The sequence below is a fragment of the Cottoperca gobio genome, chromosome 4 (genome assembly GCF_900634415.1).
Source record: "Cottoperca gobio chromosome 4, fCotGob3.1, whole genome shotgun sequence".
NCBI lineage: Eukaryota > Metazoa > Chordata > Actinopteri > Perciformes > Bovichtidae > Cottoperca > Cottoperca gobio.
Genome location: NC_041358.1, coordinates 20,921,835 through 20,985,996, shown reverse-complemented (window position 1 = coordinate 20,985,996; position 64,162 = coordinate 20,921,835). Strand labels below are relative to the sequence as shown.

Here is a 64,162-nt window from a genome sequence, read left to right as displayed (position 1 = left end):
ATTGAAGAGTTAAAAGAAATAGACTGCGTTGATGGTTTTCATCCTCTCCTTGTGTTTCCTGACAGAATGTGACAGCTGCACTGTCTCCTTACTGTTTGACTTGGAAAAGATGGACGATGTCCTGGCTCGGCTGAAGCAGCAGCTGCAGAACATCCCTGACGGTTCACTCTCCAGGCTGAACGACCTGCAGACCAACATCTATGAAACAAAGGTACAGTTGATGCAGGTTTTAGGTATCTGTGTGTGTAGCTATGAGCTGTACTGTAAAACATTTACTATAAAGTGTTGCCAAAGTGTTTGCTAAAAGAAAAAGATCTCAACTTCTGTTCTATTTGTATCACATAACAATGTTTCTCCATGTTCAGAGTATTCTCACCTCCCCTGTTTTGCAGATTGTGCCTGGGAGCTACAGCACTGCTGTGAGACACCTTGTCGAACAGCTGGAAGCAGATGTGGATGTTGTCGGAGATGACTTGAGTCAACTGACTGACAAGGTACCTGGAGTGAATTTTCCTCAGTTAATCAAACTGAAACTCCGTCAGGATATTTGCAATTTGACTAAATTGTAATTGTGAATTATTATTTTTTATACCGCAGTTAGTAGTTTTATAAACTGATTACATCACATACGTCATAAAGCAAAGAACCATAAAACTTCCCAAGATGTCCTGCTGAGCTTTATGAATGAACGCTCTTTCTTTTTAATGCAGAGTATAAACAATTAATGTACATTAACTGATCTGAAAACAAATGAGAAGAAAAAAGTATGATAAACTTTCCAGGCACTTGAAACTGTGTCAGATCTGGAGAAGTTCTTGCAGAATGTGAATGGAACAAAGTTAAAGGCTGAGGATCTTCTCTCTGAAGCTGAAGCTTTACTTACGGCAATACAAGGTAGGCCTACTGTCACGGTCCCATCTGTATCCCTAGTGTTTCCCTGTCTGTGTGTGTGTGTGTGTGTGTGTGTGTGGCATGGGCGTGGCCTAAGACTTCAGCAGCTGATCTCATTCAACTCATCAACTCCAATCTGCTCACTTGTCTACAATCAACTCATCCCTGCACAGTTTATCTACCCCGGTCTTCCAGCCACTCATCGCCAGATTGTTGTTTCAACTACCCCGGTAGCTTAGATCTCGGCCGCTCAGTATATTCTGTCTGAGTTTACTTTGTGTTCTGTGGTAACATGATTTCTTGCTCTTCCCAGGATCACTACATACCTTGTCGCTCGACTCCTCTGTTTGTCTGTCTGTCTACCCGCCTGCCTGCTTTGCCATTTCCTCTCACCATCTGTCTAGTGTGGAGTATCGTATAATAAACTATTTAAACATACTCCGTTTCCACAGTCTGGTGTTCTGCGCCTGGGTCTCCCCTGGACATACCCATAACACCTACATCAGTTAACATGAATATGTTATATCTGTTTACATTGTCGTGACATTACACCACTGTTCTGCGGGCTGGCAGATGCCAGATTGGGCCAAAACCAAGACTTTTCAATTACTTTTTGGGACTGAATGATGGTGTCAAAGTGAGCCAGACATGTAGCATTAACAGCAGTGCTTCTGTTATTGTGATCTGTCAGATTTAATAAAGCGGCAAACTGAGGAGAAACCTGGAGAGTCGGTCGATGTCTCTGAAAACAACACAGACATGGTGGAGGAGGCTCAGAGCATTGTGCTGGAAATGAGAGAGAGAAGCTGCACTGATCAGAGAGACAGAGCTGGCAGAGAGCAGGAGGACACACACACATGTGAGATCAAAACATTTATTTGCATTGATTACTTTCTGGCATAGATAGTTTAGTTTATGCATAAAATGGTGCAAAAAGGTTTTGCTTGGCTCGTCACTTTGATGCAAAACACATTCTACTTCACAATGATGAGAAGTAGAAGGCACTTCATAGAGGGCAGGCCAACAGTAGATTTTGAACCATTCACTGACAGGTTTATTTTGTATGATATCTTATAACTCCTCGTAAACTTTTATATCTTTTATATATTTCATGGTTCCACCAAGTATCACAACAATCGGGCCAGTAGTTTTCAAAATGAACAAACAAACCTAACACATAACCTCCTCTGCTGAGGTAATAAAATGGCAAAGATAAAGAGGTTATTGTAGCTATGCAGCTCTGGTTGTTGAGGAACAGATTGATGACACTGTTTGATGACATTGTTTCCTACAACAGTAGATCCCTAGATTCCTAGAGTAGATTGCCTCAACATGTGAAATCGAAAGTCTGTGCGTTCTCCTCAGTGTTGGACATCATCAACAACATGGCGGATCCTTTGGAAATCAAGCAGGCAGTATTAAATCAGACTTCAGACTCTCTGATGGTCTCACACTCTTCTCTGAGGGAGATGGCCGAGCTGCTGTCAGACGCTGAGGACAGAGTGGACAGGACACAGGGCTTCAACCTGAAGAGTCGCACTGCGCTACAACATCTGGAGGTGATGTGGAACACAGCTGGCATTAGTCGAATCATACATGTCTCACTCTGTATACTGATGTTTTCACCTCTCTTTGTTCATCATTTGCCAGCATCTTCAATCTCAGCTGGAGACCGAACAAAGCACTCTCCTTCCTGTGACTGAAACGACTAAAGAGCTGCTGAAGAATATCACAGACGTCTTTTTAATGCTTGACGAAATTAAAAAAGTAAGCTGGCATCTTGCCATGATTTCACGAGACACGTTTTGGTGCGTTCAAACTGATTTTCTTTTGTGTGAAAATTGCAGGACTTTGAAAAGCATGCAGCTCAGTTAGATGGTGCAAAGCTGGAACTCTTTAAGAAGTTAAACAACATCTTCCAAATGATGGCAGAAGTGGATTTCGTAACCGAGGCTGAGGAGCATGCAGAGGAGCTCAACAGAGTGGCAGCTGAATTTCAACAGTGAGTGTGAAGCAGAGGAAATCAAGGAGGTGGATATATATATATATATATATATAATTAAGATATGTTTATGTTGACATTAATACACCATGATATATGTTATTGCAGAGTGCTTCATAGTGCTACCAACCGTACTAACGTGCGTAGTGTGCTGCATATAGGAGCTTATAACAGCATCATAAATGCCACAGAAAAGGCAGAGATGGCAGCAAATCAGTCCAGAACGGCAGCTGATCGGGCACTAAAGGTATCTTCGGTGCAATGTAACGTAGATTTCTAATAATACAATATAAAAAATATTATTATGATTTTGATTCTATTAATTAGGATGTGAAGGAGGCAGGTCTGGTCAACAGGGCCGAAGGACTCAAAGATAATTCAACTAATTTACGGACAGAAGCCAACCAGACTCAGAGTGACCTTAAAAGTGCGAAAACAGCATCATCTATAATAAGTCAGACACATGTTATTATTTTGAATAAACTAAAGTCAAAAACACTTTCTTTTGAACAGAGCTGTCACATACAGTGAACACCCTCAAAGATCGTGTGAATAAGAAGAAGGAAAAAGGAGAATCACTGAGAACGGGCATCTCATCCGTCAGTGACGACCTCAGAAAGATCAGAAGAGGTCGGTGGATCACTTAAAGAGAGATTACACACTGTACACAGTAGATCATACTGGTCTTTTGATTTCAGATGACACAGGCGTCCTTATAGAGTCTGCGAAAACAGCTGCCTCGGCTTCTAACTCCACAGTCAGTAATATAACAGAGAGACTGAGGACGATCAAGCAGGAAGTGAAGAAAATAACTTTGACCAATGTCAGTGGGAATATAGACGATATGTTGGTTGATGCAGTCCAGGCGTGTGAGTATTTAACAGCCACCTCACTAAAGTATTACATTAAATGTAAATGTTGTAATATTATCATTTTGTTATGTTTGTTTTATGTTCAGTGAAGAACTTGAACACAGCCCTCCCTGTGTTGCAAGACAAAATCACACAAGTTGAGGCTTTCAGTGGGAAGGTGCCTCCTAGTGTCAACATGACAGAAAGCATGAGGAGAATCAAGGATGTGATAAAGGAGACAAGAAACTTTGTTAATAGGGTAAAGTATTCCTTTTAACTTGTAGTTTATTGCCTGTCAGCTTTGATTTAAAGCCGCTATAAACAACATTTTCCCCAAAAATAATTATTTATTTCATGAATCCTTATTTACGCCAATAATTTCAACCTCGATTGATCTTCTCACAGCTCTCAGTTGCCACCACGTTCTACGGAAAAGGTCACGTTGAGCTTCGTCCTCCAAGAAACCTCGAAGACATTAAAGCCTTTACAGCCGTCGACCTGCTTCTCAATCGCCATCAAGATAATCCTCCCATTACTGACTTCAGACGACTGCGACGCCAGAACAAACACAGAGATGTCAACTTCTTTGTTTTCTACCTGGGCAACAAGGATGTGAGTGTGTCTGCTTCCTAAAATACAGAAAGATGCGTCATTCAAGTATAGCAATACAGCTGGCGTACCCTTCGAGCACTATTAGCAGGAAGTGATTTTGAGTGACGTAAATTTTGTAAATATCATAATTTTCTTTGTCATGCTCTTCTTTCATTTTCAGCCTTCCGGAGACTACACTGGGATGGCTATAAGAAGCAATGTGTTGATTTGTGTTTACAAGTTGGGTGGAGTTGTCCATGAGTTGGAAGCAGGTCAAATAAAAACAACCACCAACGTAAACTCGTCAGACTTTGACAGGGTTGTCTTCCACAGGTACTTCATGCAGATGACGGAAGTTTAGAAAGTGAACATTCATTATTTTAATAAAAAGGGAAAGTTTCCTCATCCACTAAGTGAAATTAATAGATTATTTCAACATTTCCTGCAGAGTTTACCAAGATGCTGAAGTTAACATCACGCAGAACTTCACTTCACAGAAGCCGGTCAGCCTCGCTCCTAAACGTAACCTTCCAGACACGACGACTGGCGTCCTCGACCTGGATCCAGACAGCGTTGTTTTCTACGTGGGCGGCTATCCAGAGGACTTTACGGTAGACATTTAACTGCTGTAGTTGTATTTTATTTGATATAAAATATGGGTATTTGTTTTCTGTGACTTTTGTTTTCTTTTGTTGTCTATCCAGAAGTTTAAATGTATAACTTACTTGAAACTGTTTTAATTCCGACTGTCTCCTCGATACTTTTGGTAGTTTCAGGGAATGACTTTTAAAGCCAATTGTTTGAATAACCATCAGTTTTTATTTTTTATTTATATTTTGGCAAGACAACATTTCGACTTACCATCTCATAAATTTGATTTAGTACCTCATAATGTTGACTTAGTAGGTTAATGGTAAGTTTCGGACAATATAAATGTAATTTTTTTTGAAATACCAGAGAGCATTAAACTGTTATTAGAGGATATGGGCCAGAAGTTATTATGGACAATCACAAATGAACCAGACATGTGAGCAGTCCTCAAAGGGAAATATATATATATATATATATATATATATATATATATATATATATATATATATATTCAAGTATAATAATGAAAAGTCATCCATTTACGACATGTTAACATTATCAATGCCTATTATTTTGATTCTTGTAGCCTCCAGTGGAGCTGCACTACCCCAAATACAGAGGAGCAATGAAACTCTCCTACATCAATGACAATCCTGTTTGTCTGTTCAACTACAAGCGTGCTGTCAATTTGGGTGCAAAGCAGCCTACTGTGAAGTAAGCATTAAAAAAGTTTCAAAAAGTTACACTGTTCACAAAGGTGCACTGTTACAATGAACAAATGATGAAATCCTTCTGAATTTGTTTAGGATTCCCCACTCAGAGGTGTCTGATTATTATGAGGGAACAGGTTACCGCATGGCGTTCATAAAGGAGCCGAACAAGAGAAAGAGAAGACTGGTCAAGTTTCACACAAACAGCCGAGAGACAAACGCCTTGCTATTCTACATTGGAAATAAAGTTTGTTATTGAGTTAATCACATTTGCAGAAGCACTTTAAGCACATCAAACATAACATTAATATTATCAGTGGAGGGGAACATTGTACTGGCTGCTTGTGGTACTAAACATATGACTTGATTCTATGTTTCATCTTCTGCAGGAGTCTTTTTTCTGTGTGTTTGTGGAGAGAAGCTTCCTGGTGCTTCAAGGACACCAAGCAGGTCGAGAGCTCAGAGTCCAGAGTGCTGAAAAAGTGTCTCTATTTGTAAGAGGATCACAAATACTTCACATAATGAACATCAGGCAGTACTTTATGAATCCATTTATGAACTGCTGTACTAAAATGATACGTCCTGTCTCAGGACCAACATTTTGCAATCACTTTTGCAGACAGGTTTATTGTGTACTATGGACCAAAGCAGATCTCCACAGATTACAATCGAACAAACTACATCAGTTATTACATCGGGGGTCTACCAACACAGCTCAGACAAAGGTAACAAAACATGCAGCATTCACTATTTAGCTAATTAGCCTTGTATACTGTTATCTGTCTATTAACGCCTCTGAATCTCAGACACAACATCACAGCTCCACCGCTGAGAGGATGCGTGGATCACCTGACGGCAGACGCTGAGATCGTTCGGTACAACAGGACGATTGGTGTCAGCGATGGATGTCCAGTCTCACTACTGGTAAAGTGCAGAAAGGAGATGACCAGTATTCATGGCTGCTCATCTAGTACTAGGGTGAATCTAATACTAGTGTGTGTTTCTGGCTTGTGCAGGGTGTTCGTTCAGCTGCGTTGTATTCAGCTTTGTCTGTTGTTTCCCCGTCTGTCTGGGGTGAACAGCCAGCCAGAGTCTCTCTGGGCTTCAGGAGCACAGACAGACATGGTACTCTTCTCAGGAGCAGCTCTCAGGTAAACCCTGTATGTCCCACATCCTGCTTTAAAGGAGCATAAAAAGGTAAAGAAAGATCATGACTATATTCGTATTCTCTAATCTTCTGAAGGGCTCCACCTCTGACCCTGACCTCCAGCTGTCCCTGGCTGATGGCTATGTAGTATTTAATAGTGATAATTATACCCTGAGTTCAGATAAAAGGTACAGCGATGGAAGATGGCACTACTTGTCTGCAGTAAAGAGGCCAACAGGGTAAGATTTGTCCTATTTCTGTCCTTCATATAAATTAAAAAGCTCAACCTTTATAGAACCTGTCTTGATGTTCTCAGGTTGCAGCTCAGCATCGATAATGTAAATGTGATTCAGGGACAATCATCGCGTATCAGGCCAGTGGATCAACATTTGCAAGGAGGGAAATTCAAAGGCTGCATTACTAACCTTTACACAAGGAGGTTTGGAAACATTAGAAATCTGGTTACCTGTTTTTTAAAGCCTCAGACATTCTCATACAGATTATGTTTGTCCCTTTCTCTTATCATAACATGACTTTATGTGAATCTAGGCCTGAGCAGAGCTTTATACCTGCTGATCTAACCTCATTTACACAAACGGGAGATGTCCTTGGCCGGTGCAATCTCCATCCGCCACCACACACTGAGCTCTTACCAGCGCTCGCGTTGAAAAGGCCCCAGACACACAAACCTGTGAGCGCAAGAAGACATTATTTCTACAGCACAATACCCAACCACACTGCTTTTAGAATGAAACGGTGATGTAGGTAATTTCTCTGCGTTGTCCGGCAGGCAGGCAGCCAGTGTAAACACCGGCGTGCACACCGCGGAGAATATCAGCTCTCCGAGGAGCACAGCTGGCTCCGTTACACGCTGCCACGACAGGACCTCAATCACAGGTAATTCTAGTTGTACAAAGAATAAAACACCTTCATGAAGATGTGGAAACAATGAGTGTTGGTATGGTTTTGGTGTCTTTTGGGGTATTTTGTCCAATAACAAAACCTCCCTTAATGATCTTTTTTAATTCATCCATCCATCTATCTATCAATTAATCAATTCATATTAAAAGTAGAAGAGACTTCACTGTTGTACTACTCTTTCGTCTCAGGCCTCACTTCTCCCTCGACGTAAAGACCGAGTCTTCCAAAGGGCTGGTCCTCCTTGTACCAGGAAGTGGAGTGATCCCCCTGCTGGCTCTGTATATGGCCAATGGCAAGATCAAGATGTCCCTCGGGCAAAACAGGATCATCCAGCACAAGCAGAAGAGCAACGACGGGAACTGGCACAGAGTAATTTACTATTTTGTTGCTAGACAGAGCTTACAATGATATCAGTGGAAAATGTAGCGCTCATAATTCAGTTTTTTGTGTCTCAATTGCACACAAGAGCATCTGAAATGATGTCGGTAATTTGCAGATTATATCAGCCGTAGTTAGTTGGATGAGCTAATGCTTGTGCTTACACTCCTCGAGTTAGTGGGAAACTGTCTTGAGTTTTCATTGTTTCCAGATTATTGGCTTTGAAACAAACTGCAAAATTATCCATACATATGCATAAAGGCTTATCTTTATAAAGGAGTCTCTGTACTTATGTCTGCTCCTCGAGTTCATCTGATCAACTTCACACTCGGCGAGTGTATTGCTGAGGACCCACGGAAGTGCATCATCGAGTGTGAAGTTGTCTGGAGGAGCGGTTCTTGAGCAGCACTGCACTAGTAGGCGACATCAACAAATGATGAGTTTGGCAAATGTAATGCTGTCTCGTGCAGGTTGGCTCCCACAGGGAAGATATTCCAGTTTTGAACATGTATTTTTCTAATGTGACCTGTAACCCCTCGAAATAATGTGGTTAGCTAATGACAAACCCCTTGACTTTGTAAATAATGCTTTAATACCTACACTCTTTATTTGTATTTTTATAAAATGCTAAAAACGGAAAATCTCCAATCTCTTGATGAGTATTGCTCTGATGACAGCCCCATGCACATCCCTTTAACATGAAGAAGAAGCCCAACGTTAAGGTTGCTAAAAGATCACAGGCACAGTGAAGTCTGAGGTCTTTAGACGAGCAACTTGTGTTGATTGTGTGACAGGTTGAGTTCAGCGTGGAGAAGAGCACTTTCCATCTGCTGGTCGATGGGGTGCGTGTGACTGACGGACATCTGCCAAACAACGAGGGGTCATCTTTAGACCTGCACAGCCCTGTGTATCTGGGAGGTGATCCCATAAACAAAGCCACAAAAGTCTGTATCACACCTCAGTCAGTGTTTAACTGTTTCTTTAACAGTCATATTGACCCTCCTCTCTTTTCTCTTCCTGTCCTCCGTCAGGGACACAACATTCCCATGAACAGTGTAATTGGTTGTATACGGGATTTCAAAATGAATGAGGTAGTTATCGGGGAACCTGAGGCAAGCTTCAAGACTTTACCCTGCTTCGATGGACTCACAGAGATGGGGACGTACTTTGGCGGCGGTCACATAGTCTTAGGTTTGACACATTTCATGGATCATGATGTATTTCCCTGTGGTCAGTGGATGACCTTAAGTTTAATAAGAAATATTTCTCCTTTAGAGAAGTACTTCACCGTTGGCTCCCAGTTTGCGATGGCCTTCGAGCTGCGTCCTCAATTCCTGACAGGTCTTCTCTTCTACGTTCAAAGTCACAAGACCAGCCTTAATGTGTTCTTAATGGAAAACAAGGTTAATCCTTCTTAAAACGACACTATGACAATTCATGACCGTTGATCAGGCAGCAATTTCAAAGAAGAACTGTGTGACTGTAATCTTTTACCAGGTGGGGGTCAAATTAATTGATGGTAACGGTGCTGTCAGTGTCTCAGTGACTCCTCGCGAAAGCCTCTGTGATGGAAAGTTTCATGTGGTTACAGGTACTGTACGCCTTCTCAATGTAATGTTACATGAGTAGCCACACATTTTAAATTCTCATGCTATTGTCCTCCAGTGTCCAAACAACGTGACATTATCGAACTAGTGGTGGACTCCATGTCTGAGCAGAAAGCCGTCCCCTTCACATCCACCTCAACAAAACTGAATACACTTTACATAGGAGGTAAATCCATCAAACGTTTCACAACTTTCAGGACATCTGCTTTTATTTTTTATTTTTTTAACAATGTATTTTTAGTCGGTTTTGTTCAGAGGCAACAAAATAAACTGATATACTTAAAGAAATATGATATACAATTTGTGACAGTGACAAACTTCTATTTCTGCTTTTTATTTTTCTCCACTCAGGGACAACGAAGCAGAAGCAAGTGTCCGTGGCCTCATCATTTGTGGGCTGCTTACGAAATATAAAGCTAAATGGAAGACCTGTGGCATTTGAGACAGGATCCATAGTGGTTGAGCCTGTGAGCATTAATAGATGCCCTAAAGACTAAGGACATGTCATTCATGGATAACACAACCTACTTCTTTAACCCCACAGAACTTAATTTGGAATTCTGTTCGGTAAGCACGGCCCCCTTAGCTACTGTTGCTACACCCGTCAATGAATCACGAGTTGTTTGATAAATTATGTTATCTTATGGGTTAGTGTTTGACATCCAAGTGGATAGTAAATATGAATATGAAAGAAACAAATATACAATGTATCAACTCCACATATGTTGTTTAAATCTGGAGAAATATTTGATGTACTTTGAAACTACTTAAAGGGGAATACAGAGGAAATACTGGAAACATTAAAGGGTTCAAGCGGTAACTTCCCATCTGAAGAGCTTTGCTATTAACATTTTTGATTAACACTTTGTCCCTGAACAGGCTGGAATTTGTATTTGCCAATTATCTGATGAATTCTTGTTGATCTTTGAAAAATAAATCCACTTCAACATTATGAGTCTTGCATTTGGATATTATATCATCTCATGGGTTTCGTTCTGAAATATCTTTGTAGAAAGCAACATGAAAATACATATTTTTAGTAGTTTTTCGTGACAGTACTTTGGTAATCCAGATAAAACATAGTGTATAACACCATCAACTGCTAGGGCACGTTGAAAGACATTCTAAAATATAAACAAAAAGACACGGCATATCACATATTATGGGCTCTTAGAAATACCACACAAAATAAAAGAATCTATTTAAATGTCAGTAGCTTTAAGGTCACATCACCTTTTAGATCCTTCCAAGATTAATTTAGGTTGGTTGTAATGGATGTAAAATGTATTAAAGCATTTGTTTTTAAACTATATAGAGGCATAACTTATATAAACTTCAATAACTCAAACATCATGTGGCTTTTGACCCCCAGTAACTGTTTTATAAGCACAATATTAGATAAACAACTACAGATCCACTTCACTGCTAAGACGCAGTAACATACGGCAGCACACACATCTACCTCAGTGTCTCAGGGCTGCTTTACAACATGACATCTCGAAATAAAAACTCTTCTAACGGGCTTGAAATTCAATCTGTTGTTCTAGTTTTGACCATGAGATGGAGCGCTCTACCTAATGTAATGTGCTCAGTTAGTATGTGATATCTCTGGTGTCACTGCATGCTGCCTTTATGTGTCAGCTGTAATGTACCCGTGATCTGCCTGTGATGTCGGCTGCAGTCTTCTGTGACCCTGTACAGGACTATATGGGTGATGAATGAAACACATAGACAAGGTTGCTACAATGATGACCCCTATTAACTTCCCAATAAGCATTGTGTGTCAGCTGAAAGGGGTCCGACTTTTAATTACCAAATGTGTGTGTAGAGGAACAGAAGGTTCAGTCACATGATAGTGTCTGTTCAAGTAATAATTAAATAATTAAACAAAGATTTTAGGTGTCGCCCAACGGCATGTACTTCAATGGTGTAAAATATGATAATTTAAACTAACAAATACATTTTGAATGTGTATATCTTTTTATATTTTAAAGATTAAATAATTAATGATTAATTCATTCAATCGAAGGTTAACATATCGTCCAAAGTAAGCCATCCTTCTCCAATACGCATTTTTGACAGGTGAGTAATGCACAAAGCAAAGTGAATTTGCATTTACACAATGTACCTTTTTCATTGTTCCGGCCAACCAGTACCATTTTCAACCCTTTGTGTGAGCTTTTCTTCGTCTTGTTTACCCTAATGGTTAGGTTAGCTATGTGAGAAATTTAATTTCAGTTCTCCTCATTCACATGCAAATCACACAAATACTATGCTCTCTGCGTTTCTGGATCTCTTTCACTGCACTGCATTGCAATGAATCATGGCAGTCTATCTATTCTCCTTCCAGGTTGGGAGTTGGACCCAGACCTTTGATTCAGAGACTATTAGATCAGATTACATTTTATTTTCAGACTCTGACGATGAACCTTGTCTTGCATCCCAAGCATACTTCACATAAATGGTAAAAACATACTTGATACATTGGAGTGTTTTATTTAAATGTACAGTAAAATACTTTCAATGCTCTTTAAGGAGGCAAAACACCTTCGAAATCTAAATCGTGTGACCTATAACCTCAACTTCAACTTAGATAAAATACATTAGGAGAAACAACATCCACATCAACCTCGTATTTACTGACTACTATTGGTTTTGTGTTTAATTTGGAGTCCAGAGGAAATTTGAACGACAAGCTGAGGTCACTGGTGGTTGAATTTGTGTAAAGTATATATATACAGATATACATTTAGAGTCAAGACACTGAACATTTAAAAGAAGACAGATACAACCATAACCTCTGTGCATAAGGACCTCTCCGCTGTGCTAAAAGTCCATCATAAACAGAAACAAACTGTTCTCAACGTAAATACAAATACTACATTTCAAAGCATTGTCAAACAACTTTACATTTCATAACTTTTAAATATGGATTATTGACATTTCTATGCCACAATCTTACCACCATGTAGTAGATTAAGGCCACACAGTTTAAGTAAAGTGTTTGCATATTGTTTGTAATTACTGTAGCTATTCCATTAAAAAAGGAAAACACAGTTTATGCTGCTGCGTACAAAGGACACTGTATGGTGCTAATTTCTCTGAGCAGGAAATATCCATTAGTAAATGTCTGGCAGCTGGCTGTATTTTCTGTCCCAGTATCCACTACAAAAGAGCCAGTCCTGGGAGCTGTTGTGGGGGTTCTGCCCCTGCTGAAACCACCTGAAGACACAGCGAAGACACATCAGCAATCAGTTTGAGTTCCTATTAAACTAACAGCTAAACTGACACCAGCCAGAAAATCATAACTCAAACAAATCAAGGAAAACGAGTAAGGAAGGTCAGGCATGCGTCATCACAAGGTTAAAGAGTACTTTGCATGCAGTTGGATGTTTATGTTGTTTGCGTTCGACTAGCTTTTTATCGTGTTATCTTTACTGCACAAAAGCAAGGAGAGGAATGATTAGGGGGAGAGGACTCCTGTGGTGTTGAATGATCATGAAGCTGCCATGCTGATGGAAGGGAGAGCAGATTGATCACATTGTCTACAAGCTGTCATACATATCATCACTGATATTCTGATATATTACCATAAAGCAGGACAAGATAAGAAAATGTGTTTGGAAACACTGAAACTGCAAGATCACATGATCACATCACACATTTCAGGAAGATCAATCAAACAGCGAGCAGCTCTAACCTTGGGCCCAGGGCAGGAGTCCTTAACATCAAAGCGAAGGTGTAACAGAAAAACAAGTCACATGACAATACAATGGAGATTTAGCCTGAGCATTTTGAAGCAACAAAAATATAAAACCGTGAAGAAAGAGATGATAAAATAGCTGCACCTAACAAGAAGACATTTGTCCACAATGAAAACTGTATATAAAGTAAATGTACAACAGTGCTAGTAGAATCATAAACACTAAACACATAAACTAAACATAATCTGAGCTGACAATGTTCACACTTTATTAAATAAATAATTAGAAAACATTTTTTAATTACTTTCTTGACGAGAAGATTGAATCCACTCCCGACATGAGAGTGGATTTATTATTCTTATCTAACTAATCGGCATCAATCAAACAAATTAAATGCATTTTAACATTTTTTTTTTTAAATCAATATGAAAACTTACTAAAAGATAAGTGTCTTTCAAATTATTCCTTTAAAGACATAAACTGCATATAAAGATAATGAAAATGATATGAATGCCTCTTGAATAATATTAAATATCAATTATTGCCATTTTAATTGGTCGGCCGCTTCATTAACAATGACAGGAATGACATTTATGTCACAATGAAAATGTGCTGCATATATTAGCTGGTTATATGAAAGCCTGTTGAGTTAAGAGAGAAGAACACTTTGAGTCAACACACTCACCTCATCTTCCACTCTTCATCAGATTTGGAGCGGTTTTTGCGAGCAGCTCTCTGTTTCTCCTCGAGCCTTTTCTTCTCCTCACTGGCGAGGTCTATTGGAATAATAGCATTATAGGGTTTCGGATTGCATAGAGAGTATTCTAGTTTGTGTGTTACCAACAATTATTACCGATGTCACCGTTCTCCATGGCTCTGATATCTGGCCTCAGCCTGCAGTCCGTCTGAGGGATGGCTCCCTCCATCTCCGTACGCAGCTCGTTTAGTTGCATCGCAAAGGATGTGAAGCTGTACATCTGCAATTAAAGACCAAATGCATTAGAAGATTACAAATACGAAACACATGCTTATTTTGTGACTGCGCTCAAGAGAAAGCTTGTAGTGTTAATTAAATCAGCGAGACCTCGACAGAGTTGGCCGGTCTGGGTGCGATTCTCCACAGCAGCTGGCTGCCAGGAATCATCTCCACGGTGTCTGCAGCTGGAGAAGGAACCTCTTCCTGATCTTCACTGCAACCCTGAACACCCACACAAGTGACAAACCGATATAACTCTGCATTGAGAAGTCTGCACATGAATAAAGCTCTTTGCAATATTCATTGTTACAGTGTTTATTGATATAATAAGGTTAATTATGGATGTTAGCAAAGATCTCATGATATTTTCATTGTAATTGACTTTTTAAAATATTGAATACTCAAACTGCAATGTTCACATGATGAATAACAATGATGAGCTGGTGTGACTCCTTGCTGTTCAGTAGGAAGCAGCTCATACCGCTTTGCTGCTTTTTTTCTCCCCTGCGCCTTTCTTGTCGTTTTTCTTATGTGCCTCAAAGGCAGCAGGATCCACAACATACAGGCACTCTGTCCACTTCCCATAGAGAGCACACAGCTTCTTTTTGCTGCAAAAAACACACACATGAACACATAGAAATACTCTCAGGCACAAACACTGGATAATGATTTCAGTTAGTCTGCATGTGTCCATGTGTGTCTGAATATTGCATGGTTGAATATTTAGTCTTGTTATTGTGAGTCATTGATTCTGTTGTGTTAGAAACACAGGGTCTATTTTGTTTGATTGAACCATTTGTTCTTCTTTGTTTTTGTAATCTTCTTCAATGACATGTAAGATGCTTTTTAAGTCCATGTCCCTCGTTGGTGTTCAAGGCAATTAATTATTAACGTGAATTGTTGATTGATAATTAGCATGATTGTGATGTTCTCGTTTAACGGGGGATTGACCCCTAGCTAACGGCCCTGTCACACATCTCCGTATGGCAGAAACGTATGCTGGCGTATATGAACATTTGTCAGAATCCAAATACGTCCAACTTTTCATCGGATCGGAAAAGTGAACGTATACAGATACGCATGTCTAACCTATTGATAGCGTATCACTTACTAATACAAAATGTATCAGACGAATACATAACGTATACAAAAATATGACTTATACAAAATATCGGCAATATGCTGGTTTACGTTGATATATTATTAAGAGTACGCTGGGTTGCGTTGTTGAACGCTTCATAAGTTATGCAGACATTACACATAAGTTACGTTACACATACGTGAATATGTACGTGAATACTTACCTATGTAAATATAGTACGTAAATACAGTACGTGACTACCTACGTGAATAAGTTAGAGGTACGTTAGATATCGGCTACGTCGGTTGACAGTGAACCCTACAGCCAACTTATTGATAACGAGTGGATAACCTATTCGTAACCTATGTTAAACTTATCCCTGACGACGGAGTAACTTATTAAACGTGTTTCTACAGTACAGCTAGCGTTCAGCTAGCATTTTGGGAGCTTATTGGGGTTTGAATATAGTATAAAGGGTCCCTGTGAGTAGCTCATCCTCACTTCTTCACAGCACGTCTTGATGAATACATCTACCCAGTATCAGAGAGCATGGAGGATGCTGAGAGGCTGAGACAAGAGTACGTTCTGTTCTCCAGCATCAGCATGACGTGAACCAAATGGCACTTTTCCAGCTCCGTTGGCCAGACGCTCTGATACGTTTTGTATAAGTAAGTGATACGCTATCAATGTTTGACATACGTATAATAATTTGTTATGTATACGTTATGTATACGTCAGCTACAACACCGCTGTGGAAAAGTTGGACGTATTTGGAGCTACTTTTCATATACGCCGGCATACGGCGGTTTCTGCCATACGGAACTGTGTGACAGGGCCGTATGTCTGGCGTGTTCGGCGTATCGTCTGCGTCCTTCGAACGATCACAACTTACCCTTAATTTATATCAACGTATTGCCGATATTTAGTACACGCCAGCATACATTTCTGCCATACGGATATGTGTGACAGGGCCTTAACCTACTTAACTTTGTAGGTCCTGATTGACAAATGAAGCATATTTAAAAAAGCTTTAATCAGCTTATTACGTCATATTTGTTTTAGAATATTAAAGCATGATAAACTGTATATGGATACTGTATGTAGCAATATGCTAAAAGTATTTACAGAGATGAATAATTCAGTGTGTCCACTATTTCCCTCAGCAGTCAAGACCGGAATAACAAACATTTGCCAAAAAATACTTTTCTGAACATCATGCATCAGTGTAAGCCGCACCTTTTATCCAGAATATACCCTTCAACCTTGTGCAGTTCTTTGCCGAAAAGGCCACATGGTTTGAAATTCAGGCAGCACCTTTCACCAGTTCTAAGTGGAAAAGAAGAAGAAGAGAAAAACAGCATATTATCCTCTCACTCTCAGCTGGCTGAGTCATACACAACTTCCTCATCCGTTCTGTCCATTTTCCTCCTTGCTGGTCAAACTTCCTAAAAATGATTTGTTCTACTTGATACATTTACTAAACATTACTCTACTTACTGACTTGGGAATTATTTTGTGCGCTTACCTGTGGTTGATCACCTCCACATTTCCATACTGCTCGATCCACAGCTGGCCCACAATGATGTTGTGAACACAACATGTAGGGTTCGTCCATGTGTAGGCTTCATTGTACCTGGAGATAAAACAACGACTTTAAAAGGGAACTCTGCCAATTTTACACATCAAAGTCTGTTTACAGGTGTTGGAGAGTACTGCTGCAGATGTGGGGGAAAAAAAGGTTGTTTGAAGCCTTTTGTACGTCTCCAAAGGGAGCTGTGTGAAGTCTGGTAAATGTCTTCAAGTGATGTTTCTCTAGTCAGCGTTGGTTGGGGCTAAAGACTACAAGTTTGGGTGTGGTATTAGAAAGAAGTGAGCCTACCAGACCTCTCCAGCCTACTGCTCATCTCTGCTAAAGGCTAAAGGCTTCAGGCTACATCGGCTGCTACCAGCATTACTCACCTAAATCTAAGACTGAACTGTCTATGGTCAAGTTGCATTATGGGTAATGTAGGTGCCACGTTTTGACAGTGATTTAATTTTTTTTAAGCTATGCTAAATGAAAAGGAGTACTTTTAAGGAGAATGCACGTCCAAAATGGTAACGTGTCACATGATACAGAGGAATATTAGAAGTGTTACAAAACATTTTAAGTAAATCAGATTTATTTGTCTTTTTAAGAAGAATGCTTTTTAAAAATGAGCTAGAAGTTCTTACTTGGGCAGCTCCAGCGTGATGACACCTTTCGGTTCTGCTTCCACACTCTTGCCCCAGAACTTAAGTTTGGGGTAGATGGATCCATGAAACACAAAGTCTTTCTTCAGGCCCTCAGCATGGAAGGCGCTGACCGGAGGGTGGTGGCTCACCTGCTCCGATATGAGCCTGAAGCCCAGATCATCTCTGGGACGAGCGGGAAGACAGCGAGAACGTTAGAGGATGATGTACAAGAACACAATTGTGATGTATGGTAATGTATTTGGTACATGTTGAACAAGTGCTGTGTAATCCCACTTACCTGACAAGCTCATAGGTTTCTCCCAGCAGAGGGTTGAAGGGTTTACCTGTCCGCTCCCACTGGGAGGCGACAGCGGACACTGCAAACGCAGCCACACACTGCCAACAGCAGATAAGCACACACCTCACAAATTATACACACTAAACTCAAGGGTACTATTCAAATGTGTTCAAATGTGGCTGCATTTTCACACAATTTGAGTAATTTGCAGATGATATGTCCCGGATGTTTAAGAGCTTACTACCTTCATCCTCTCAATAGAGTCTGATGCGGTGTTGGCCTGGTGAATGAGGTAAGTGTGCTCCATGTACTCAGTCAGACGCTGCAAGAAGCTGAGCGGTTCGTTGAAAATCACTGGCATTGTAATCTTGGAGAGTTCCTAAAATAGACATTAAGAGGAATAATCACTGAGTGCTTCGCATGAAAGTAGACATAGAATGAACATGTAAACAGGGATATATTGCCATAGCTAATGGAAGATGACACCCTCTCAATAATGAAATAAAGATGAGATTATAAACATATATATATATATATATATATATATATATATATATATATATATATATATATATATATATATATATATATATATATAGATAGATAACATGTTCTATAACTTTGGGGCGTAATGAACAAAAGCTACATCCCCGATTTTCTTTCGGCTGTTGCCGGGAAGCCTTCAATAAACCAGCAGCAGATTATCGCAGTGTTCTTGAAGGCAACTAACCCATTAAAGGCTTTGTATATAAGTACAAATCAATTCCAAATGTTACAGAAAGCCAGTGCAGAGCAGCTAAAAACTGGAGTGCTCTCTCCTCCAGGTTCTGGTTAATAGCTGAGCTGCAGAGTTTTGAATGAGCTGAAGACTCTCAGTGGTTTTTGAAGAGGAAATGAAGGACCATGTTTCCTTACAGAGAGAAAATAAAGTCCCCTCACATGGAAAGTGTAATCATGTTGAGTGTTGAAAAGAGAATATTAGTCTTCAAACACGCTGTACTAGTGTCAGTATGTCATTTGTACAGTAGGTCATTTTGGGGTGAAGCGTCTGCCAAATAAATAAATGTAGATTTTGAATATTAAAAAGTCTGTGTGGTTCTGTGGACAATGTTTTACTCAAACGTGACTGAAAGTCTTCTTTGGATTGGGTTTGATCCACAAACGACGCAGAATGTTTTATTGCTGCATGTCATACTATGAAAAACCAATATTTTGTATTTTTGAGGTGAGCAAACAGTTGCTTACTGACAAGCAGTTACAAAGTAACATTACTAGTCATTTTTAATTGTGTTTCTGCCAATCTAATGAATTCAAGTCCAATATTAACTCAAAAAACAATATTTTTGGTCTCCACCAACTCCTGAGGGAAATATCTGGCACTTTAGAAGCAAAATGATCCTTTACGTCACCTGCTGGTCTCTAACTGTGTCTGTCTGCAGTTTGGTGTTGATGCAGCTTTTTTCACTAAAGCAGCACGGCTAATAAAGAAGATACATAAACATCATTCTCACCATTCCAATGCAGTTCCTCAGGATACTCCAAATACTGAAGTCATTTCTTGAAAACATTGGTGCCGGCAAACTGGTCCTAGAATAACACACACACACACACACACACACACACACACACACACACACACACACACACACACACACACACACACACACACACACACACACACACACACACACACACACACACACACACACACACACACACACACACACACACACACACATATTATTGACTTTGTGTTTAAGAATAGACACTTTTCATTAGAGTAAATGTACTAGACATATAATAGCTGCAGATGTCATATCTTATTCAAGTGAATATAGTCAACAAAAGCCTGTAATGTATTGTGTGACACACTGGAACAAAGCCCAGAGAGACAACCTACACCGGTATCATTGGTGGTAAACAGCCTTGGAATCATCCATCAGCAGGAAATATATCTTGTAAGTCTAACAGAGACAGCGGACCAACCAGGTCAAACTATATTTGAAGAAACTATACTTAAAAATCACAAGAACATAGCATATAAGCCGTGTAAAATAAATAACAGGAAGGGTTAATATAATACTGATATTCCACCTAAATACTCTAAACTCTTCTGTCTACCTGAAGGGATTAGCCAACATGGGATCACACTGCACACTGATTATTGCATGACACTGTGTGACCGTATTAATATTTAACAGCTCCAACACAGAGCTCAGTTCTTTCAATACAACTCTTTCTTTTTCCTTTACCCCTAAATTATTCACACTACAAGGTGAAAAGACCCGAGGGAGGACATTAAAATGGAAAAACAAAGACTGCTGAGAAAGCAGAACTCTCACAGCAGGTTGGGGGAAAATAACACCTTGACACCTGTATCAGAGACATCTTACAGCAAGAAATACATCGCAGCAATAATATTCTGCCAGGAGGAGATAGGCTCTTTGTGGAGTTTGTTTCTTTTGATGAGAGCCGGATAAAAGCCCATTTAAGAAACTGTAGGGGCATACAGCAGCGCTGACCTATGCTTTGCAATTCCGTTGGGTTGAGTCTTGTCCTTGTCGCCATGGTGATCCTCCTGCAACATGCTGGTGGGGCTGCTGCAAGGGCTGCTTACTAACATAACAGAGCCTTCGTCCTCCTCGTCCTCCTCAAAGGAACGGCTGGCCACCGTCTCAAAGCCGCTCAGGGAGATCTCCGAGTCAGATTCTGCCACGCACACATGGAGACAAATCATTCAGTTTAAATTGGTAGTAGAAGAGAAACGGAGAAATGAACTGTTAAAAGGACATAACAATCAAATTGGGGTTTATTAACAGAGCTATATAATAAAATGAGTTATCCAGTACCTGTGGATATCTTCATATAGTCTGATAATAAAGCCACACATGCATGAGAGCAATTCAACCTAGACATCGGAAAAGCATCTTTGTCTTTTAAAAATATAACAACAATCAAATCTAATGGATCCGTATCAAGATTATATATGTTAAAAAAAAGTTATCGTCATTGGATTTTAAAAACTTTATAGTAAAGTCATATTGTTTTAAACCTCAAACATCCAGCATCATTCAGGCTGTAATAACAACACTGCATAAATACATAAAACGTTCCACTGATACGACTAATTAATTAACTAATTATTTATTAAGTCATCTATTTAAGTATACTGTATATACACATTAAATGCATATTATTTTCTTTCATAGTAATTTTAAATTAAAATGTAATTGTGCACTGCTAAATAAATAAGCAAACAAATCTAGAACATATCATTCACAATCATGCTGTACAACATTAAATGCAGAGCTCCCACGCAGATAGCATCGAATTAGATACTTGTAACAAATGAAAGAAAAAGAAAGCACAAACTCCTGTAACATCTTCTGTTTTGTAGCCATTTTCTAAACATCCTCAGTCAGTTTGAAATGTTACTACATCATGCAGGTTTCTCACATCAAAAACACTCATTCATGTGAAAAGGCTTCACACTTGCGCTTACGTCACGCTTGAGGAGCGGCAAACCAAATACCGGCAGGAAAAAGTATTCCAGTGTCCTAAAGGTGAATGACAGAGCAGCGAGTGTGAGCGGGAGCTTGTCACAGAATCTCCTACAACTCCTGAGCGTGTTTGATAACGTGTCAACTCACCAGATACGGCGTCGTGGAACTCATCCTCGCTGAGGGCACTCCGCGGTGAAGATCCCTTGACGACTGATTGCTCAAGTTCGTGGTGCTCTGTGGCGAGAGTCTGCAGCGCTTCGGAGAGGATCTTATTCTTCTCTACCTCCTGCTCCAATTTCAGACTGCGCACCTGAGCTCGCCACGCACAAACACACACAAACACACACAAACAAAAAGAGAGAGACTAATCACTCATAGGAACATTCTGTGAGTTTTCATTTGCTACCAACATTTTATTCTGACTCTCATTGCAAACAGAAGAGAAATGTGTGTGACTATCAGACTGGCTGTGATGCAAATATACAGCCCGTTGACTGACTGATCCTCCCCTCTCTGCACCATCCTGTCATTATCAGACCCACGGAGAGAGAGACAGAGATGGAGCTGAGAGGGACAAGCCATGTTTATCTGTAATGGAGGACAGCTACCTTGATGCTGCCTTCTCAAATAGCCTGTCGCAGAACATGATTCCCGGGGAGGAGAGGGGCTCAAATGACGAGTAATGGACTCAGATATAAACCATTAGCCAAACCTCCCTTTTACACAAGACATTAGTGATAATAATATGAACATGTGCTCATTTGTTTTTCAGCTGCACCTTTCTGAAATGATGTTTCCTACTAATACTCATGATCACGAGTACATGTTGAGTGTAGATACCACAAGAGAGGGAGTGTTTTACTTTAGACTGTCAAAGAAACAAAAGAGGGAACATTGAGGCTAAATAATCAACCACAAGATTGTAACCAGGACCAGAGGAGGCAAAGTGAAGTGGGGAGAGAGTGCTGTGTAATGACAGACTAGGATCCCTCTCCATCATTGCAATTTACTGAACTTTAAAGAGGAAATTCCTGCTGCTTGACACCTACTCAGGTGGTGCAAAGTGCAAAACAGCGCCACAGGTGCTGCAAGGGATCTTATACATTTCCTCATCACACCCCGCGGTTTTATTCATACCGCATAGCATCACGTGCAAACTGAGATATACAGTGAATGATTGAGTTTTCTCCCATAGAGACCAGGCCTATTCATGGTGAGAGCTCTGAGATCCTGTGAGCCTTTTATCGTGCGTTCTGCTTCTGCAGATCACAGTTCAAAAGGCTGCACAGCTGAGTCCTCGAGGCTCGGCCCAGGTGTAAACCCTGAAAGCGCTGGACTGGCTCTTAAACTGAGAACATTCAAAGGTTTTTTTTGGCAGCCTTTATGAACACCAGTACCTTATAAAGATCCCCGAGATATTTAACTATCTCGTTGTGTGAGATGAAGATGGGTTAGTGAGCATGAGTGTGAGGAGAAAAGTGAACAGGAAAAACATTGTAACTGAGACTTCTGCCAATAACTACTGATTTTAATCATTCAGGCAATTTTGTCCATGTCTTTGTTCTTTCTATTTGACTGAAGAGGCAGCATGGAGTGTATAATAGGGACTGAATCTGTGGATTGTCATGTGAAGATGAACGCCCCTTGATTTCCATAATCAACAACTCAAGTGTGAATTCATCACTGAAATGACGGTGCTTTAAAAGCAGCAGCACTACAACATATCAGTTTAAACAATCTAAGACTAATTATCATTCAGGTGTGACGTTCTGAAATAATTCTGGCTCAATGAGCCAAACTATGATTGGCCATTATGCAAAATTAAAGTTAAAAAAAAAACCCTCTCACTCTTTAGATTTTAAGTGTTGGCTAACTACGTCTAGTGTTAAAGCTTACAAAACCGAGACATGATATTATGATCAAATTAAAATTTGATATTCCCCTCAAAAATGTATGCGTCATATTCAGCTGCATCACACAGACTTTGTCAGACAGTTCTGTGTATCAGCCCATCACACAAACAGTCCACAGCTGTGTTGGACAACAACTGAGCCAGAGTGCTGCTGGGCTTGTTCTGGCCATTGTAGTAAAATCCTGATGGCTGATTGCTGTTTGCCTTCATGTTTATTGCAATCTCACTTAATGCCTGAAAGAATTCCAAGTCCAGTCTCCAACTCAATGAGCTACTATGAGCGTTAAGTTTACACACAGAACCTCAGGAGGGCAGTCTCATGCACTAACACCCATACATGAATATTATTATGTGAACGTAAACGCAACGTAAATGTTATATAAATAAAGTTTTAGATTATTACAGAATTGATGTACAGGGTTGGCCGCTTGTTGTGAGCTATAATCTGTGCAATCTATTTTTTCATCTTGCAGGGATATAATCTATCCTCTCAATCCTTCCATTATAATCAAATCCATTGAATCACACACAAAAGGAAACCCATCTGACAGCTTATAATCACTGCACTCCACCGAGCGGCTTTCATAAGGAGCTGTGAATGCCGCTCTCTTATGAAACGTGTTATGTTTTACATCTTATTCTCTAAAAAGAACCCATCACTATATATCTGAGGATCCTGGACAGTAAGGGTCCTCTTGATTACAGTATTTATGGACTGCATTTTTTAATGCTCACGTCACTCAAAGCACAAAGAATATATACATTTCTGTCTTGAAAACCATTGATGTGTCTTTCCACAAATGATATCCTGGTTACATAATCCATAGATATAAAAGTCAGAGCTGATTATCCCCAAATAACGGAACATAAAACCAAAAGTATAATTTCTTACAATTTGAGTGATCTTGAAATAAACCTAAAATGCTGATAATTGACAGTACAATAAATAAAAAACCTGACATTTGACACTTACCCCTTCCTGTCTGGAGAGGAGGCTGAGACAGACACTGAGATTGGAACTGGTCTTGCTGGACAACTCACAGATTTCTTGCAATTTCTGCGGTATGATGGATGGAAACCCTGAAAAGGGGGAAAAACACACCAATGACGAAGCATTAGCACAAAAATAATGAGTGAAATAAAAAAGTTAAACAAGCTGCTTAAAAAGCAGAACAAACTTGCATGAAGTTCAAGTTAAAAAGTGTTTTTTTCACAGCCTCAGAAAAGCTACAAACAACAAGCAGAGCGAGCCTCAGAAACAGATTATGGACATTGTTCCCTTAATACTGTGCATTTAAATCTGCTTAATGAGGTTAGTCATTTCATTAATAAGCTTTTCATTTCCACTCTTAAATGTTGTACTAATCTGTGAGGTTTCTTATGTGTTACATATATTATAATACATAAAAGAAAGCTTAATTGACGATGAAATAACATGTTTTACGTTCTGCCAGCCTGTCATCTTTCACCATGGACAGGAAATCTTCCACCTCCTTTTCCAGTTTCTTCTGGCTGGCCTCCGCTGCCTGGTTGCAGAGAGATAAGAGGAGACTGCAGATGAACAAAAGCAGTAGAGGGTGGGAGGCTTTCTAGTTCAGTGAACACCCTGTGGATCATTACTCTGACATGCTAATTATGGATTTTATTTGTTTACAGCCACCTGTAGTGAGTCTGTTAGCTCCCCGAGTGACATCACTTCCTCCTCCTCGCCCTCGCTGCCCTGTTCCTGGGAGCAGTAGTGTGTGCTGAAAGCTGAGTGCTCCTCCACTGCGTCCACCCATGCCTGGAAAACAAAAACAGATTTTTCTTTGGTTCGTCATAAAAATCGAACCCATTATCGAATTTATTCAAAAAGCATGACCTTGGAATTATAAGCTTTGAGTGGTTCATTAGATATTGACGTTCAATGTTTTCGCATCCTTTATTTATATATATATATATATTTCATTGGTCAAAATAACAGGCACTCTGAAGGTGCTGAAGAACTCATCTTCTGTTTTGAATCATAAAGCTCGATCTGCTATGACATAACAAAAGACAGAGCTGTTTATAAGTCAAAAAACAAGTTTGTATCTATGCTTAGTATGAATATTATAATAGCACAGTGGCAAAAATCTAAATTAAAATCAGGATAGATTTTAATGGGATGCTGTCTAATTACTATGTGAAACTGTTGTTCGTGAACAAAAAGAATAATCAATAATAATGGGGCACGAAAAAATTAAAAAATCCAAACCTCTGAAAGGCAAATCGATAGAGTGACGTGCTGGATATGATGAGGGGATAGAGAGAGAGAGAGCTACTTGTGTGCAGATTATTACATTTTATACTGAAGGCTAGTTTCTCTCAACTGTTGCCAGAAGCTGCAACTGAAAGTGTGCATCAGGTTATGCAGACGTTGCACACATCGTAGTTAAATAAATCATTATATTTATAATATTATAAATAACTATAGTTTGGCAGAGCTCCAGAAGATCCTACACAATGACGCAATATTGCATCGAGTCAAGTCTCCTCAGTTTTTGTTTTGCAGCTCTGACAGAAAGCAACGATGTTGAAAAAGTGGATCAAATAAAGAAAAAAGATAAAGTTCAATCCTACTTTGTTTGAATACACTAAATCCTGATTACTAAAAAGAATAATATTAATGCTAGATATTTGGGCACTTAGCTATTTAGACAAAAACATTTGGTCACATCAAAGATTTCCACTGATTTGACTTGATAATAAGATTATAATGTTTTACTAACAATGCAAAATAAAGCACGTTAGAGAAAGACTTTTGAGATAAAGCCTTCTCATTTCATGCATAAAAGTAAAAATAGACCGTCACAAAATTAAACATACTTTTCTCGCTGCCTCGCTTTTAGGCGATACTTTGAAGTGATGCACGCCGTCATCGAAGCACTTGAGGGTAAAAGAGCAGCCGTCTTTGGCTCGAATCTGGAAACGAGAACATTAAAAACATTCCCTTGAGCAAACGTTATAATTTCAAAAATTCAACACAGCAATAAAAAGAAGAAATGGATTGTAATTCCTAAATGTTGTCTTACCAAGCACTGAGCATGTGTGAGGGACTTGCAGCCTTGCCTTCGGGTATTTTCAGTTGCATCTGACCTTTAAATGAGAGAGAAATTGCAGAATTACTTTTGTTGAGCGCTGACACATTTTTAATGCTGGTACAGAAGACAATTTTTTTACTTGTGTATTTGTCACCTCCAGCAACTTTCTAATCTAAAGTGTGCAGTACTTCCATTTATCTGGCACAGACATACTTTCACATGATTGAAGGAGCACAGCCAAGGTGAGAGGTGCCACCTACTGTTTTGAGTACCAGGATATAACCCCGTCTTGAAGGACGACCCAGTAGGAGCGCCAGCCAAAGAATCTGGAGCTCTGCGAAAAAAAGGAATCATCTGTCAGATTTTCATCGATTTCTACTTGTTGTTCAGTCTTTTCTGATTTCAAATGGTGGCTGAGAGACAGCGTCATACTTTACCTTACAGAGGAGTCCTTCGTACTTTTTGACTTGGCGGGTCATACCCTGCAAGGAACACAGGTGAGAAACATAAAAAAACAAATCAAAGAACAAATCAAAAGTAGCCGACTGATCAGCTGAGCACTCACCCGATGAACGTTGCTTTCAAGGACCAGCTTCATTGCTGTGTCACTAGCCAGGTCAAACGCTGTCTGGCCTGTGAGTTGTGGGCACACAAGACAACAGAACACATGTTCACAGAAGGAGAAAAACAAACTGATTTCCAAACCAGCCCCAGCTTGTGCTAGTTACATAAATGACCACATTTCTTTTGCAGAAGTAACCAGAGTTCAAACTACATTTGTGCAGAAAGGATATCTGCTGACTCAGACAGTATTCCTGTTTGGGTGAAGGACCTTGTAAAATGAGTGAAATGTGTCTTTCTTTAGTGGGTTGAGTTCATTGTTGGCATTGGTCTTTCCATGCAAAGAATATAGAAGTCTTAGTCTTACCTTTCTTGTTCTTGATGTTGGGGCTTGCTCCACTTTTAAGCAGCTTCAGGGCACACTGTCTCTGGCCTCGATAGGCTGCAGAGTGCAGCGGAGTATTACCCAGCAGGTCTGTGCAATTGATGTCGGGGCTCTTCTTCCTGCTGAGCTGCAGCGAACACACAGGACAAAAAGTGATGGATTTATTTGGTGTCAAATGTCCTGCAGGCCTTTATTATTCTGCTAAGAACTGAAGCACGACTCTTCTCACTTTGTTGTCCAAGAGCCAAAAAGGTTAAAAGGGATAGTTTGGATGTTTTGAAGTAGGGATGTATGAGGCACAAGACAGAGTACCAGCAGGGATTTAAAGCAAATACTGCTGTGGACGGGGGGGGGGGGCATCAGCAAAACGTATATTTAGCCACCTTAAAAAAGGCCCATCTAAAATACAAGCCGTTATTTACGCTCGCTTTAAAGCCACTGGAGTCATTTTACCTCGCTCAGTTAGTTAGTTTGTCTTATTGTGCGACTTCCTGTCTACAGCGCCTGTTCATTGCTTTACTTCCGTTATTCCTGTAAACTGGAGGCGAGCCACCCGCCATATACTGTAGGTAATACACCGACTATGGATAAGTACCTCATACCATCCCAATCTGAACTATCCCCAAGGTTGCTCGAAACTTTGACTTGTGAATATGTGAAGCTATGTGAGAGTGGAAAGCATGCCAACATGCTCACAGTGAAAACAACAGTTACACACTGACATTGCAATCCCAAATACATCTATATTGCGTGTAACACTCACTACTTCTTTCCACTATAGTGAATTGCCTAAATAAGCTGAGGTCATTTCCAAACTATTATTACTTCCTATCTTTGGGAGTATTACATCAGGTATCAGTAGCTTGCACTAACCAGCTGAGTTAAAGTTGAAAGGTCTCCTTCTCGTGCAGCTTCCAAAAGTTCCTCTTCCAGTTTCCTCTCCTCGGTTCTCTCGGCAGCTGGTGTCAGTGAAATGATGGGATTTAACAAGAAGAAATGTAGCGTGACTTTACAATCTATACGTTATATAAACCACTTGTATGATTAAATATTAAAACATTAAACATAGAGATTGCTAAATATATCTTTTCATAAAATCGGTTGACAACGTGTCTCTCTCACCTTCTAACATGCTTCTGATCTCTGCATTTTGAGTGACATCTTTGGGAATCTGTGCTGTCCCATTGATGACAGTAGCACATGCATCATAGTGCAGCAGCAGCATGACAACCTCCTGATCAATAGGTGATTGATTGGTTCATTGCTTGATTGATTGACTGAATGGATGAATAAATGCATGCACAAAACCAAATTTATCATAAAAAAGAGGAGAAGAGTAGAAGGAAAAAGCACAAAGATGCATTAAAGGTACCTTTCTTCCTGTGAAGGCTGCTTTGTGCAGCGGTGTGTCTCCGACATTATTGGGTAAGTTAACATCTGCACCTGCCTGCAGGAAGTAACCCCACACACACACACACACACACATTCAAAATCTTTTTTTTTTTTTTACTTAGAATGTTTTATATAAAAAATTAACTCCCTACCTTCAGTAATTCCTCCACTACATCTTTGTGTCCAAAGTAACAGGCCAAGTGAAGAGGTGTCCATCCCAGGTTAGACTTTCTTTTCCCTGAGAGAACAGGACGTACTGTGTTACACAGCAAAGAAAAGCAAGCAGAAGATGGTGGAGGCGCGGCAGCAGCTTGCCAGCGGTCCCTCTCTCAATTGCGTCAAACCGCCGCTGCACGGATCACGACCCGCACCAAATCCTCTGAACACATCACCCCCATTCTCCTGAAAGTCCCTGTTCAATCCCGGATCAATTACCCGGATCAATTACAAAAACATCCTGCTCACCTACAAAGCCCTCCACAAACTCGCCCCCACCTACCTAAGTGACCTCCTTCAGGAGTACACGCCCTCCCGCTCCCTCCGCTCATCCTCAGCTGGTCTACTGACAATCCCCACATCACGCCTCACCACCATGGGTGCCAGGGCCTTCAGCTGCACTGCTCCCAGGCTCTGGAACGCCGTCCCTCCACACATCCGACCGTCCGAAAACTATTACAACATTCAAGTCCCACCTCAAAACTCATCTGTTCAAACTGGCCTACTCTCCATCATCCTGTATCCTGCCCCCCCCCCCCTCCCCCCTCTTCTCTTTATTGCTTTCTTCCTGTGTCTCCACCATTTCTCTGGTATTGTTTGTCTGCTCTCCAATGTCCTGCTGTTTTTATCTCTAGTATTTTGTACGTTGTCCTTGGGTGTCTTGAAAGGCGCCTCCAAATAAAATGTATTATTATTATTATTATTATTATTATTATTATTATTATTATTATTATTATTATTATTATTATTATTACACCACACACACACTATGATTGATAGTATTTAGTCAACAGTATTACTGATGTACCTCTGCAGTTTATGTTAATCTGCGTCTCTCCCTTTATCTTGGACATGAGGAGCCTCTGGATCCCCGGCAGATCTCCGTTCCGGGCGAAACTCAGGAACTGCTCCTCTGGCTCGAGCTCCTCCATGGACCCCTGCAGAGAAAAACTGCAGGAAAAGAAAAGTGGCAGCACGAAAAGATGCCTTTTATTTCTGTGATTCAACTGTAAATAAAAAGATGCTTTGAGAAGGACACATGCACAGAGACTCTGAAAAGAAACCTACTAGCTATATAGGGAGTTTATGCTTTGATCATTTAGAGCTAAATAGCAAGAAAAGAGGACCCTGTATGTTTTTCTCTAGATGCAACATTTAAGTACTTTATACGAAAACTGTATAAGCAAAACACTTATTCAAAATAAAACATACATATATCTTTACTGTGCTACTTTCATAAAGTTGAAAGACTCACTAGAGAGAATAAAAAAGGGTAAGTCTATAGCTGCACTGTAGACTGTACACCTACCTCTTCCAAACACCACACCTCCAGTTTGTAACAAAGGCTTTCTGCTAAAACGTGTAGTCTCCCAACCCAAGAGGATCACTGTGACAGCATCACGGTTATTTTCTCAGACACTGTACAACAGCTTTCACAGTTTTCAGTACTCTCTGTGACAGGCAAACCAAACGTGATGTGTAAAAGCAATGGAGTGCACTTTTACAGTGACTCTTCAAACCTCCTGCCTGGAGAAGTTGCCTCGTGTTATAACTCCTAATAAGTCGTCATCTCTCACTGTTTAGGACATGTGAGGACATGTGAGGACAGGAGTCACAAGAGTTTTGTCATACAGAAAAAGCAACTGTCAGAATTATTACAAAAGGTAGCAGTCACCAGACTAGCCTTACAGGAAGGAAACAAGTCATCCCTTTTCCCTTTATACAGTATAGGTCCACATGACCTTCTGTATTTGCAGTGAAACTGTTGGTATGCAGAGACGAAAAAGAGAACGCTTGCTTTATGTAATGGCATGGAATGTCACGTAGCTATGACAAAGAATTATTTAACCACATCGACATCAGACGTCGGCAAAGAAAGCCCCGACTGGCACTCAAACTGTTTTTTCTAGGATTGAAAAGCATGTGACACTATTCAGCCTGTCTTTCTACTCTACACTGCAATCTCTAAAAACCCTGTACACTATTCTACAGCATAAGCAGGATACATGCAGAGCTTTCTTTAGTGCTTCCATACTCAATATTTAAAATCCAGTTTTTTTATTTTTATTAATTTATTATGATGTTTAATCTGACCTCCACTTTGACTCATGTGAGCTCTGTTATTATTATTATTATTATTATTATTATTATTATTATTATTATTATATTATTATTATTATTATTACTATTTAAAGTAGAAATAACACACATTTCAGGCTAGTTATTCAAAACTAGCCTGAGGTGATGGCATCTGTGACCAGGTGACATGAAACCAGCTGATGTCTCATTAGAATAACACATCAGCAGCTAAATATCAGTGGCAGAGGAAGTATTCAGATCATTAAGTTAAATGACCAATACTACACTGTAAAAGCAAGTAAAAGTATGTAAGTATGATCAGGAAAATGCACAAGTACAAGTAAATGTGCTTATTTACATTCCACCTCTGCTAATAATGATCAGCAAAAATAAAATAAAAATAAAACCAGTGAGCCAGACACTTACTGCTTCAACTGTCCCAGTCTTGAGAGGTAAAATCCAAGGTGTTGAGTTCTCACACAGGCCCTCCGTGGACCTGCATGTGATGTCTAAAGCCCCCCCTGAGCCGTTTCCTGCTGCTGGACTGCAGCACACACAGTCCGACACACAGTCCGACACATCACACTGTATCACGCGCTCACTCACACATTTACACGTTTATCGCCTTCAACTGACAATGAGCTGATGAAGAAACAGATGAGCTATATGTCTCTGTCTCTGTCTCTCACACACAGCGCTGTTTTCTGTTTACACTGACATCAGCTGTTCTATGCAAAGCGGAACTCGCCCGGGATAACCTTTTGCTGCCTTTCAAAATAAAAGCACTGCTCTTTATTTCAAACGCAGATTAAAATGTCCAGTGGCATATCAATCACGTGTTCTTTTTACACATTATGAGCAATTAACAATTGTGGATTTATGAAGCAAATGATTTGCTCGCTACGCTTTCCCTTTTGTGATGTCTGTGTCGTAATGCTTTGTACTTTGTTGAGTGAAAACACGTCAGTACCCTTTGCCCTGGAAGCTGTTTACATTTCCACACCCGCAGGCTGGGTGTCAACATGTAGTTCGTGTGCATTACATTTACATTACATCAAACCTGCTTTTTTTTTAAGTATATTTATTTATTTCAACAACTGACTCTTGAACAAATGGACGACATCTTAAATCCGGAAAATGAAGGAGATCTTCAGGATCAAGTAAGATATCTTTGCCTTTACAACCTCTCTGATAAAGTTAAGACAACTTGTCAAGTTGCGAGGTGCGTTCAATGTCTATTTTCTTGTAGTATGTGGCATGCAGAGAACTGTACCTTTAAGCCAAATGATGTATTGGCAAGTGAACCAAGAGGTCCAACAGCAGACAGTTTAAAATAGTTTAATATTGAGGTCACATATCACTGAGAAAGAAATCCAGGCAGGCTGACACACACACACACACACACACACACACACACACACACACACACACACACACACACACACACACACACACACACGCGCACACACAGACTGCAGGTTCTTCCCATGGTGTCAGGCTTCATTAACACATTTGCACACATATGTGATGTTTGAAGCTCAGCATGTTCACACAAAGGCCACACATCACCTCAGTGCATCCAAAACAGCATCACGAAAAGACAAAAGATGGACACAAATTAACACCATCACATGCGCTCATAATTAAATGTGTAGTTCTGTGTTCGGAAACAGAGCTCCTGCCCGAGTTAATGCCTCTCATGTAATCTGATTGTCCATGAAATTATTTCTTGGTGCTCTTTGAAAAACCCAGAAGGTTGTTTGATGGCAAAACTTGGGAAACGGGCTAAAAATCTTGGTAACACATCTAAAGCACATCATTAACCACATCTAAAGTGCATTATCAGGGCATTCACAGTGAACTATAATTTGTTCATAAGGCTCATAAACACACACAATGTTTTCTGATGCAGTATATCAACATACAACTTTATAGCTTTGATTCATAATACATTATAAGTGTCTTATGGATGCTCTTGTTATAAACTAGAGCAGGGGTGTCAAACTCATTTTAGTTCAGGGGCCACATAAAGGCCAATTTGATCTCAAGTGGGCCGGACCAGTAAAATCATAGCATAATAACCTGTAAATAACGACAACTCCAAATGTTTCCCTTCGTTTTAGTGCAAAAAAAGTACACGTACATTCTAAAAATGTTCACATTTAATTAACTATCTTTTTACAAAACATTATGAACAACCTGAAATTTCTTAAGAAAAAAAAGGTGCAATTTCAACAATATTATGCTTCAGTTTATAATTTACACATGTTCATTACAACTACTTACACAGATCACAGTGTATCTACAAAGGCACAACACATTTCAACACAGGGATCTAGATAGATGGATAGATAGATCCCGAGGGAGATTTAGGAACAGTATTTTACTTTATGATCAAAACAATTAATATTTTCACTTTGCAAAGTCATCCCGCTTGTTTGACACCCCTGAACTAGATCAATCTAATGTAGTAAGGACTCTGTATGCTATAATAGTCATGCAGTATCACAAGTTATTATTGTATGTGTTCAGTATAAGTGAAGTGCATATTGAAGCATCTATTATAATGCATGATTTATCACAACATCAATTCAAATAAAATGTTAATTGACTAAACAAAGGTTATTTATAGTTTAATATGGTTTCATATGCTAAAATGATTGAATGAGTTTATTACTTCACGTCAACAGACACATGTGACACATTGCTTTGTCTTTGTTTGCTGTCGTTTAGATTGAAGAGGTCGAGGCTTTGTCTTCCATCTATGGAGATGAATGGTGTGTTATAGATGAAGCATCCAGAATATTTTGCATCAAAATATCCAATGATTTAGAGGAGCCACAACTGACAGCGTGTTTGCAGGTAGAGTAAAAAATAATTTAGCATATTGTCTCTGGCATTATATTGTTTGCTTTTAATCCGGATTTCTCTTTGTATTGATCAGACAATTCTCCCACCTGATTATCCAAGTGCCGCACCGCCCATCTATCAGATCAAGTAAGTGTTGAGTCTAAGTCCCCTTCAAATTTAATCAAAGAGATCTGTTGAATTGATAGAAACAAATCCCACTCAAAAAACCACTCGTTCTTCTACTCAATACCTTCTGTTTGCTCTCGGCTTTTGTAGTGCCGCGTGGTTGCGAGGCCTCGAGAGGACAAAATTGGCAAACAGCCTGGAAGACCTCTACGTGTGAGTGTTTTCTGACTTCACCAGGAGGAACTGTTGGGTGATAATAGCCTCAAAAAAAAAGTGTTTCATGTTGTTTACTGTACAACAAATGTTCTGTAGTCTCTCAGAGAATCCACCCTCATATGGAGTTATTAAAATCTCAACAGGCAGCATGTGGGAGAGAGCATCCTCTACCTGTGGGTGGAGAAAATCCGAGAATTCCTTGTGGAGAAATCCCAGAGCTCAGAAACAGGTGAGGTGTGAGAAATGAAATCGTTGCTGGAGCGAGACATTTCCTAAAGCAGCTGGTAATGACTTGAAATTACATCTTTAAATTTTACACCAGAGTAAACAAAACCAGGCTGGATGGCTTTTTTGGTTAGAAAAAAGATACTTAGAGACTTAGATAAATCCCACAAGTTACATTTTAGCTTCAATCTTTGCATTTTTAAACAGCTTGCTTCACTTTTAAAAGAGAAATCAATTTTAGGATGAGGAATAACTGACGAGCCCGGCAAAGGTAACACTATCAAATGCAGGTTTTGCTGGTGAGTAAACCTTCCTACAGCATGTGAAGAACCGGACAGAGCAGGTTTCTTTCTAACATAACCTGTAACCCCATAAAAGACTAATGTAGTTAGCTGATGACATTGTCTTTCGAAGCAGCGCTTGGTTACTACTGCAGGTAGTTATTAAGCTGGCCATGATAATGTTAGAGCAGATAATCACACTGTTTCATCCAATCCATACACTCTTGTTCTTTTGGTAAGCAGTAAGAGTAATTACACAAAACCTTTGACACATGCTTATGGTATACCACGTTGCCAGATGAACGGTAATTATTGTATTTGTATGATCATTTTGCCCTCTATACGATGAATAGTCAATTATGCCCAAAATAGTACGATAGTTTGACCATTTTGTGACACTTATAATAAGTAGTTGTTTTAAGTTCCATCTGTCTTATTTTAATGAGTTTCCGGATGTATTCTACATCTGTGTTGACCTCTGACATGACCTCTTTCTAGCCAATCACGCTTGTTGTAAGCTAAGATGTTGATGTGACTCGCACGGATCTTATTTTCCTCTCTTTTCCTGCCGCTCATTTGAAAAAAGTTTGCATGTGAGAAAGCTTTGATTGCACCAGAGTTTATTCAGTTAGCTTAGCTTAACTGTTTTCATGCAGAATATGAACAGGCTTTAAGATTCAAGGTTATAATTTGTCACATATACGTACATACATAGTACACAAATTGTTGTTGCGTGAAAGTCTTTGTACACTTTGTAACACTTAGTATATATGCAATAGTAGGCTATTACAACAATTGACACGGGTAGATTTGTGTCACAGGCACCGCATACATGACTCTTTATCTGGCAGCGAACGGCTTAATCAGCATTGTGTGAACTCTTTTGTCAAGGGCTTCAAAGTAATGGTCGTTCTTATATGTGTAAAAGTTCCGCACTCCATCCATCCATCCATCGTCTACCGCTTATCCGGGATCGGGTCGCGGGGGCAGCAGCTCCAGTAAGGAACCCCAATCTTCCCTTCTCCGGGCCACATCCTCCAGCTCCGACTGGGGGATCCTGAGGCGTTCCCAGGCCAGTGAGGAGATATAATCTCTCCACCGAGTCCTGGGTCTTCCCCGGGGTCTCCTCCCAGCTGGACGTGCCTGGAACACCTCCCTAGGGAGGCGCCCAGGTGGCTTCCTTACTAGATGCCTGAACCACCTCAACTGGCTCCTTTCAACGTAAAGGAGCAGCGGCTCTACTCCGAGTCTCTCACGGATGGCTGAGCTTCTCACCCTATCTCTAAGGGAGACGCCACCCGTCTGAGAAAACCCATTTCGGCCGCTTGTACCCGTGATCTCGTTCTTTCGGTCATGACCCAGCCTTCATGACCATAGGTGAGGGTAGGAACGAAGATCGACCGGTAGATCGAGAGCTTTGCCTTCTGGCTCAGCTCTCTTTTCATCACAACGGTGCGGTAAAGTGACTGTAATACCGCCCCCGCTGCTCCGATTCTCCGGCCAATCTCTCGCTCCATTGTCCCCTCACTCGCGAACAAGACCCCGAGGTACTTGAACTCCTTCACTTGGGGTAATGGCTCATTCCCTACCCGGAGTAGGCAATCCACCGGTTTCCTGCTGAGAGCCATGGCCTCAGATTTGGAGGTGCTGATCCTCATCCCAACCGCTTCTCCTGCTTTTAAATGTTCAAAACTACACCACCCTCCAAACTCTGTACATTTTCACTTTTAATACAACTGCATGTACATTGTTTCACATGAGGAGAAATTCAAAGCAGACCTGCTGTGCTTAGCTTTCCAACAACCTGGACTGCATCATAGCGTTTATCAATAGGTCAATTATTATTTCTTATGAACAAATAGTTGGTCCAGACTCATCTACTTCACAACTTTATCTAAATGTGTTTTCCATCGAAGATCCGCCTCCATTAGTGCAACTACTATCTGATGTGGTCTACAACTGTGATAAGATGAGCACAGAGCCTGTAGGGGCATCTGTCTGACTTTGAGTGACTGCAATGAATTAAGATCAATATCTATGTAATGGCTTCTGTCACTTTGACAGAATCTTTTGAAGTGTAAAAAGAGTAAAAGATACCAAAATTAAAGGTTTTCTTGAGGAGTCTGGTCCGTCTGGGTTATCTGCAGCCAAGATCAGTATCTATAATCGAGGCAGACTCGGCTCTCTTTTAAAGCAACAAGCCTGAAACATTAACTGTCCTCACCGTTGTCGTGTGGTATAAATGGTCCTCTCTCTCGTGGTAATAAGTGTAACCGGTCACAGCACTTTAGCTCATTGGAGCGTGATTGACAGTTTATTCCCGTTCGAACGACTCCAAGGGATGTGGTGGAGAGAGGGGGGGGGGGGGGAAGAGAGGGGGGAGTGATGAGGCCGAAGATGCACATGTCACAGAAAAGGAAGAAAACATAACAAGGCAAGAGAAATAATGATGATGATGATGATGAAACAAAACATCAGAGACCAAATGTTTCTTCACCTAAATATAAAGTTACACGTATATTTATTTTGGGATCATGTGTTGCTCTATATGTAATTATGACCTTGATTACTGAACACAACACTTTTGTCACATCAATGAGCCACGCTGGAGCAGTGACTTCTTCCTTCATCTCCATGAACATGGGCACTCCAATGTGTATTAATCCACAGCTGGAAATAGTCCCAAACAAATTCAATGATCATAATTTTTCCCTCTTTGCTAAAAATGATTTAATCTTTTCTTTTGTTCAAATATTTACTGTAGGGAGAGCCTCAGAAATGCTGTTGATGGAGGGTTTTGGTATTTTCATGGGATTTGTTGACAATATCACAAATTTCGATTTTTGCCAATCTTATCCTTTAACATCTAGTGCTTTGGTGCTGTATCTCTTCTATTTGGGAGCCTGACATATTTCATATGAGCTGATATTATCAACTGATGTTATATTGACCTACCACAAATACAATGGTTTTTGGTACACAGGATAACTAATGGGGAAAAAGCAACAAAAAACAATTACCATGCATACTGCAGGAACATTTTGCATGCACTCTGTTTAGTCAAATGTACGTAATCTAATTGGTTTCATCCATTATGATTGTATGCCTACAATCATAGGTCGTAAAACCATTTTGGTGTCAGTGTTAAGCTCATGTAATGGTCATATTGGTAATAAGTTGCTCAGTAGCCGCCTGGCACAACAAACAAGCTTTTCTTTAACAACATGTTTCTTACATGACCTGCGTCAGTGGATCAACCAGAGAAGGTGAACATGACAGCTGAGGAAGACGTGGATGAAGAAGAAGAAGACATACCAGACTACAGGACTCTCAAGCTGAACACAGAAAATGCACATATGTTCATGCATCATGAAAACGGTACCACTCATCACAGTTTGATAGATATTGGATTCAGTGGTTAACATTAAAACACAGCCCATCATTAAATTGATCTTTCTTCGTGTTTAACATTTTGTCCCTTAGGTGAAGAGGTACCTCTTATTAAACACGGAAGTACCATCACAGACCGACGCAGTACCTTCCAGCCTCACTTAGCACCCTTGGTGACTCCCAGACAGGTACTTTTAATTTAAATGTGCTCATTTAAGCGCATCATTTCGCTCGTTCCCGCAATCTAATCTCACTCTGGGTCTCTCTGGTAGCATATCAACTCGTCTTAAAAGCTTCCACCTGCTGTGAAGTGCTATTTAGACAAACCTATTTACAGATGCAGCCGTCCTACAAAATCAGATGCACTGAATAAACTGACCTGCACAGCCTTCACATATGTTCTTGTAATAGAAGTGTTCTGTTCAACCAGAAGATTCCACATGATAAATAGGAGTATAAGTGTAGTTTTAAAAATACAGAGAAGCAGGAGTAATTGCCGTATTTATAGTATTAACCACAGAGTGATACATTTTTTTCTAATCCAATGTTTTTGAGAGTTATTTTACATTTAATTGGGTTATCGATATTTTGTATACAATTTATTCATAATGTCAAATTAATGTATTTATTATTGGACACTTGGAGCCGATATATGATATGCCTCCTGGTGAGGCGGAGATTATATCATTTATCTATATGTCATAACATTATTTTCATGGTCACACAACACAGATGGTACAAGTATAAAAAGGTTCAGTGTGTTCTTCAGAGGGAAAATCTTTTTAATTCTGATTGATGCATGTTGCCTAGTAAGTGATATATTACGTGTTTGTGGGCGATCGTACATCTTATGCGTTGTTGTTTTTTTACACTTTGCCCATCTTCAAATCTCAGTTTTATTTATAGGAAATGTGATTTTCCTATTAATTGTATCTTTTTCTCCTAACAGACATCCACTCAGGGTTTCAGCATGAAAGCAGTTTGTATGTAACACTGTGCTGAAGTAGAGCACAGGATGAAATCCTTGTGTCAGCAGTTTACAACAGAGCAAGATGTAAAGCAAAGTTAGAGCGAAGTAAAGAATATGATGTTCGTGTTTTTCAGGTTAAAATGGTCCTGGAGAAGCTGTATGAGAACAAGAAGATTGCTAGTGCCACTCATAATATATATGCATACAGGTCAGTAATGTCACATGCACGTTATGTACTGTATATGACCTAACATATGTCATGGCTTCATTATGCAAATCATTTTAATACTCTCAGGTCACTGTTACGGTGTGTCTCATTAGCGTAGAAGAATATGAGATGTGTAAAGATTCTAGGCCTGTCTTTCTAAAGGGCACATTACTTCATTAAAAGGTCATTAAAAGCACCAGAGAATATGAAAACTTTCTGATAGCATTGTGTAGGCCTATTATGTGAATGGTCTTGTGTGTATTTGTCTTTATGTATGCGCAGTTGATTTCAGCATGGTCTTATGAGGTCGATGTCAAGCTGCTCACTGTCTGGGTGGTCATTACTGTTGACATTTAAAAGAGGCTGCCGGTGTCACAGCGTCATTCTCTTACCAAAATGTCTCAATGCTCTCCTGCCTAATGTCAAGCTGTTGGGGTTCTGTCTGTTGTAGGATATACTGCGAGGACAAACACAGCTTCCTGCAAGACTGCGAGGATGACGGCGAGACAGCCGCGGGGGGGAGATTGCTCCATTTACTGCAGGTTATCATTTCATTAACAAAATACTGACCTCGACCCAACAGATCCCTCCTTCAGCTGCATACTAATCTGCATGTTACGGTTGTCAAAAATGTAAAAAAAAAGGCACCAAAAGAACTCATGAATTAGTCAGTGCAGCACACAAAGCTTTTGTCCAGATTTGAGATATATATATATATATATATATATATATATATATATATAGACGTCTCTGTGTTGCAGAGATATTTACTACTCTATATATATATATATATATATATATATATATAGATCTATATATATATATATATAGATCTATGTATAGATATATATATAGATCTATATATATATATATAGATCTATATATATATATATATATATATATATATATATATATATATATATATATATAGATAACTGTTATAGATATAGATAACTGTTATAGATATAGATAACCTGCAGTAAATGGATATATATATATATATATATATATATATAGAGTAGTAGATATCTCTGCAACACAGAGACGTCTTTGACATAATGTAAACACTGTTACCTCTTCACATTCTGTTGATAATATTAGTTAATTGTTTTAAAGTTTAAAGTTTAAATTCTGGCATATTATACACATTGACTCTTTAAGTGTAATTTGTAGGTGAATTCTGCTGCAGATTGTGACATTTGAGTAACTGGTTTTAGCAAATGTGTTTGAAAAATGTCTTAAACATTTCTTTTTTGCTGCCAACTAATTTTCTGCTTGACTAAGTATTTAACTGACTAATGATTCCAACCCTGTGAGACGGTGTGAGAAAGTGTTCCTTCATCATCACGATCAGCCACCAGAAATCAAAGCACATAAGAGTAGTTTATCTCTATAACCAGATGCGTGCATATAAATCGTTGTCAGACCCATAGCCGGTGTGTTTTGAAGAGTCGTGTGATCGTAACATTTAATGTGACATTATAATTTGTACTTTCTTTGATTGCTTTTAGTTAGGGTGGATTTTATAACTATCATGATCTCTTATAAAGTAAGAAATGCTGAAATTGCTCCTCCTGCAAGGCAGAGCCAAACGTTAATTAACTTCTCTTTACACTTATACATGGGGCCACGACCTCACTAGTATAACCTACACCACCTCCTTTTGAAATAATCTTCACATTTCAAAAGAGGCACTTTTTTTTTTACTAGCTTTCGCTGTCAGATGGCACTGTGATTCACACACACACACCCACATCTCAATGATAGTGTCCACACACTGTTTGTCTCCTCGTAATATCGATTGAAGGCCAGTGAAAGGTTTGTGACTAAAGAAAAAAGTTTCCTGTAATTAGATCACAGCTGAAATAGTTCAGTCGTACTCATTACCAGGAGATGCTGAGTCATGGCAAAGCTTCTCCAGATGAGATCCATGACTCATGTCAAAGTTCATAATGATTTATTGGATGACGACAGTGGTCCATGCCAATGTGACTCTGTTAGAGAGAATAATTGGTGTGAACTAGTGCATTGAAATCTTGGTGAAACTGATCTGCTGCACAAAATTTAGATGAAGCCGGCGTCTAAATTTAGACGTGCCATTTAAACAACACATCACTCTGCACAGACAGTATTTGCTCTAATTTGCTTAAACAATCTTTTAGACTTGGAAGGACGTATTAAATATCTGGATGCTTGTCAAGCAGTATGCATCTTTTAAATCCTGAGACCTCAGCCCCAACAACATCTTGTTTATCCATTTCAATATGTCATGACTCTTCATATTAAAGCTACTCTATATATATTTTCATATTTAAGTCATAATATCAAAGATTTTTATTCAAATAAGTGTCTGTGAAGTCACTATCTATCGCCAAAGAGTTTAACACAATGTTGATTGTGCATTTGCAGTGTTACAGACTGGGGATCTGTTGAAGAGCTCTTCAAGATTGTATTTTTAACAATGAGTGAGAACACAATGTGTTTTTATTTATTTATGTGGCTCAGTACCATGATCACATAGTATGGAGCACAAATGGTACAACAAAGTAAATAAGTTCAACAAAGTGTTGCTTAAACAAAGACATTCTTCAAAAAGGCGCCTAGTTTACAAATAACTTTCGGATTATCTGTGTAATGTGAAATGTTTCGCCTGCAGTGACAAAGCCTCAGCGTATTGATCTCTCATAACACGTTCGCCAAGTGATAATGTGTCGGTGTTGCTTGTTGTGCTGCCCTAAAACTACTTTTACAGATTAATTTACTATTTTTGATCAATTACTGATAATTTGTACATTTGTCAAAACCTAGCAATGAACTTTCATATTTGCTTTTCCTAACCTGCTGTGGACATTCAGTACATCAGAGCAGATTAAAAGACTTCCTGCAGCTGACTGACCTACTGTAAGTGGAGTGATGGCATCCTTCATGCTTTATGCCCATCCATCTGAACAACACACTGATTAATCCTCCACTTGTCACACTTACAGCGTACTGAGCAATTTACATAAAAAGCTTTCTCCTTAATCTATTCTTCTCTAATCTCTTTCCTCTCCACAAGCCTTTCTTCCCGTTTCCTCATTCAGATTTGTGCTTTCTGCCTCTGAATGTGGAAGTGTGAGGTGATGAATAAAAAAAAAAAAAGGATCTGATTAATAGTGTTGGCAGCCATGGCAGATGTGGATGAGTCCCCTCAAACGACAGATTGCACTTTTGTATGTGATGCTGTGCAGAGTCAAATTCTCATCTTTATGTTAAAGGGATAGTGTGTCATTTTGAGGAATTTGCTTTCTTTTGCTATTTGTGAAGAGTTTGATGAGAATACTAATTTCAATTTAATATCTGCCTGTTAAGTGGAGAGATGCAAGATTAACCCAAGGGAGCTAGAGAAAAACAGCTAGCCTTATTTAAATAAATGAATAAAAACCCTTTCAACTTTTGATTTATTGTTTATATAAAAATATTGATTAGAGCAGCTTTAATTATATATTTTTTACACTGTTGTTTTGATAGTCTTTTTATGGCTTTTGTGGGTATTTATATCTTTCGTAAACAGCACTGGTTGATTACAGTGGGAGGGCTGTAATCTCCATGATTTTATGGATGATAAATCGAACCTTGAACCTTCCAGTATTTGTGCTAACCTTAGCTAAACATTACCTGGAGCTAGATATTGACTCACAAAGATGAAAGTGAAATATATCTTCTCATCTAAGTCTGTGGTGCACCGTCAAATAGGGGAATATTTTGGAGGGTCAGGCCATCAACTTTAGACTGACAGCTGATGTCAGATACAGTTAATAAAGATTCATCCACCGTATCGCATCTGCTGTGACATATCTGGCCTCTTGAAAATGGTTGCTAGGAAAGAGTGTTGTGTCACAATGTATTGTGTTCGTCTCTTGCCAGCTTTCGCAAATTCCCATTAACTTCCCGTTTTCCATGTGTTTGTCTCCCACCACAGATTCTGGACGTGCATAATGTCCTGGTGGTCGTGTCTCGATGGTATGGAGGTATTTTGTTGGGTCCTGACCGCTTCAAACACATCAACAACTGTGCTAGAAACATCCTGGTGGAGGAAGGATACACTGCCTCCACGGTGAGACGCTGCGCCTCTTCCATATCGCCGTCTCATCTTCCACTTAAACACTATCGGTCCAATTTGAAGTGTCTGTCAGTTTGCTGATGCTGCGAAACATCTGGTGTCTTGTATTTTAATTGACTTTTACCCTCATAGTTATCCAACTATCTGAAAAGAAATAGATTTGTTTTGCCTTTTTGACAACCAAATCAGAGTCTGAAGGTCAGAAGAGAAGACACTGTCAGAGAGTACACAGTTCCAGGTTTTAGATGCATTATAATCCTATAGCGTGTGGGTTTGGCTTGCTTTGCGTTTCCATAGTAACTCTTCACTAGCTGTCAAAATATATATTAGTTCATTTGAAGTGTCTGGTTGCAACATGTTCTGCAGATCAAACACTCTCTCCTGGCTCTCACAGGCCCTGAAGTTAGGTCCAGTCTGCTTTGAAGTCGTCTTTGTGTTCTGCAAAGTTATTCCATTGATAACATGATCGACCTTTGAACTGCTGCCACAGATAGATTAAAGGTAATGCAAACCTACTCTTAAAAGTATTCATACTTCAAAAACCCATCAATTCACTGAAATAAATATAGAAGTTGATTTCACTCCTGACAACAAAGGCTCACTTCCTCTATCGACGTAAAGCCTGGACTCTGTGACAGCTAATAAGAGGCAACTGCTTGTGGGTGGTTAAAACCTCATAGAATACCTAAAAACCTCAAACTTACAGTTTAAAATGAGTTTAACTGCTTAGTTTTAGTGTCCTGAAGCCTGTCTAAAGCTTTCTGTTGAGGCCTCAAAGAAGCAGTGCAATCATTGAGACCTGATAGATATCTCCAGTATATGTGATAAGTGAAAGAATGGATTTTCAGTGACCTCAAAGTGGCTCCACAAACCTCCTCAATTGAATTAAAACGATAAAAACCAGTAATGTGAATTTTTAAACTTTAAGCTGGGATCAAATATTATACCTAAATTTTTGTTACGTGTTCATTAATGCAGAATATAACGCTGTAACTGTTACGTGGTGTACATGCAGAGGGCAGATATTTATATATACAGTATATATACTGTGTATATATATATATATAATATTTTTATGAGTCTACATATTTCATCTTATGGGATCCAACTTTAAACTGGTAAGTAGTGAGAGTAGATGAGGGTTTTCTAAAGTGCATTATTATTAATCAATCTTAAAGTTATTATAGTGTTCATATTACTGTTATAGTGTACTGTCCAAATATTTGGACATATTGTGTTTGAATGCTCTGGCAACATGGTTCTTGAAACCTTTATGCCAATAAAGCACATTTGAATTTGAATTTTGACAGTTGCCAAGAGGAAGAGGAAGAGGAAGAGGAAGCATAGACAGGAAAACAAAATAGGACCCAGAATTGACCCTTGAGGTACACCAATTAAATCTGTGAAGGGATGTTGTTGATGAAAATCCAGAAATGTCTATTGTCCGAGTGAGAAACAAAACGTTTCAGGTCAGTTCCAGAAATTGTATCCCGGTGCGTCATCCTGTCATTTGTATTTTTGAGGTAATTCTGGGGATGAGATAGTGAGAACAATTTTGATTGAATGCAAAATTAGATAAAATGTCTGAATACTTGGATTGGATTTAGAGAAAAAATAAAGACTAAAGAAAACAAGAGCTTGAACCGCCAGTTTTTCGCAGGATGAAAAGGTTACTGCCAGTTTCTTTTGAGTCGCTTATTAAAAACAGTAACATGTCTACTTCCTGTTGCCTACAACTGACGGGAAACTCTAAAGGGGGACAGATTTCTTTTAATGCTAATTGGGACAACAATGTTGGAGAGTGACTGGTTTACAGACACAATGCAAACACCACATGAGATATGAAGGAGCAGCGTGCACATTAAAATATTCAACTCTACTTTATGAAAGAGAATGATCATTTGTGCTTGCTTTTTGTCCAGACAGGCTGTTAAAGTGCTGGGAGGTCCACACAATCGGCAGCCTGGATTGTTAGAGCAATAATTAGTGGGAGGATGTTTTAAAAGCGTACTGAATAATGCAATGTTTGGTTTGATGCAATTATTTGAATACATTAAAACAGTAGGGGGCATGCCAATCAGTACATTGCAAATTGCACATTTTAGTAATGAAGGAAAAGCACAGCAGGACTTCAGGTAAAAGTTCCTGTCATAAATTGAGTCATGAGCTTTAAAGGAAATATTAAACATGGAAAAACTTTGGCACCGTTTAGACGAGTGTTAATGTAAGATAAATATTAGTCATTCTCTAAAACTTTCCTCGTGTTTCACAGGATGACGCCACCAAATCTGGAGCGAAGACCAAAAGGCCAAAAAGCAAGAAGACAAAATGAATTTCAGAGGAAGAAACGAAGGCTTTTATTCAAACACATTTCCAGTCCTGTGAAAAGGCCGGTTCAGATGTGTCTTAATAGAGACAAACAGGAATTTCTTGGACTTACAAATAATTTATTCAAAATGACAATGCTATTAAATATCTTTAAGCAACCTTGAATTATTTCAGCTGATCACTTTAACTTTTCACTGGGAAGCCTTGAAATGATATGTTTACAGTTCATGTTTTCATTAAAACAATCAAACCCGGCGATTTGTCCAGAACATATGACTTTGACATCCTTATATACATCCGTCCCACACCAGGATTTCATTCACTTTATTAGGAAACCAAAAAATCATGACACACTTGAATGAAAGATTTTTGTTCTGGAGACGACCTCTTTTTTTTAAATCTTCATTCTGTTTTGATGTTAATATGTGAAAAACTTGTTCTTCTTGTAATTGTTAATTCAGTTTTTATCCCATTCTGCTTGTGAATGAAATTCATACTCAATTCATTCGGCGTTTCCAAGAAATATGATCACACTGCTCAACAAAATGAAGTTCACTGAGTGTCATTGACACAAACACTCTCACACTCGCTCACATAATTCACATGACCATTTTCCCCAATGCATTTGAAATCCACTGAAGCCTGCTAAATATTCACCTTTTCACAATCTTCCTGGAGCTTTTTGCCCCTCATTGGCTCCTGTTGGATATTGCCTCACCCCTCTGTTTTGGTGTCACTTGATGCCTGGAAAGACACAGTCTGCATATGAACAACTCCAGGGTTTTGCTTTATATACATATATACAGGGCTCATCGTCGCCCTTGGCAGTTTGGTTTTCCCCGCCACAACCCGACTATTGTGACATAAAAACGTTTATTTATCTCGAGGAAATAAAACCGATATCTTGATCCGATGAGGACATGTCATTTAAACACAAATGGCACACAACAGGCTGAGATTCCTGATATTTCCTCCATTTTTGTGAACAAAGCTGCCTCCTCATTTCAGCCATTGAGAATAATTACAGCTAATTCACTTAAAAGATTTGTTTCCCCCTGAAAAGCTTTCATCATGATGAACACATAATTTCAGCACTTAATTATATTTTTTAGAGGCTTGCGAAAAACCCACGGACCTAAATTCATTCTTGGTACTGAGGAGAATAATTAGCGTACTTCAATTAAACATGTAATCCATACAGCTGTGGTGTAGACTTGCATTTTTGCAGCAAAATTGAAGAATGCAAATATCCTTTCAAAGCATGCAAGTATTAGATTCCCAAAGTGTTAAATATAATAATTACATTACAGGTCATTTAGTAGACGCTCGTATCCAGAGCGACTTACAGTGAACTAACTACAGGGACAGTCCCCCTGGAGCAGCTCAGGGTTAAGTACCTTGCTCAGACACCATGAGTTCATAAATTGAGGTATTTTTATTTGTATATATGGATTCATAGTGATAGGCCTTATCTATATAACCTAGGAGAAGAATTTAAAGGAAGAAGAGGATGGTATTTCCTCTTGTCAAGTGGACATTGACCTCTGAATAACTTGACTGAATGACTGAACTTGATACTTGTATAAATATCTATCAGCTGATGGTGAGCGGCTCCTTGCAGACACACTGCTGGCTGCAGCTCAGGTCATTTCATCTCAGTCTGTTTCAGGCGTCTGGACCCCTTCAGCCTTTGATTGCAGACTTCAGCCTTTGATCAGTTGCTTCGCGGACAAAGAAGCAAAACGTCAAATACGCAGAAAACACCTGAGTAAGACCGGAAGTCGCCGTGTCTACAAAAATAAAAGCGTAAGCATTTCACATCTCTGTCTCACTGACAACTCGCACATGCGGGGAATTTTTAAATGATTTTACTTTATTTGGGACGTCTTTGATGTGGTGGACAACTGACACAATATTATGCTTTAAGGTGGACTTACTTGGAGACATTTCAACATGTCAAAATACATGTTGGCTTTAAATATCAAGTTATGTAAAGTAAAGTGTTGAGAAAACATAAACTGTAATTCAGCAGCATTACAAATGCTTCTAATATGCACATTTAAACATTTGCATTGCCTTCCCTCTTCAAAAAAGCAGGTTGTTGTACTTTTATTTTGTAAATATGAGCGGATATAGTACCTATTTTCTAGTCTGGCTGTCTTGACATTAGTGACAAAAGCGGCTGTGCGCTCCACGGTACCCGCACATCCAACATAAAAAACCGGCTGACCAGAGAGGAGAGCGAGCAGCCAGAGGACCTACAAATATTATTATAAAAAAAAATAAGCTTTAATTTAAACTTGTGTCTCTCCTAATCACAGAAGAATTCCGGAGAAACAATGGAAGATTTGGAAAAAGTATGTACATTTAACCACAGGTCTCCAGTCATGTTTGACTCCTGGGCAAAGTGGAGCGGAACGTTTGGTCGCGTAATTGGACTTGTGCGTTGTTTCTGTGCTTGAAATGAAAAAGGTCTACAATGATTATGGCTTTATATTAACTATGGGCGCACATATTCTGGAGACCAACTCCAGCGGCAACTTGACTCTTGCGGTGACTGAGGCTGGGACTATCCTCCCGGGCTACCTGGCGGTGATCTTATCGGTCCTCATGGTGACTCTGGTTGTCGTTGTGGTGGCGGGAAACGCGCTGGTCATCATGGCTTTTATTGTGGATAAATCCCTGAGAAATCAAAGCAACTACTTCTTTCTAAACCTTGCCATATCAGATTTTCTCGTGGGTGAGTTGGTGCCTCCTCTTCTTCTTTGTGTCTCCTCTTGTCATGTGGCTCAAATTTGACTCTTGTTCCTTCCGATAAATTGAAAAACACTAAAAGGGTCTTTGTACACGCCACAAACATATTGTAATTTCCCCACAAGATAATCACAGTGAGTCATTGGTGACCTTGTCCATTTTGCTTAATGCATGTGTTACATTACCATGAAATATTGTTTATATTTGTAGCATCCCTCTATTTTATTTTAAGGTATTCACACCCCTCTTATTGTACTGATCGTATCTGCTGCATTAGATAAATTATACCCTTTAATGAAACAACCAATGCAGGCTGCTTTTGTTTCTAGAATGTATTTCCCTTAATCCTCTACAGCCAGCATGTAAAGGGTCTCACATCCAGGCAGTTCTGGAGAGGTGTGAATGGTAATAGCATTGGTTGGGGGGGGGTGTTGAATCACCATACAGTGTATGTGTGTGTGTGTGTGTGGCTGTTCCAGGTGCCTTCTGCATCCCGATGTACATCCCGTACAACCTGACAGGCCGGTGGATGCTGGGTAAGGGGCTCTGCAAGGTGTGGCTGGTTATGGACTACGTACTCTGCACCGCCTCAGTCTTCAACATTGTCCTCATTAGTTATGACCGTTTCCTGTCAGTCACAAGAGCAGTAAGTATAGGCTACAGAGGTGCTCATTACCACATGCACACACACACACACACACACACACACACACACACACACACACACACACACACACACACACACACGTACACACGTATACATACTCAATCTCCAGGGCAGTTTGTTCTGCAGTGAGAAGACATTGACATTCACAGCTTTATTCCTTTGCAAGGGTGTCAATTTAAACAAAGAGTTTGAGCTGTCTGGGCAATTTGGTCTCCACATATGTTGGATTCAGACATTAGCAGTCAACTCAGAAGTTTATAAGGACAAATATAATGCAGGGCACTCGATTTTACACACGCCATTAGAAGAACTACTCAAGTCAGGCAATGAAAACAGTTTTATAATGTCTTGCTTCTCAACATTTGAAAAAATATAATATCGTCAGGGCCATCTCTTAGGAGTGAGAATGTGGGATAACATTTGAGGTGTTGAGGTGCATCATAGAAAAATGTAGGATCCAGGATTTGTTGAGCTTGACTTCAGACTAAAATTCAGGATATTTCACCCTCTGCTTCTTCAATTTTGTACATTCTTTTTATATCTTCTAATCTCTCTCTTGTGACTCTTGTGAGTGGGTTTTATTCAGCACAAAAACTAACATATTTATTGCCCCTATTGGCTTCATCCGTGTAAAACCTGATATAATGTTCAGTTAGATCTCAGCGGAAAGCTAGGAAACATTATTTATTTGTGATTTTCAAATCGTAAAGAGCAGGATTCCTGTAATTTATAATGGACATATTGTAGTCTTGCGCTTAAATTAGCTTTTTAACCAATGTGACATCAGCAGCGTTATTGTCTCACTGTGACAAACCCAGAACACATAAATTAAACAACACCAATAAAAGAGAAAGAGAGAGCGTTGCAGTAAATAGAGGAGCACTGCTTAATGATAGAGTTTAGACTGAGAAGAGGTGAATAGAAAATGAAGTGAGTGTGAAGAGGATGAGGGACAGGAGATGGCGAGGGAGGAGTGGATTTCGGGAGAAACCTGATATCTCTTTCACACTCTTTTGTTGCATAAGTGAATGTGGCTCTCAGCCTGACATCCCCCTTCTCTCTTTGGCTTCAGTGACACACTGCCGAATGAGAGCGTCACGAGTGGGTGTTATTTACAACATCTCAGAATACAAACAGGGACTCATTTGTACAAGGCATCCAGAGCAGAAGCAAGTGTGTTTGTTAGTATGTGAACAGCTGTGGAATGAAACAAATATTGTAATCGTGCAGCAGAGTTTATGTGCAATGCTGTGAGTCACACAGTTGCCTCTCTTTTGACACAGGTTAAATACAGAGCACAGCGGAACATGACCCGCCAGGCTGTGTTCAAGATGGTGGCGGTGTGGGTGTTGGCCTTCCTCCTCTACAGCCCCGCCATCATCTTCTGGGAGTCGATGGTCGGCCAGAGTGTCGTCCCAGCTCACGAGTGCTACGCCGAGTTTTATTTCACCTGGTACTTCCTGCTCAGCGCTTCTACCTTTGAGTTCTTCTGCCCGTTTGTGTCCGTGGCTTTCTTCAACCTCAGCATTTACCTGAACATCCATCGCAGGACCAAGAACGGGTGCGCCTGCGTGGAGGAAGACGTCAAAACTCGGGTGATCAGTAAGAAGCACAATGATGGAGGAGGCTGGTCTGTGTTTTTTGTGAAGACTCGGAAAGTGTCGTGCAGCGAGCCGACTGCTATCTCTGCAGTTATCGAGGACGACGATGTTCTCACCCCTTCCTCCTGTGTGGACCCTAATAACAGTCAAATATTCATGCAGAAGGAGAAGTTCTCTCCTAACAGAAAAAACTCCAGGCTGTTTCAGCACACAGCCTCTTGCATGGCGCCGAGCCGCAGGACACAGATCTCTCGTCTGTCTCGAGATAAAAAGATTGCCAAATCTTTGGCCATTATTGTTTGCATTTTTGGGATTTGCTGGGCTCCTTACACTCTACTAATGATTATTCGTGCCGCCTGTAGCGGTGAATGTGTGGCAAACTACTGGTATGAGATTACATTCTGGCTCCTGTGGCTGAACTCTGCCATCAACCCGTTTCTTTACCCTCTGTGCCACAGCAGCTTCCGAAGGGCTTTCTCAAAGATACTGTGTCCGAAAAGACAATCCATCCAGCCTCAGATTGAGATTCAGTCTTGTTAGATGAACTCAATTTGCACTTCCATGCTTTATGAATGCAGTAACTGTTGTCGGTCAAACACTGTAAAAATCCATATACTGTTCTTCCATACAAAAAATAAAGGTTCAAAAATATGAGGTTAAAGGTTAAAGTCAGTTGTGCAAGGATTGTCACGTCATGTCTGACAGCAATACAACAATTCAACATGGTCATGTGACGTGCGAGATAAAGAACTTAAATCATAACATTCACAGATAATCTCTAGTAGGAAGAAGGAATGTGGTTTAAGCTTCCTCAGCCCTCACTTCTCCATGTGCTTAATGCTGTGAAATGATGAATGAAGAAGGTGATGACTATAATTTAGTCTTAAGATATTATACAAGAACTATTGTACAGCACCACTAAGTTAAATTATAGTCCGTCTGCTTGAAAGCACAGCGGGAGACAGCGGCTTCAGCCAACATCCAGTTTCTCACAGGGCTACTGTGACGACAAAACCTTTAACTCCTATTTAGATAAAACATTTGGATTTTATGGTCATATATGTTTTTTTATAAAGTTTCATAATCTTTCTGCACGTGAAACCCTCTCACTTAAGTTTAAAGTGTTGCAAATTCAAGCTTTTACTCTGCAAAAAGCTTTTATGCAGCATTAGGGTGACACATGTCCTCGAATTTGAAAGAACCTGAAAAAAAGAAAGTAACATGTACTTGTTTACTGTGTGAACTTTTATCACAGTGATGTTTTATTTATTTTTATCTGAAAAGTGGGCTAGGGGCAAGGGGGAATCAGCTGTTATTTGCCAACAATGAATCTGTACTTATTTTTAAAAAGATGTTCTTGTTGATGTTAAAAATGTACAGCACTAAATGAGAACAGAATTACTACCTGTAGAATAATATCTATGCCAAGCTCGATGGTTGTGTTCTTAAAGTGCAGTATTTATTGAAAGACTTGACTGGTTTATACCACAACAACGACTTGACTACTTTGTATCTTGGCTATGAATGTGTGTTGCTGTAAGTAGCCAAAGAAAGAATAAAAAGTAGACTGCCTACAGGCTTTCTAACTGTATGTGTTATTGGTACCATTTGGAACACGTAGAAGGAAGTAGTTTTACACCTCAGGAAGTACGCGTGTGCACTGTGTGGCCGAGAGTTAAATGAGAATTGATACCACATTCATGTCTGTGCTTTAAATATACAGCTACAGCAGCTGGTTAGCATAGCTTAGCATAAAGGCAGGTGATTAGATACAAATTTGCCCAAATTGGTGGGATGGAAATAACAGAAAAAAACGACCATAAACACATTTAATTTATCGTCTATACAGTCTATTTTGACCACATGGGGCATAACACTCCGGCAGTTAAATTAGCTTATTTCACAAAATGTGGGATTACTTTCTTAAAGTGTTTTATGCGAGGTGGGAGGTTTGTAATTCTTTCTGGCGCCTGTGATAAGACGGTGATAAGATAGCAGTTAGATGAGCCAACTAAGGCACGAGTTGGTGGAGAGGAATCTTGTTGTTCTGTGTGTGACTGATAGCGATTGTTTGTGTCTGAAACACCACCTGGCCAATTAGTGTTAAACACAGAAAATGCTGATGCTGCTCTTGACGCTGCAGTGAAAATAAGGAGTCTTGTTGTGAGGAATGTTGTCAAGCTTTTATTATCTGATAACAAGCACAGTATAAAAGGCGTGACAGGGCTTTGACCCTTGTTAGATATTTACAGCACAGATGAACAGAAACAAAGTATGTTTGGAAAAACCTCCTCTGGGACTTAAAGACCAGGAAACGACAGTATCGCTCTGGGAATTATGTGGGACGTTTTACTTGAGAGTAAAAACAGACCCATGGAGATGTTGAAACACATACTGTAGCGACCAAATCATGGTGTTGAGAGAAAAGTCATACCAACTGAATGATGATGGCTTTTATTTTGCCCGTTTCCCGTCAGCATACTTCAACATAATGTCTTGAAAGTAAAGTAAAGTCATAAATACTCAGGAACAGCAATGTGAAGCATGTGGCTGCATGTAAATTGTTTAGATTGCAAGTTCATAGGTTCAGAATTGTGCCATTTTTAACACAGCAACAGATGTAGAAGATCTTTTAAAGCATTTAGTGATTTCTTTGATGTCTGTTTGCAACATCTCAGTTAAACCTTGGGACAGCTCCCATCATCACATTTCCCATCTCTACTTCTGACTGTAAATACAACACACCACATTGAGTGGCTTTTGTTTTAGGAAAGTCCTTTCACTTGAAACACCATTCAGAAAATAACTGCTTATCTTTCATCCTCTGCGGAGAGGGCTCTTGAGAATAAATAGATTATTCTTTCTGGTGGTTTTGTTCTCTCACTGACCCCATTTAATAATCGTGGTTCAAACGCAGCGATTGCTGTGGGTGTGGATACACATTTTGTGCGTGTGAAAAGGCTTTCCCTAAACAGATCTGAAACATGTAATGACACATGAGACACAACTGTCATACATGCTTCTCAAAATCCATGTCAGAATGAAAATAGACATCTGAGTCGAGGAATACAAGTGGCTCTCCCTCCCACACTCCACCAGAAATGGGTGACAAAGTCGATTTGGATGCATTTCTTGAAAGGTCAGCACAGGATGAGATGAAAAGACTGTGGTTTAGGTGACCTGTGCAGAGACGCAGGTGGACTTTCAAATAGAAAACAAATTGCTCTGCTCATTGTTTTTATTTGCTGTAGGAGACCTAAGAACCAATATTCACAGCCTTTAAAATAGAAAATTGGAAGCGGTTCACATCCTCCTGGTTAACGTTCGAATTCCTCTGGGATACAAATATGGTGACAGTATTATAATTGTTATTGAGGCAAACATCTGGTGACCACAGATGAGGTCCACGAGGACTGGAGAGTGAATACACATACTCTGGATTTTTTTTTTTGTGCACATGAGAGTTTCAAATGTAGATGCTCAACACAACATGTGTTTCCAAGATGATAAACTACATGCAAACACACAAGTCACTTGGAAAACACAAAAGAAATACACCCTTGAGTACAGTTGTGAAACAGCGTGTCCCACTGCTCGCTTTGTCTACATAATAGTACAATTGAATATTCACAGTCATAATGAGCCATTTTGAAAAGAGAACAGGCGGTACATATAGCTGAGAGTGATCATCCCCAAAAACAAAACTCATTGAAGTCGATGTAAAAAACATCAGATTTCTGCCAGAGTTCTTCATCCATAACTAAAATCGAAAGAGTCTGTCTGTCTGTCCTTCAAGTTTCTCTGCGACCGTTCATCCGATCGACTTCACATTAATAAGTGAATTGCTGAAGACCCAAGGATGAGCGGTTTTCAAGAAAGCTGCAAGCAGCAATACAGGAGGCGATGCATTCGACCGAAAGCGTACTGCATTACTTAACCTAAATACCCTAAACATGCTAATTGCTTTCAGAGAAACACTCCGGAGACTACTCCTACCACAAGAGGTCAATCAAACATGACTTTCTCCATCGTTATTTTCACTATTTCACTTGTAAATTGCTGCAAACTAAAATTGTAGTTCAGGACTTGGAAAATGCGGAATAGTGTTTCTACTAAATGTTTATGACTTTGAGTAAACATGCAGATTCTGTTCACCAGACACAGGCTTACTGCTGTTATCAGTGAAGTGTGAAGAAGTGTCATGTTGACTGACAGCTGGTGAAAACACACAGATGGGAAACATCCCACTTGTCTTTCCCATGACACTGGTGGGCAGTTTCTTGGAAACATTTGTTACATGTCATGAACCCTTAGTTCATGAGGCCTTTTCGTTATGTTAAAACAAGACTAAGAGTCCACAGCCATGCGAGCAGAACTGTGAGGCAGTACTTAAAGAGGCAGTACTTTTGGGTCACTATGCTAATGCAAACTCTCGCTCTCTTTACTGACAAGTCTGCGCTGGACGTTTCAGGTTTTTTAGCCGGTGTTTTGTTTACATTTTTTTTATTTGTGACATTCCAAATCTAGCTTTCCCGGGGACCATTTGAATCTCAGATTTCAGGGAAGTGCACGGACTTCTTCCTCTTCAGTAAAGGAATTTGACCTCTACTGAACATCTCCCTAGTCAGCATAGTCAAAGTCAGACATTTTAGGGGATGAGAAAAACAATTAATCCTCTTTAAACTAATATGAACATCCTGGATGCGCTAGAGGAAAGGTCAGAGGATTACCAAAGTCATTTATCCTCTGGGCATGATGAATGTCCAAATATCACATTTTATAGTATTCCCTCCCATAGCTGCTGTGATGTTTCAGTCTGCACCAAAGTGGTGGACCAACTGATTAACAAATAATATCTGTAACCCATAGAATCTGCATTTTCTTGACCTTCAGTCATGACAGTTGATGGAGATCGATTGTTGCCCCTTAAACTACTAAAGATATCACTTTACCTTTCCTGGTGATTGAATACAATTTGTTGCACGGGACAAGTGCTGTTTATAGCTGGATAAAAAGCTATTTATCTGACTAGAAAAGTCAGATTTTGGCATTAAAACGTCTAGGCTAAGCTTTCAGCGCAGAACCTTTTAACAGGAAAGAGTAGTGCTAGAAGTTCCTGGCACAACATCTTTCTCATGAATCAGTGTTACTTGTTGTTTGTGCCAACTACTGTTTGAAATAAAAAGACGAGGAGCATAAAACAGGAATTACAAGTAGATCTGAATACCAGCAGTGCTTTTGTAATTATCCTCAAACAATGTCATGATCCAGCATCTGAATTATACAGTTTAATACAGCACCTGGAGAAGTTTGGTGGCTAAAACACAACAGACAGAAAGTTTCTTGTCGCCTGTCGAATAGGTTTTCTAAAGGGCTAAACTAAACTAAGTTTCAAGTTGATAAACTGTACCTCAATTCACCAAGAAAATACCATTTCCTGAAACTTTTACCTGATGCCTAGACAATGAGATTTTCCACCTCTGTTATCTCCATCAGAGTTTGAAACACCTGGGATTTTGCACTTTATTGAAAGCCATCTTACTATTCAGGAGACAATTTACAGAGGATGAGGTTCAATGGGTAATTCTGATTTGAGAACATGCCGGTCCTCTAATGTAATGTAGTGTATTTGACTAACAAAGCCTGACACTATAATATTGCTGCTTTTTTGTTGTTGTGGCATTAATATTGAATTTTCTTTCAGTTTGCCCATTAAAGATTAAAGATAAGAGAGAGTACACGCTACGCTCTTTGGTGCTATTGATTTGCTGTATGTGGATCTTTTTATTCATCCAAAAAACACGGAGATTTGACATCTTGATTGGACAACCTATTATTTTTCTAATGGTGCCAATCGAAAGCCTTCTGTTCCACTTGATTACTATCTGCACCCTACAGTGACACGGCTCACTGTAGACTTACAAGCATTACAGATTTTCTTTCAAGGTTATTATAAGGCAGAAATATCATAACCGTGCAGAGGTGTGAAGAAAGGAATGCTAAAATGCCAGGCAAAAATAGATTTTATTATCTTGCATTTTTCACTTATTTAGTTGTGTAGTGTGCTCATCTTCCATCTGCTAACCTTCGTCCTGCCTTTTAGTCACTTACTGTGATGTAATTTGACTATAAATGTTTTCCAATCAAATCATGGCTGCAACTGTAGCTCATAAATGTTATGCCGTGATCAATTCCAGTAAAGGTAATCTATTTAAAAAAGAATTATGATAAAGGCTTTAAACTATCAATCACAAACTAAGGGAACTAAATATATTATAAGAAAACTGATGGAGAAATCTCCTGCCAGTGACTGGATCCACATTTTGAAAGCCCGTTTTAACGGCAATTACAAGTTTTTCCTGCACAGAAATGAGAAAACAAGGATTCACGACACTTAAAACACAACTGATGTTTCTGTGCCCTATTAACTTGTCACTCGTGTCACTCAGCTGTCGCTTGTCTCCCACTGAAGCCGTCATGACACAATTTTCTATTTCTAGGCTGATTACATTTGACCTTGTTTTATATGTTAATTCAGCACACAAGAAATCCAAACAAACAGCTCACCCAGATGAGTGTACAGAAAAGTAATTTGCCTGGCATGAATACGCAGATTTCATTTAAGGTGATGACGCACCTACCTTGTTTTTATTAACTTGGTTATGAGCAGGTAGGGTACAGTCTGCTCAGCTGTAAATGGCACGATGAGTGCGATGAGAGTGAAACAGTGAAGTTGCAGCCAGACAGCTAAACAAGGAGCTGAAAGTCACGTTACAGCTTGTTTTGAATCATTACACGCTGAAGACTGGGCTCAGACCTTATTGACTGCTGTGTGTCTGCCACTAACAAACATAACCTTTTCAGTGACACTGTTTAAGGCACAATGAGGCCGCAGTCTCTTTCTTTACTGCTCATTCTTTATCAGCCAGGAATTGACAATATTCAGATTTTTTTGAAAGTTACACTGAGCCTCTAGGGTACAGTGAACAGAAAACAAAACAAAAAAAGGATTTCTTCTGTTCTCTGTGAAAAACTGGCCTAGGGTTAGATGTATTGTAGGCTTATGCAACGTCACAGCCGTGTTTACGTCAACCATGAGATCACATCTTCCAGAGACATATAATTACATGTACTTTCACAAATGTGCTGGCTGAATCTAGACATTTCACATATTATCTGCTGGGACTTCATATGAGATAGAATTCAATAATGTATCACATATCATATATGTTACATATTACATATTGGCTGCTTTGCATTTCTACCCCGACCCCAAACAACCTATCTTGCGCTCCCTCCATCCAAGGGAAAAGGTAAAACATCTAGTCCGTACAACACTTGACAGAGTGAAACACAAAATATCTTAAACACAAGCACCCCTTGAGTCTTAGCTATGCTGCTTTTCCACACATACGCCCAACTGTGACTATCTTTCATTACAAAACTCTTGCTATGAGGTGACACGGCAAACACAGCAAGCACAGCACGTTCAACACACATTCAATCTCTGCTCCAAGTTGTGTGTTAGTGTGCCGCTCGCTGATATAACATCTGCCACAAGCTGGAACTTGCTTCAAAGGAGGAAAAATGTCAAATAATAGCCATTTAGAATAGTTTGAAGAAAAAAAACACAATCCCTCAAGGAGCTGTATTGATTCCAGAGCCAGCCAGTCGAGGCATAAATGTTGCTTTTTGGCTATGTGCACTAAAGAAACATTATCAGTAAATAGCATATTGAAATATCGATGGCTGTTTGTCCCCCACATTCTGGCACTACAACACCAGACCAAGGATTTGAAACAATGTTTTGAAATGATTTACGTTGGCTCAAATTAGTGTCTTGTCTGAGCTGGCTAACTGTTCTGTTCTATTCTGTTGTCATAATGTCTTTCAGCTCACAGAGAAGTCTGATTTTAAGTTCTCTGTCTCAGTCGTTCATCCCCACATCCTGTCCTGGGGCGTCGAAAGTATTATATATATACTATATATATACTGTATATATGTATATGTATATATGTATAAGTACAGTGTCACTGGGTAAATCCATCTTGAGGACCTGTAAAACATAGAGCACACAAAATAAATGATGCTAAGGAAAATGTAATCCAGAAATAAATTCTAAATTTAATAGAAGCCTATAATTAGCTCTCACCTACCTCTTCAAAATGTCTCTGTCTTACAGGTCTGAAGAATCTGCGCTTGTGCACAGTTCGGACATTGCAGCTTCTTTAACCAACACAAACCTCTTTCCATCTTGCTTTAGGGCAAGTCAATCAATATCTTCACCGGGTATGGGACAGCAACATATATCTTCTTTTATCTGAATGTATAGTGAATATGATCCCCGAGGAGGTGAAGACTCAAACACAAATATGTATTTCATTTGAGAATTGTTTTTATAAACTTTCTCTGCTTGTACGTCGCAAGATCATGGAGGTTTAGCAATTTTGCTGAACAATGTGCCTCTGTTACACACAGAACAAATAACGTCATAATGTCATAATGTCATGATTAAATTGGTTTCACACTCAGGAGAAACATCAGACATAAAGATTAGCTCAGTGGCTCTGAAAAAAAAAAAAAAAAAAGACCTGATCAAAGTGTAGGCAATCTGCCATGCTGTCACAGACGATTTGCACACGGTCTATCAACAAACACAAAAAGAGGAATACAACAAATCACTGCTCTGAGAATGAGCAAAAGCACAAAGTAAAGAAATATCATACTGTGGGCGTTTGTTTACCTTATCTATATTATGACAGAGAAGGCACACACTTTAAATAAAATAAAAAGAAGAACAGACCGTATACAAATTCCTTTAACGCAACAACATGTCGCTCACTTGTCACATGTAGGGTTCACTGAAGATTTCCAAGGCTGTCTACACGTGAACATCGCCAGACTTACTTAGTGCCAGATCACAGTAATGTTCTAATGGAGTGAGCAGTGATACTGAATGTTTTGGCAACACAATGTAACTTTAGCTGCTGCACGTCCAATCAGATTACAGCTGGCCAAGAAGCTTAAAAATGCTGAAAGTGTCTCAGTATGTGCAGGTAGCTTTAGACTGATAAAGGGATTTGTAGTGTAGAAGTCAATTAATTGCTCAGTCAATTGACAGAAAATGTATCTATTTTATTTTATTTTATTATTTATTTGTAATTTATAATTTTATATATATATATATACTGTATATATATACTATATATATATACAACCAAAGCCAATATATTTGGCTCAACAAAACAAACCATTTGAAAATCTTCATACAAACTGTTAAATCCAACAATAATTGACACATTAAGTGCTCAATAATAAATATTGTTCAGCCAATATATTTTGGCTAAACAAAATAAACAATTTGAAAAAAGTCCTTTTCACTATTTTCTGACATTTTATACAAATTGTGTGATCCAAAAATAATTGACACATTAATTGCTCAATAATAAATTGGTTTGAACTTACTGAATGTTATTGCCTACAAAACTGATCTCGAGAGATTCAAACAGGCGAGCAGAACGAACAAGAGAAGAAGCAGGATAAGGGACTGTCGTCTGTTTGGCTGCTCCTAGAAGACGTACTGAAGTCCAGGCAGAGCGAGACTCAGTGTGAGGGTTCAGTCTCCGACGGTGTTCTGCCCGATCTAAATACCTAGAATGACACATGGGAGAGGTATGCACCAGATGGAATAAGAAGGAATAACGGGAGAAGGGATGAGAGGATGAAGGGATGTGTTTTGACCGGCTATAACTTGGCTTAACAGGTGATTAGAAGTGTGATTGAGGCGTGGCCCCACTCCCAAACCCAAGCTACCTAATTAACTTCATTTCTATCACGTAACAAATGGAAAACTAGGCTGCTTTAAGTTTTCGAAACAGCAGTTCTAAATTGTTATTCATTATGTAAAACACTAAACTCAAACCAGGGGAAGCCACTCACATTAATCAGCACAACTATGCGTGTCAGACTTGAGAGCTTAATTAACTCTGCTCAGAAGAGGTATCTGCCTCAAAAACTACTCAACAGATTTCAATGGAATTTCCTGGGAGACCACAAGACGACTATATGAGACAGAATATAACTTGTTATTTTTTGGTGTGAAATGATTCTAAATAACAATAACTCAGTGGTCATGAGCAGGGATCAAATCAAATCAAATCACATTTATTTGTATAGCCCAATATCACAAATTATACATTTGTCTCAGTGTGCTTTACAGACTGTACAGGTTACGACACCCTCTGTCCTTAGACCCTCGCATCTCACAAGGAAAAACTTCCTAAAAGAAACCCCATAATTAAAGGGGGAACAATGGAAGAAACCTCAGGGAGAGCAACTGAGGAGGGATCCCTCTCCCAGGACGGACAGACGTGCAATAGATGTCGTGTGTACAGGATAAACAACATAGTACAAATGTGCGCAGGCATTTTAAAGGGAATAAAAAAACACTGCACAATGTTCGTGTTTTTTCTTAGTGCTCTGTCAAGTGTTCACACCTAAATACATTCTTTAATTAACCACCAAATTATGTAAATATTGTGCTTGCCTTGCAAACACATGTTAGCTTTTGCTCGGACATCTTTAGGTCAGCGGTGTGCACGTCATGAGTCAGAAATATATCCATTCATCCTTGTACAAAGATCAAGCTGTAATGTCTTTCTTTATGTATATTTAATATAGATCTTTACATTCTCTTAATTCAAATAATACATTTGGAGGATTCTGAAGCCTTGCAGAAGACATTTATTCTCTGAGTGCTTTTAGTTTAATGATATGCAGCACATTTGCTTTTATCTTTGAAGCTTCTAGTTTCTTGCTTCTTCTCTTGTGTTGCCTGAAGTGAAATATCGGTGACACATATTAACAGATGGAATCCAGTCAGGAATTCGTATAAAGTATCAGGAACACCTAAAAAATATAATAAATCAAGAAAACAAATTGTGTTCTCCTCACATGTCTAGAGAGGACGACTCTATAAAGTCTAATGACACGGCTATTAGCCGGTTCCAGTGTCGTACGGGTCTACAGTAAGCCTTCATGCATATACACATTTATGCCCTCTTGATTTGTGAATGATACCACGGAAGAAGAAATACCACATTATACGCTTTTGTACAGTATGCGCCCTATTAAGCGGAGCAGAACATAGAAACACATGTGCACTAAGCATTACAATAATCCTGTAAAAGAATCCCTGTGAAACTAATAGAAGAAGAATCATTTTTATTGTTGACGCTGTCTGACATGTGTTGCTTCAGCTTTATGACCAATATAGTTGTTGTCGTGCATTTGCTCCTCTATTGCCTGTAAGTAATGTGACTGATTTTAATATACAACAGCAAAACATACTAAACACACGTGAGGTAGTCTCAACTAAAAACACTTTAAATAAATACTTTACCCACAAAATGACCATTTGTGTATCCATAACTCACCCTGTGGTACCTTGAATTCTAGAAGAAAACTTCTCGCGTGCCTATTTAAAATCTAAAGTAACACTGGGAGAATAACTGATGTACAAATGATCATTTTAATATTTGCTGAAGTTGCTGTGTACAGCATTGAGTTACATTGTGCAGGTGTTTCTGGTGCACCTGTTTCACAGTTTGATCTGTGAAACAGGTGCACCAGAAACACCTGCACAATGTAACTCAATTAATAGTTGTGTTCCATTTCTGTCCCTCAGTACCAGATCACTGGTTTTGTGCATGCTGGCTCACACAGAGCATCATTAATGATCTTGATTGCACCTTTCCAGCTGAATTCGTTTTTCGACAAACATGAAGGTATGCTGTTAAAGTCTTCTTTACTCACATAGATGCCCATTTATCTTAGCACAGCAAATTATCGAGAAAGAAAGTAACTTTTTATGTAAAAAAATACTTTGCTGGCTGGTGGCTGGCTTGGAAAAAGGTGGCACACACTTTTATTTGACACCATTATAGTTTTGGAAAGCATCTTCTCATATGTGAACCCACCATTGTAAACATGCCAGCAGGCAAACACAACTGTGGCTGCTGCTGCTGGTGGAGTAATTAACTGTGCTTCTACCTCTCTGTTTATATTGTTTGTGAAAAAAGAGAATATGACATTTCACACTGCAGAGTAAGAAAAACAAATTGAATGCCAAAAACTTGCTTGTCAAAAACTGTGAAACAAAAAATGCTGACAGCTTGTGCAGTGTATCTGGGAGGAAATTGGGTGTATACAAAAGAAAATGGCAGAGGAAGCTAGATAGGAAATATTTTTGACCTGTCAGTGACACCAATTTGTGTGTGACTAGTTTGTCTCCTTGTTTTCATATTGTTGGAGTGTTACTGTTTGTACCTTTATGATGAAACTGCACTGCATCTCTTTAGCCCTGACACTTTTAGGTAATAACCAAAAGCAGTCAAACAAATGCAATCATTTTTGGACACTGACTTTGTTTCCCATCTTAACCACTTCTGAAGTGGATACAGAATAGGACAATCTGAGATGAGCGCTCCCAGATTCCACCTGTGAATGCGGCATGAGATTCCCTGTGGAAACCCTCCACTGTCTGTCTGGTTGTAAAGGTAATCTAAAATGGCATTAACATTAACTTCACAAGCACTAGGCAAAAAAAACCTAGGTTTCATCCTAGAATCAAATTGAACTTTTGATCTCCACATCCACAAGTGACCAAAACAATTTATCACTTGAAAGATATTGGCCAGAGTGTACACTCGACTATTGTAATGCTTTCCTTTCTGGTCCACCCAACAAAGCTACTTCAACTTCACCTTGAATACATTTCAGCTGCTTGTGACTTTGATGCCCACATTTTTGCTCACATGTAATTTGTAATATCATTTTAGATTGTAACCGTTAGTTGACACCTTGAGTGACATACATACATTAGCATTAACGAGTCAGGTAAAGCAATATTTTAGTGCTGGTGCGGTAACAAGTGTAGGACAAAATCACTGATAAAAACAATAGAAGCATAGTAACGTGTTGTTTGAACGCTCCAAGCTTTACAAAACAACACATCTTTGTAGCGTCATCAAATGGGACCGAGGATTACGTGAATGCAGCATTAGCCAGCACTTCTGGGCTGATGGATTATTTTGTGTGTTGTTTTGGCCTTAGTTATATCACTTGAGGTTAACTTGATTGTGTTGGAGTAATAAATAATTATCTGTTTAATTCAGTGTGGATTTTGTGAGCGGGGAGGGAACAGCCTTTCTATACGGGTGCGTGACACACCTACTCTGCTCCATGTTTTATGGTCAGCAGACGGTCTTCTCACCGTGGTGGCCCACTATGCTCGGTATCCACTTCTTGTCCACCCTCCCCGGACAGTTAGAGAACCAAACCACCACACTGAAATGCAGCATTTGAACCCCTC

General features: G+C 39.4%; 3 protein-coding genes across 9 annotated transcripts; 2 read left to right on the top strand and 1 right to left on the bottom strand.

Moving 5' to 3' along the window:
• Positions 1-12,164: 12,164 nt before the first annotated feature.
• On the bottom strand, positions 12,165-31,810 carry osbpl1a (oxysterol binding protein-like 1A). Of its 5 annotated transcripts, none has more exons than XM_029430318.1 (29): positions 31,499-31,810; positions 29,802-29,931; positions 28,930-29,015; positions 28,758-28,832; positions 28,508-28,619; positions 28,259-28,344; positions 27,368-27,512; positions 27,005-27,072; positions 26,877-26,921; positions 26,700-26,773; positions 26,431-26,494; positions 26,225-26,320; positions 25,038-25,160; positions 24,822-24,903; positions 24,351-24,457; positions 21,613-21,775; positions 20,485-20,671; positions 19,474-19,549; positions 18,207-18,341; positions 17,963-18,060; positions 17,665-17,847; positions 16,976-17,083; positions 16,687-16,776; positions 14,851-14,977; positions 14,478-14,591; positions 14,247-14,370; positions 14,079-14,169; positions 13,390-13,410; positions 12,165-12,911 (listed from the first exon to the last, which is right to left on the bottom strand). In XM_029430318.1, the coding sequence occupies exons 2-29, from the start codon at positions 29,923-29,925 to the stop codon at positions 12,809-12,811; spliced, it is 2,907 nt and encodes a 968-aa protein (XP_029286178.1). In that variant the 5' UTR covers positions 29,926-29,931; positions 31,499-31,810; the 3' UTR covers positions 12,165-12,808. The 5 variants fall into 5 exon arrangements, with proteins under 5 accessions (XP_029286178.1, XP_029286179.1, XP_029286180.1 ...); XM_029430319.1 differs by lacking the exon at positions 31,499-31,810 and adding an exon at positions 30,303-30,463; XM_029430320.1 differs by lacking the exon at positions 13,390-13,410.
• A 219-nt stretch (positions 31,811-32,029) lies between these two features.
• impact (impact RWD domain protein) lies at positions 32,030-46,022 on the top strand. 3 transcript variants are annotated; one of them, XM_029428932.1, is made up of 11 exons: positions 32,030-32,232; positions 33,806-33,934; positions 34,017-34,069; positions 34,199-34,261; positions 34,408-34,493; positions 38,020-38,148; positions 38,254-38,348; positions 39,265-39,338; positions 39,790-39,876; positions 43,300-43,434; positions 45,713-46,022. In XM_029428932.1, the coding sequence occupies exons 1-11, from the start codon at positions 32,185-32,187 to the stop codon at positions 45,930-45,932; spliced, it is 1,119 nt and encodes a 372-aa protein (XP_029284792.1). In that variant the 5' UTR covers positions 32,030-32,184; the 3' UTR covers positions 45,933-46,022. The 3 variants fall into 3 exon arrangements, with proteins under 3 accessions (XP_029284792.1, XP_029284793.1, XP_029284794.1); XM_029428934.1 differs by having other exon boundaries at positions 32,035-32,232; positions 39,790-39,880; positions 45,713-45,920; XM_029428933.1 differs by lacking the exon at positions 39,790-39,876 and having other exon boundaries at positions 32,031-32,232.
• Positions 46,023-47,975: 1,953 nt separating this feature from the next.
• Positions 47,976-52,362, top strand: LOC115007636 (histamine H3 receptor). Its single transcript, XM_029430590.1, has 3 exons — positions 47,976-48,508; positions 49,002-49,168; positions 50,473-52,362. Exons 1-3 carry the CDS (start codon positions 48,232-48,234, stop codon positions 51,328-51,330), a joined length of 1,302 nt encoding a protein of 433 aa, XP_029286450.1. The 5' UTR covers positions 47,976-48,231; the 3' UTR covers positions 51,331-52,362.
• Positions 52,363-64,162: the final 11,800 nt, after the last annotated feature.

Excerpts from the sequence above, each read along its gene's own strand:
- osbpl1a (XM_029430318.1), bottom strand. The coding sequence starts at position 29,925 with ATGGAGGAGCTCGAGCCAGAGGAGCAGTTCCTGAGTTTCGCCCGGAAC. Across the intron at positions 25,161-26,224 it reads AAAGCGAGGCAGCGAGAAAA|GCATGGGTGGACGCAGTGGA; the intron begins GTATGTTTAATT and ends TTTGTTTTCCAG. Across the intron at positions 20,672-21,612 it reads GTTCCACGACGCCGTATCTG|AATCTGACTCGGAGATCTCC; the intron begins GTGAGTTGACAC and ends TGTGCGTGGCAG.
- impact (XM_029428932.1), top strand. The coding sequence starts at position 32,185 with ATGGACGACATCTTAAATCCGGAAAATGAAGGAGATCTTCAGGATCAA. Across the intron at positions 32,233-33,805 it reads AAGGAGATCTTCAGGATCAA|ATTGAAGAGGTCGAGGCTTT; the intron begins GTAAGATATCTT and ends GCTGTCGTTTAG. Across the intron at positions 34,070-34,198 it reads CCGCCCATCTATCAGATCAA|TGCCGCGTGGTTGCGAGGCC; the intron begins GTAAGTGTTGAG and ends CGGCTTTTGTAG.
- LOC115007636 (XM_029430590.1), top strand. The coding sequence starts at position 48,232 with ATGAAAAAGGTCTACAATGATTATGGCTTTATATTAACTATGGGCGCA. Across the intron at positions 48,509-49,001 it reads CATATCAGATTTTCTCGTGG|GTGCCTTCTGCATCCCGATG; the intron begins GTGAGTTGGTGC and ends TGGCTGTTCCAG. Across the intron at positions 49,169-50,472 it reads TCCTGTCAGTCACAAGAGCA|GTTAAATACAGAGCACAGCG; the intron begins GTAAGTATAGGC and ends CTTTTGACACAG.